Here is a 72,089-nt window from a genome sequence, read left to right as displayed (position 1 = left end):
TGCTACGTCGTAAATCAGTCAATTTGTTTCCTCGACACGCATTTGTAAAATGCTCTATTACTCGTTCTGCTACACAATTTATCCCCGTTGACTGTTTCATTGGTTTCAGTTTTCCGATATCAGGTTTCTTATTTAACGGGTATATTCCATAAACAACTGCTGTTTCAGGATACGCTCGTTCATAGTATGGTCTGTCAATTCCGGTTAACAGCCCCGGCTTGGAGTCGCGGCTAACAATGACTGTTTTCTTATCGCTGAGAACTGGTTCAAATTTATCACGTATGATCCAATCACCTGATTCCACCCGGACAATGAATTTTACTCTGAAGAAATACCTTTTACCGTCAAGTTGTGATATTATCGTTGCTGCGCGGTTGTCGTTCATGGTATCATCAACAACGCCATCAATTCGAAATGTTGACCAACTATGAGATGCACCATCACGCTTGAATTCATCGATACAATCGCGTATTTTACTCAACAGGGTTCTATCGTTTATTAACGCTTTTGGTGCGTCCTTGAGGACTCTATCAAGATTGAACTTAATATTTTTCCAGGGCTTAATTGCTGCTAATCTCTCGAACTCATCCATATAATTAAAACAAGTATTTAAATGAAAGAATATAGTATAATGAATCACTGCAAATGGTTGATGATTGGGTCGACAACCCCGTGCAATAAATCATGTAGAGGTGAATTCTGCGGGTACCATTTACAAAGCGTTCGTAATGGTTCTCTTGGCCCCCTCCCGTGCTTGGTTTGTCACGTCGGTGTAAGAGGAAAATCGCAGTTGTGTATTAATTGTGGCGGAAAGCGATACAGGGAACTAAAACGCTATTATGACAAGCGAATTAAAAACGCCGTCATTGACCCTACCGCAGACTTCGTCATCAAAACCCCCCAGGACTACGTTGAAAGATTCATAATTAAACCAAATAATAAATTAGACAAGTAGTATTATTATACAAATGAACCAAGAATTTCAGCCGCATCCTGTGCTCGTTAATTACGAGGTATCTCGCGACGGCGTTGTTAGAAATCGTAGACTGAAGAAGCCGGTTGGTACCGTAAGTAATCAGGGATACTTGCAATTTACTGCAGGAGGAAAAAACTATTATGTTCACAGGATTGTATTTGAAGCATTCAACGGATTAATCGAAAATGGGCTTGTGATTGATCATATTAATAATAATAAGACTGATAATTCTCTTATAAACCTGCAAGCCATCTCTCAGAGTGAAAACAATAAAAAAGGCCAAACTGGTAAATACTCAAAGAAAGCAAAACCCGTAAAGTCATTTGATACAACAACTCACGAGGAAAAAATATTTCAGTCGATGAATGAGGCAGGAAAATATTTTGACATTTGTGGAGCCTCGATACGATTTGTTGCAGAAGGAATACAGAATTCAGCGATCTCAAAAAAGACCGGGCATAGAATTCGATTTTCATATATAACAGAAATCAGCGAGTGACAAGGTCACCGGCGCCTATGGCGCTGACGAAGTCGCCATGACAATAAATTGTCCATTCCGGAAGAAAACGAATTATTAAACACCTTCGGAATTGATACGCGGGGGGTTCATTTTTTTTTATTTAAAAACAAGATGTTTTATAGGAATAATGAATATCGAAGACATCAATAATATATTAGCTGAGATTTCAAAATTAAAAAATCAAGGAATTGAATTATCTGATGGTCTCGACAATGAAAAAATATTATCCGATTATGAAATTATTAACGAACAATCGAAACGGGGACGTTTTACCCTGGCCCGCGAGTATTTTTTCATAAAACGATTACAACATACGATCAATGAAAACTTGTACCACAATGACGCAAATGCATTCATTGGACTATTCACTGCCGTTGAAATAATACGAAAAAAACTCGGACGTGTTTATGAACGACGCCGGGAGATTTCTAGCAAGATCAAAAACATTAGAAGGATTATAGACGAAAACTCCGTGGAGCCCCCGATGGTACACTCGGCGGGAAATTAGAAATTGCTTCGCAATTGCAATAATGGTAGGTAAATCACTCACTACTCGGCTAGCCAGAGAGCGGCTAGCAGCACTTAGAAAGTTCATACCGTTACGAGACAGGGTACGAGAGCAACTTCAAACGCGGCAGCAACTACAAACCGATTTTACTGTTGGAAGCGAACAACTCTTTGCCCCGGTAACTAAAGCGACCAAAGATGTTACGGCGGCAACTGTACCCGTCCTCGATGCGCTTGAAAAGATAGCGGCGGAGACAAAACAAACAAAAAGGTCTTTAGAAACACTAGCGGCTGCTACAACACGGAGGCCACTACCACTCGCTATAACCGAACCACAAGAACCTTATGTTACAATGGCCGACGAGGAAGAACTAGGCGCCACCGCAAGAGAACCAGAAGAAGAAATACCGGAAGAAACATCGGAAGAAACATCGGAAGAAAAAGAGAGAGAGAGGAATATACCCAGTAATATATTCAAGAAGAACACAATAGATCAAATCAGGACCTTCAGCGATGAAGAATTAATTGATTTTGCCGCCAACAATTTTGCTAAGAATTTACGAGATAAGCATATCAATAGCGGCTACGAGAAAAATATAAAGTCGTTAAGGGATTGAACAAGAATGGTGTATTTAGCGAATAAACACAAGAATGCATTACTACGTGGTGATGGCCCCGATTACGACGCATTCCACAGTAAAGTAAAAAGTAGAATACCAAAAAAAGGAAAAGGATACTCTGTTGGTAAAGAATCCTACGGCGTTACCTGTCCTAACAGTGTTCTCAGTGATATATCACGGCTAGAGGTACTAATCGGAGGAAAACGAGCCGGAAATAACTCTCCGGAAATAATCAATGAGGCTGCTGATATTTGCAAGCGGTTATTTACGGGCGGTATCATGGACGTTAGTGCGTATCGAACGCTCATAGACGAACTCGTGGATGATTAAAAAAATTATCGTTTTTGACTGTTTTTGGCCATTTTTTGACCGTTTTTTGCCATTTTTTGACTGTTTTTGACCGTTTTTGGTTGGTTTTTGAGGGCAAAAACCCCAGGAAATCATTTAGAGAAAATCGATGTTTTTGCTGAAAAATCGAAAAAAAACGACTATAGGCAACAAAAAATGACCAAAAATGACTAAAAATCAAGAAAAAACCGGAAAAAAACCGGATTTTTATCGAGGGCAAAAACCCCAGGAAATTTTGATAGAATTTATTCCGGTTTTTGATTCGGTGGGGGGGGGGTGATCACAATCACTAATTGAAAAACCGGTGTTTTTATAATAAAGATGATCATACACTACAACCACGATAAACCAGTACTCGTCTACGTGGTAAACTCGCGATTGCCTGTTTACCGCGCGTACTATGGAGATGGTCTCGGTAGCACCATTGCGGGGTTATTTACAAGAATGGCTCCAAAAGTAGCGCCGTTAGCCAAACAATTAGGAATGAAGGCTATTGATGTTATTCGTGATAAGGGTATTAGTGCTATTGGAGACGTTGCCGGAAAGGCGCTTTCAGCCGCGCGGGACAAACTAATGTCGTTGGTGAGAAAAAGAAAACAGAAACCACCGGTGATGCCATCAACGACGGTGATGCCTGCAAATGTCAGTAAAGTAATAAATAACACCGTGGAAGAAAAACTAGAGTCGTTGGCGGCTCAGTCGTCCACCAACGCGCCCATGAACGCAATAGCGGGGGAGTGGTCTTAAACAGAATTCAAAGAAAATCGCAATTGAAAACATCAACATGATAAATAATAAAATGTTTGCGCGAACCGCTGATCCCGCGTTTGATATGGATGCCCCAGTGCGCAGGGATGATTCTGTCCGCGATTATCAATATTATTCTTATTATGCAGCGCAACCCGACCTACGATGGCGAATTGAACTTCAGGTCCAAGATACCAGTAGATACTTTCTGCCATGTGAAGCGTTTATCGAAATTGAGGGAGAACTCGTGACAAATGCCGCCGATAATGCACCATACGCAGATGACGATCGTGTTCGAGTTGGCTTCGTTAACAACGGTATCATGGCGTTATTTGAGAGCGCCAGATATCTTATTGACGTGCGAGAAATTGAATCAATAGAACGCGAGGTTGATGTTGCAACAACGATAATTGGGTTAGCGAGATACTCGGATGATTATACAAGATCGGCGGGCCCATCTATGATGTTTGCAAAGGACACCACCGATAACGCTGACCATATTCAGTACGTTAACGTGCTGGCGAAAAAAGAGACCGCAGTTGATCAGGCTGAAGCAGCCAATCCAGACCGCAGAGCAAAACCGGACGCTGATTTCAATATTATAAAAAGTCTTAACGGTAATTACAATATGGGATTCGCAGCACGAGTAGGAATGTTGCAAGGACCACGCCGAAAGTTTTCATGTGCGATTCCACTCCATCACATATTTGGATTCTGCAGAAATGTCAGGAAAGTTATCTATGGGGCCAAGCATACAATCGCGCTGACGCGAAGGGGCGATGATAACAATGCAATATGGCGTGCTGCTGGCGTCGCTGCCGGTAATGTTGTTTTAACTAAAATGGCATTGTGGATGCCGGTACTGACTCCATCAGTTACCACGGAAGCACGATTGTTAGCATTTATGGAACAGGGAGGAAAATCGTTGTTGAGTTGGCTAGCGGTAACAACTGATGCTAAAGAGGATAACGTCGCTGATACGTTTACATGGCACCTGGCATCAAAACAGGGTGTTTCAGCCTCGCGTCATATATTCATAGCACTACAGAATAGGGAACGATTGGGCAGTCAAGAACGCAGCCATATGATATTTGATCAATTAGGAGTCAGGGATGTTTCGCTGAGAATAAACGGACAACAGGAACCATCCGAGGATATACAGCTTAATTACGGCGACAACCATGTCGCACGTGTGTACCATCGATTGCTGTCATACATGGGTCGTGATCAAAACGTCGACACTGGTTTGCAAATATCGCAACTTGATTTTAAAAAACTGTATCCGATTTATTATTTTTCGTTGGAACATCTTGATTTAACGAGACAATCCGTCGTTGATATACACTTCCGAGCTCGTATAGCCCCGGGTGGTGTTAATTACAGAGCGGTTGCTGTCATTCTCAGCGATAAATCAATGCTGCTGGAAGGTGTTGGCGGACGAATGAGAATCGTTGATGCGCCAGTGGAAAACATGTAATTGAAAACACAAACGCGTTTACAATAAAATGTCGTATAGTGTCGTCAGTGTAGAGTTGACTGATGGTCAAGTCAAGAAATTACGATCAAAGTCGGCTAAACAATGCGGGACCACAATAACGCTGAAGCCGTCACAGATGGCAGGTGGTAATCATAAGATATCGTTGACGGCGCGTCAAATAAAACATTTCAATAATGCGATGGAAAATAAAAAGGGTGTTCAAATAGATTTTTCGGCCGCAGCGATTAAAAACATGGAAAAGACCGGTGGGATATTTCCGCTGTTAGCTGCGATTCCGGCATTGATTTCCGCGGCCGCACCAGCAGTGGCGAAGGCGGCGGCGTTAGGAGCCGTTGGTACCGCGGCGGGGATGGCATTGAAGAAGGCAACCGGGAAAGGCTATAAAAAAAAACGATCCGTGGCCGGAAAGGGTCTAAGACTACCGGGAACCCCGTATTCATGGTACTCGGGAAAGGGTCTAAGACTACCGGGAACCGTTTATTGACTCGGGAGTCAATGACTCCTGAGTCAATGACTCCAATGTCTAATTTTGATTTAATAGACGCCGCAAACGCGCTAGCGATAAAAAACTTCAGAGGTGTTTTTATGAGGGATCAATTACCGGCGGCACCAAGGAATATTGAAACCGGCATAATTAACCTCGATGGGTCCTCCGGAGCGGGAACTCATTGGGTTGCGTACGCGATTGATCCGCGTGCAATCGTCTATTTTGATTCATACGGGTTAGCCCCGCCGAACGAGTTCATGCGGTATATCCGGGCGTGTTCAGCCCGGGTTTTTTATTCCACGCTGCCAACACAGCGATTAAGCGACCCACCGATATGCGGCCGTGAGGTATTGAACGTACTCGCGACGATTTCATCATCGCGGAAACCACCTCATGTGGTTGTAAACGAATACACTAGTGGGGTCGTAGAGGCCCGGCGGGTTAATTAGAAACGCTGTTTTTTTTACAATAACGATGATTGATATTTGGGGACGACCTATTTCGGCGCTGAAAGAGTCCACAAAAACGCTCGCCACCGATGACATAAAAAAACTAATCGAGGATGAAATCGCTGATACGTTGAATTTAACCAGTGTTGACCCAGGTGAAATAGTTGTATTTCAAGACCGCCAGGGTAAATTGAAATCCAGTAATGTGTCGCTGGATGACGTTTTAACACGACAGCATGGCATCGCCGATGGCACTATCGCGCTGTATGCCGGCGACGGACGACTCAAACCGGGTGAACATCTGTCGGAGGTGATGAATAGGATAGCATTCGTCCGAGACCGTTTTATAGGGTTGAATTTATTTATGATCGAACTCGACACGCAGGTGAAAAAATCTGCCACCGAGGTGAAAAAATCTATCACCGATATACAACTCACTACCGCTAGTTTTTTCGGGACCCCGACGGTAACCGAACCGAATCTTGCAACAATAAGGAATGCTATTTTGGATTTTGCAACGCTATCGGGTCAATTTTACACGTTACGAAAAAATTTTAACAGGGTTGATAGCGCCGTTGATAAATTCCTTGGTAAAAAAAATGTCAAACCGGATGAGATTACAACAACTATAAATGATATCACTGCGTATGGACAGGAAATAAAAACAATCAAACTTGATGTTGCAACGAACAGAAATGGTGTAGTAGTACATGAGCGGGAAATAGAAATAATCGGCGCTAATGTTGCAACGATCATAAATAATGTAGACTCGCATGGACGGAAAATAGAAACAATCAAAACTGATGTTACAATGATCATAAATAATATGAGCGCGCATACACAGGAAATAGGAACAATCAAAACTGATATTGAAGCGAACAAAAAGGGTGTAGACGCGCATACACAGGAAATAGGAACAATCAAAACTGATATTGAAGCGAACAAAAAAAATATAGACGCGTATTGGCGGGGAATAGGAATAATCAAAACTGATGTTGCAGCGAACAAAAAAGGTATAGACGTGCATACATATGAAATAGGAACAATCAAACTTGATGTTGCAGCGAACAAAAAAGTATGACCGAGAATACACGGGAAATAGAAACAATCAAAACTGATGTTGAAGCTTATTAAAGACGGACTACCGAGAGTAGTAGAGCAATTCGAAAAAATAAAAATCCCTCATGAGAACACCATCAACACAGTATACACAATTCGGCATGGATCATTCGATTGGACTCCTACGAATAATACAGTAAATACTACCGCAACTGTTAAGGGCATTTATCGATTGACACTGGTTTCAATGATGCAGTTTAATATATTATCGTCGAGTTCATCCGGGTTTAACAACACAATATCAACAATTATAGACAAGAACGCAACTGAACAGTTTACAATTTATGCCGTTGATGGAAATTTAGCCGGGGCAAACATCACATGGTATGTGGAATTTGTAGCGAATCTAATTAATTAAAAACACTAGCTCTTTTAAAATAAAATGACCACCAGGGTAATTGAATCAGAGGTATCACCGACGTCACATCAATATCGATTCGATACCGCAAAAGAATTCTCCGCGAATTTGAAAACGCTTTCCGAACAATACCGCGCAAAAATAAAAAAATACCGCAGAAAAATAACCACCATCGACGCGGTCGTGTACTCGGTGTCGGGTATAGTAGCCGGTACCGGTGTTATTTTATCCACGGTAACCACGATAGCCCCGATCGCTGTTCCAATCGCTATCTCCGCGATGACAACAATTGCTGGAGTCGCCAACGCAATCACTAAAAAGATATCATCGTGTTTTCAGAAAAAACTCGACGAGTATACAGTAAAACATCAAATAGTATCCGACGCGTACTCGAAATTATCCGGGTTGATCTCGTTATCGATTGATAATTTGTTCATATCCGATGTTGAATTCTCCACGATGGTCCAGTTGTATAGCTCCGCGATGTCAAAAATCGAGGAATTTCAACTGGAAGCCGGAACCACCTGGTTGTTGAAATTAGACACTAAAAACAACGAATAATAATAATGTCGCTGAACCCCGAAGGGTCTCAATTACTTCAGCGGATCGCGGAGAACACCACTCCGGTACAAACAAATATGATATCGATAACGTCAACGAAACCCGAATTCAGTGTGAACTTCCCAACACCGGTTCCAGTGAAGGAAATAGCGCTGGCAAAATTGCGAATATATCACAGTTGGCCTAATATCCGAGCGGACGCATTTAACGGACAACAACCTAATAACTCGCTGGTTTTTGCATGGACAAATAAGCCCGATGGGACCCCAGACTGGAATGAGGTTACAATACCAACTGGGTCATACCAAATAGAACAAATCAATAAGGAATTTCAACGCAGGATAAAATCGATCACAGGAAAAGAATCAAAAATCGCTATTACGGTTCATGAACCGACGTTATCGTCGACGATTGAAATAAGCACACCGGGGTATATGGTTGATATCTATAACAGTTCAATAAGAACCATACTAGGATGGCCTAAGAATCCACCTCATGAAATCCCCGCGGGCAAGCAATCGTATCATGAGATTAATCCCACTTATCGAATTGATTTGTCTATCATAAAAGGCGCGTTATTACCCAGCAGGTTTGTATTTCAAGACAGGAATAGCATGCAATGGCATTTTCCGTATAAGCAAACTCCTAAATTGTCCGCCGCGGCCAGAGTTAGTTTAAATGATATCACTGGTATGTTTGCCGAGATTAATCATTATTACCAATTACAACTAGAACAGCTACGGGAAACAAAAGAACGAAAACACGTTGAGGTGTTAAATCAACTTATATCAGACATGGAATATATCAATGAACGAATCGTTAAAACAATATCCGATAGCAGCGATGATAATAAACAAAAATTCCTAACCGAGTATAATATCGCAGAAGCCGATTTACCCGATTTCAAGTTTCCAGGATACAACGCGCCAGAACTAAGAAAGTCTCTTAATGATTTTCTCGACCCATCAACTCATATCCTCAGACACGATAACGGAGATGGTGGTAGGCATATTGCTCCATACAACGTAAATATCGCATCGGTGATAGCAATTAATCTAGTGTGTGATGTTATCGAAGGGAGTTACCAGGTGGATACCAAGCAATCAAATCAGGCTCAACAGGGGTACATCCTTTATTCATTTTCACCAACAGCCCCTCCGGGATTTTTAATCGTTGAGAGTCCAATTAATCCGGTCTATATGCGATGCCATAATCGGTTTTTAACAAGAATTAATTTCAGACTTACCGATCAGTCAAATAACCTAATTGATCTGCAAGAGGAGGAGTTAGTGATCACTCTGTTTGTAAGATCATAGCAGCAGGGGGGGCGATGACATCGACGCGGGACGCCCGATGATTACCACGGGAAAACACCAACAAGATGTTGTCGCGAAATATAGCGTTTTCGAGCAAAAAACGCTAAGGCTCCATTTGCCAAACGGAGACTTTATTTTTTTTTGTTCGAAAAGTGAGATTTCGAAGGAAGGCTCTATTTGTCGTTTTAAAGCCTCAATCAAATTTTGTCGAAAAAGTTGTCGGATTCGCCCCCCCTGCTGCTTGGGGTGGAATGGCAATAGTGATAAAGAATCACAAGCTTGAAACACCATTTATAATACGTACCATCCGATGTGATAATGCTAAAACATCTTTACATATTGAGCGTCAATATCATTAGTCACCGATGGTCCCGAAGGTGAAGTTCAGTTTAAAGGCCTCAACATCTATCTATATGGGTACTTGACCATCTTTGGCGTTTAGGATTTATCGTTACGTATACCTGATGGACTCTGAACAACCTCGTGTTGATGTTGTAGAATTTATAGATGAGATGTTGGATCGGTGATTTTGTCCCTTCTATCGACGAATATTTGCTTCAGAGTGGTGTTAACCAAGCCTTGAAAAACTAAAATATGATCCTGCCAAGGAACAAATATAAATCGATTGTTGGGACTACCCTAGTGTGGCAATACCAACTCGAATCCGGCTTGAACTCATTGGATTGGCAAGTGAAAACACCCAGTCGCAGACTAAAAAGCCAGACGTGAAAACATCCAGGGCGGAAAGAGTGGAATTCACAGACAAATCCTCCCTGATTACATTCCTCGTCGATTATATTTTACCAAGATTAACTCAACTAAGAAAAGAAAGATCTCAGCTTTTATTCTACGAAGATGCACTTGTCCGTATAAACGTTCTTGGGCAGCAATGAGAATAATCGTTTCAAACACCAATCATGGGCGCAAGCTACATGGGCACGGGTACAGTTCTATGTGATCAGAGTGCCAGGCTCCCGAGAATGCACAATACCAGAGACTTAAATATTACCCATGTATATATTTTCTATGACTACATGGAAGGTGTATTAGTTAAAAGGGCATTTGGTTCGAAGTTGATCCGCTTCTTTTACCCGTACATGGCGAGTCTGAAGTTCAGCCTGCCAATCATTACACTTCACGATGACAATATTAACAGAAGCACTGTTATGGATCCTCAAAGTTACCGACGTGAAACAATAATCGAAGAACAAGAACTGCTGCGAGACTAAATTCACGAAACGAGACCCCATTTTATTCGCAATATATAAACGCGAGTGTGTGGTCAGAGATGCTACTTGCCTTGCTGTTTCTAGAACTGACTCTACAGCAACCATCATAGATATACCAGTCAGATTTACTGCTGTACCTATATCGATAGTGACCGGTGTTGCGAGTAGCAGTGGCAAAATAATTTCGTTATTTTTACATAGCCGAGTTCATGTCTAATCAGAACTTTTCGCAGTGGCAAGAATTAATCTCAGCAAAATTTCCAAGCTGTACTCGGCGGTTATTGAAGATGAAACAATTAGTATGGCTGAGCTAAAAATGGCGCTGATCGAAATGTAAAACCATTAACGATGCAAAACAGGTAACTGATTACAGGCAGTAAACATTGAGTAAGCAGTTACTTGTGTGTGTCTATCTGTCTGAGAGCTCACGGCATTCCATCTTCCACCCATGCCAAGTTTCCATGTAGGTTCACGCTAGCTGCAGTCACAGACAAACACGTGTGCCGAAATACTCAGTGGGGAAAAGACATTTGTAATCCAGAAAGGGTTTCAAGCTTGGGAACCGAAAACTGGTGAGACGATCTCAAATCCACGCCATTATACTACTGGTTTCTCTTCTAGACTGTTAAATTTAATTTACTTAGACATCATACCTATTTTTGTTTAGTTTTGGGGAAGATGGTCTAAATTTGATATATAGTTTCGTGTTCAGAATATTCGAGATTACAGGGCTGGACTTCAGTTTGTGACGATTTGATGGCATCGTGGTCTAATAATGATAGGAGAGCTGGAAAGTTTATACTGTATAACATGTACAAAGCAAACAATATTCACTATCTTTCATTCATGATTTTTTAAAATGTTTTCATTATTATCCTTTAATTAGTCTGAGTCTGTAATAAAGTGGTTGAATTTTCAGAACAAACGTGATTTCAGAGAAATTGTTGCCATTATTAGTACTGGTGGTTTTCTCTACCAGGCACTTGATCCTAAAATTGGACAAGGTTTCTTTCTTCAGTCACATTTCTTATGCTGTAACCTTAGGTATTATTTTCTATAGCTCTAAATGAGCAAGATGATATATTTTATTTATCTTATTACGAACGTCGATTTTACGAAGGATTCGTTATGCTCGCTTCGTACAACGATTGACATCCAGTGGCGTGTAGTGGTATAGTTAACGCATTGCCAAGAAGTGCAATGTTTGCTTAGCAGAACTTTCTTCAGCTCCACTGAACGTCCATGTGTATTAAAGATTGAAGCCATTGAATATGAATTAGCGATCATCTAGTCTTTAAAGTACAGGATACACAAACAAACTGAAACATCTCTCTCTCTCTCTCTCTCTCTCTCTCTCTCTCTGTTTATTGTTAGAGTTGGTACCTGTATAATCATTTTTATCACGGGTTCTAACTATTTGTCCTACATGTGTATTACCTCCGTAGACATTCCTTAGGTTGTCTCCTTTTCCATTCAATCATGATAAGTTTTAAAGCGCATATTTAGTTATGAGAATCAATGTATTAAGTGCCGTTGTCATACGAATAGTATGTTAATTAGTTTCCTATGCCTATGCCATATTTTGTTATATGCAACAAACATAATAACACCATGATGTCATGCAAGTGACCGAGGATTTTGAACGTATGTCAAAGTTGTTCCTTCACACTATTAAAAATAGTGTTCGTCTTCATTTCATAAGCAGAATATTATATTTTTGCTCCGTCAGGATAAATTTTTCTAAATTGTTCAAGATGTCAATCTTTTGCTGACCAAGGCTCTAAATAGGTACTACTACTACTACTTATACTTATTATAATTATAATTATAATTATTATTATTATTATTATTGTTGTTGTTGTTATTATAGTTGTTGTCTTCATTGTTATAGCGCAACTTCATTAGTTGAGAACAACTAATCTCCTTTTAGACTTTTAACTCTATACAATAGTGTAAATTAGCAGAAGTCATATAAAGGTTAAGTATCCACGCGCATGCTCTCTCTCTCTCTCTCTCTCTCAGTATTTGCTAACTAACACCGCTACATATAAAACACATTAATGCAGCATGATTTAACAACATGTATAAAATAATAATATAAATTAATTTTGGTATCTCTTTAATAACTCTGTTTTAAAGCTCAGAACTGGAAGAGTATTTTTGTATTCCTTCGGGAAAACAACTAAAGGGTAGTGAGCCTGAGTAGTGAAAACAGTTCTTGAATAGTTCTGTGTTCCGTTTAGAATTTAGGGAATTTCTGTTACCAAATGAGCATATAGTTAGTGTATTGACATACTCTGTAATGTAGAATATCATGTATATAATTTGGAGCGGTGTTATTTAAAACTTTCAACACATGTTTGCCATTTTGATAAACAGCTTTTCTTTAAAAGCGAGTATCTTCATTGTCTTTGTAATATTTATTACTAGTTCATCCCTCACAATGAAGAAACTCGCTTTTAAAGAAAGGCTGTTTAAAGACCTCCTTTTTATTTGAAAACCTTCATTCAGTTTTACTTATTACAATACAAATTCCCTCAGACCATACAGCAAATGAGGATTGATGTTATAAAATGTAATTCTTGCCTTGACATTGGATAATATTTAAGTTTTTCGCATGAGTCACAAGTATGACTTTATTTTCTTTATCATGTAAACACTTTTTTTCAGACCCTTTTAGGTTGTTTTCAACAGAAATTCCAAAGTATTGCATTGTGTGTGACCAGCTGTAAGATGACATTTCATGATTGATAGTGATACTTTGACTTTGTCAGCTTCATTCGTGTTTGCTTAGTTTTTATGCGATGTACATTAGTTTTATCAATGTTTGTGATCATCCCATTTTCCTTACACCATACATCAGATGCTCTTGTAATTGAGAGCTGGCTGAAATTTGGATTAAAGGTTCTCTTGTGGATTAAAGGTCCTCTTTTTTATTAAAGGTCCTGTTTTGGATTAAAGGTCCTCTTTTTCATTGTATGAATCTGATAATGAGGTATCATCAAAATAAGAGTCTATTGAGAATATTTCATCAATAAATTGAGGTGGAAAACACATTTATTCAATATCTGGTATCGTTTATAAACCACACGAATAATAGGGATACCGTGATCTATCCCAGGGGAACTCCGTATTACATAATTTCTTCGTCAGATATTTGCCGATGAAACACAACTCTTTATTTACAATCTATTTGCTAAATTTGCCTTTGAAACAAAACTCTGCACAGCCTATTTATTAAACAGGATTCAAGTCAGATTAACTTGATTAGTGCGCCACACACATTTGACTGGAAACTAACCCTCGTGTAAGATACTATATATGCGTTTCTCTTTCTTAAAATCAAGTGAATACGTGAATAAGCTGAGTACCAAGTACAAAAATTAACCGAGTTCAAAATCCAGCTTAGGGCAAAATAAATCAACAATCAAATCAATGATATTGTCACATATAAATTATGTCTGAGATTTCTAATTATCTGTCAATAACTTCAGCCTTTGATCAGTGTTGTATCCCATAGGCTAGAGTTCAGTATAGGCGAATGTATACATGGATGCCATTTCTAGTCTCATTTAAAGCTATTATTAGATTATAGTAAAGTCACTATAACCGGTTTGCCGATTCGCTATTTTGTTTATGTTGTTGAGATCTCTGTACCTTAGGAGTGTTACTATAAAATGAACACGCACTTCTCGACTGAATCATCAAAATGTAAATATATTTGTACAAAAAAATTCTCTATTGAATCCCTGGCGTATATTACTGTAATTGTACACGAGCCTCTCGATTGAATCCCTGGACTATTTCTGTAATTGTACATGAGCCTCTCGATTTAATCATCGGAGTCTGAAGAGTTGCTTTGACAGTTTGCAATTTCAGTGGTTGAAACCAATTACTTTCGTCTCTTGTAAAGGGGACGGAAGTGGGAAAACACCGTTACATACACACGTACTTTCACCAATATTTTATACCTTGTTTAGTCATTGTATATAATACTTAAAATCGAATGTCATGGACCACCCCCCAACAGTTGGCATGGGATAACCCCGGTATGAACCACGGACCATCAGGAAGCTGTTGGCAAACTTTCTCACATACACGGTTTGGCTGAGCTCGAGACTTGAACTCAGCGCGGACAGAAGTGTAATGGTAGTGATCGGTAAAGGCGAGCGCTTTAGCCAACTCGTAATTATGTATTTTTAATGTCTGTTTTGTAATGCTAGACTCAGTTGAAGGTTGTGGCCATACTTGAAATACAAAGGTTGTACAAAATACAATTATTTTCCTACAGCGTTTCTGTTGGTCTAACAGTGTAATACACTTTTGTTCTTCTGTTCTCATCGTCGTCATCTTCAAAACCACCGTCTTCCTCCTCCTCTGTCTCCTTCTCCTCATCATTCCCGTCGTAATCGTCGTCGTCGCCGTCATCATCATCATCATCATCATTTTTCTTATTTTTCCTATTTAAATTTACAGAAATAATTAAACTAATAAGAAATAAAAAAATTGCACGTGTTAATTATTTTTTATAAATAAAGATGAAATTTGGCATGATTATGGTTTTCATAACGAACCTTGAAATGTGCCTCGTCCGCCTTTTTCTTACCCTCCTTATAAATTTGAATTAGCTCAAAGCAGCAAACTGACTGGATATAGCCAGCAAGATATTTATATTTTGCTGTATATCCAAGATCTTTTGAAGTAACGTTGTCAAAATTTTAACAATCTGGATAAGAACTTGTAAATAAAGCACAGTTTTTAAATTCTATCTTTACATGAAGTTTAAAATGCTTCAATATTGTCCGTCTGTCTGTCAGACCGCCAGTTTGTCTGTCTGTATAAGACGTTAAGTTTGTTTCATGCACTTGTTTATAAGCAGGTATCTCTGATAAACAAAAATTGAATTCTTATTCCAAAGTTGGGGTGCCCATAGCGCTTTAACCGCAAGTTGTGTCTGTTCTTTCAGCATGTATACCATACCAAGCTATTGATTCGTCTATACTCGCTTGTAAGTCGAATCCAATTACAAATTGCACAAACACAAATCAGTAGGCATATAATGCGCTGGCAGATCTGGGTATATGCAGTTTGCTTGGAGTTATCAGTAGAAGAATCAACAGACCATGTTGTCTTTTGCAGTTGGACTCGACTTATAAGTAAATATAAACGGTATATGCATGCATGGTTTATATCATTTTGCTGCAACGTTATTCGTCGCTTTAGGGTGCCAAAACATAAGGTTTTGCCGCATTATTTACTGTACTGGATCTGGTATAGGCTCAGATTTCAGAAGCAGTTTAAGACCCAGCCTAAATGGCAATTCTGAAACTCGTTCTTCAAGAAATCATGTTTGATACAAAGCTTCAGTTTTGAAAATTTTTTAGAATATAGATTCCATCAAGCAAGCACATTAAATTTTATACTTCTTTCATGTGCTGTCTTTGATTCAAGTGCCTCGACATTAGTCGAAAACATCAAGCGAAGCAGTTGAAACAGTGGTTGAAAAACCAGTCGATGCCAGCTGGAATAAGAAAAGTATAAAAAAAAAAACAAAAACAAAAAACAACTAGTGGACACCATTTTAAGCATTATCATAAATAGTCGAAACACAGTCAGCAATGGTTAAAATAGTCGACACACTAGTTGACAATTTTCCAACATTAGTTGAAATAGTCATGACAATCGTCTTAAGCTGACCTTAAAAAAATGTGAAAGTGGTTTTGACCAAGATATCATACGCAGTGAAGACAATGTGATAACGTATACAAGTTTTGAACACGTCTTCGTTGTTTGCTCATTTCCCGTCTACAAACAATGGTGCAGTGGATCTGAGCCAGTCTCTCTGACCCTCCTCACCCGTGCACGATGCAAGGACACTCAACACACACATACATACACACAACAATCACACACACACGCACACGTACGTATTTACGTATGTATGTATGTATGTATGTATGTATTTAGTCAGGCATGTAGGCAGGCAGGTAGGTAGGTAGGTGGGGCTGAATGGTACATAGGCAAGAATGTGTACTGAACGGTTTGATTTACTCCGTGAATTTTTAAAGCTGCATTTCCATTGGCCAGTTCAAAGGTCACCAGAACATGACGCTTAAGATCTTCACGTAGGACAGCGGAGATTTGTTTTGAATCCTATTGCCCCACCAGAGGACACCCATATCAATGAGCATTATCAAAAAAGAAAGTGTTAAGTCTCCGTTACATTACAATGTAAAATGATGAAATGCTACTTTCTCCTGGATTTGAAATAAATGGAGAGCAAGAATTGTTTTATTTCTAAAAAAAGTTCTTTTCCGTTGTTGAAATCTCAAAGACTATATAAGATACGTGGGGCAAAGGTAATTAATCAACCAATCAGTTATTCGGTCATTTAATTATTTATAAACGATACATTACAAATATTATAATTAATAAAAATACTTGTTTTGAAATAGGTCAAGGACTTTTTTCTAGGTTTCTATCAACACATATATAGATGTCAGGACCAAAAGCGAAATGTATGTTAAGAATATTCAGTTCTGAACTGTTTGTTTTGTTTTTTCTATGGAACATATTCGACTATGAAGAACACGGTAGAATTGAATCGAATTGTTTATTATAAATCGCTTATATACCTGTATGGGAATATATATTGCAGTTCTACTCGAAGGATTGCATATGAACACAGTTTCAAATGGGTTAATCTTAAATTACATTTTAGCTCTTTCTTTTATCAGCTTTGGTTTCGAGTCTTATCTATCACCCTTTTATGAAGCACAAGAAACCGTCACTCTTGGAAGTAATCAACGCCCAACATGATGCTCTCTCCTTATCACTGACCTCGATAACGTTAAGATGGTCTCCCTTGGACCTTAGATACGTTCGATGATAATCTATCAGTCTGTAGCAAAACGAGATGAAGAGGTCCCTATATCTTGATTAGGTGAACCATAAATCCCTAGCATCTTCGCTCTATAACTGGTAGTCAGCTACATACAGGTAATCACTGCTTCCAATCTGGAGGTTAGGCATACACAGTGAATTTCTTGCTGAAAATTTCCATGGTTGGATTTTTAGACTATATTCAAATATTCATACAGTTGACCAAGGAGTGAAATCTTAAGAAATATAACAATTTGTTAGATAAATAGATAAGCTGTATGTTACATTGAGTGTTCGTTGTTGGATAGTGCTTTAGGATTCAATCCATGGTCACAAATTAGAGCAGATAACTAGACAAAATGGAATATTGGAATACAAAGATAATGTCTAGAATACTAAACTAATTTGCTTATGCCATCGAAAATATTTCATTTCTTGTGGTAAGTAAATCGCTTGTACGTACGAAGACACACAATTATCGCGATGAATCTATCTCAACTGTCACCTAGGTTAAGCCGATCACCGAAAATGAAAGCAAAGTGGTTGGCAAACACATTAGCTTATCAATATGGTCACAGCAAACCTTCAACGAACGAGCTTATTGTCCTCTCCAGTGATCTGGACCAGTATCTTCAGGAAATCTTTTTCAGTTTAGACAGTCAAGGCAAGGGTAAGATATCTTCCCAAGATTTCAAAATACTTTGTGATATTCTTTACATGAGGGATGACAGCGTATTGTCAGGTCTGGCGGATGAGCTAGATTTTGCTGACTTCCATGACAAACTATGTGAGCATTTTGCTTGCTATGGTGATTTTACCGGATTTCTCGTCAACAGAAATTTCCGAGCTGTCAACACCAGCAGTGACAATTTGAAACGAGCTACCAAGTTTCAGAAGAAACTGGCTTTACAGCACACACATAGATGCATGCACGATACTGAGATTTTTAAAAACTGGGACAAATTAAGACTTTCTGGTTTTCGGCTCAGTGAAATAAAGGAACATATAGATGCTCTTCTTTTCGAGGTAGCTTACCATAAAGAGGAATCCCAAAGTTTGAAAGAAATAATTGAAGACTTGCGATCACTCCTACAATCCAGTGACGCTCAAAACCTGGCTTTGAAAGTGGCTGTGAAGAAAATGCAACAGTTGGTTGCTCAAGACGCGGACAAAACCTGCAAGTCGATCAAAAGACTATCACTGCCGGTAAATAATACGTCCTATAAACCTATGAAAGGCGAGGAGAGGTCCATACGTAAATTAGCGCGGGAGTTGACAGAGCTAAGGGCCTTAAGAGACAAAGAGGTAAATGAATTGATTCTATTTAATAGCCAGTTGCAGTATGACCTGACAGATATGTCGCGCGAGATATGCCGACTAGAAGACGAGAAAGGAAAGATACAAAAACACATGGAAGCTATTATCAACATGTATGCTCACTGTCGCCAGTTGTTTTCAGTGTGTGTCGAGAGTTTCCGTGAAGTGGAGCGTTCCCAAGAAGAAAGATCACAGGAACCTAAATTTGGAAATGTTGATGAAGAGACGAGGTAGTTTTAGTAATATTTTTTAACCAAAAATTTAAGCTTCAGCATTGTGGCAACATCGGCAGGTTAGCAATCAAATGTATTACAAATAAATCCATATTTTGATTTGTACTTTCGTACCTAAACAGCTTATCACGGAGAGAAAATGCACACAATGTCGGATGATACGCATGTTTATAAGCCATGAATTAACAGACAATTTACACAAAAGAAATAAGGTATAATGTTTAAGTTTTAGAATTTGTTTTTACTGTCTGAGAAATACTATAGATTTCGAAGTTTAGTTTGGTGCAAGTTCTATACTTTAGCCACACACTGGTTTGGTGGAAAATTATTGCTAATTAAAGCAATATTTGCATTTTATACATATTTTGAATACACAGTCGTAAATTATATAACAAAATTTTCGATTTTTAGAAGAGTTTGTATCTGAAGCTCTCGCAAAAAGTAACTGAAACAAGTTTTGATTTGACAGATTTATAAGAACATGGCATTATTTTGTATCAAATATTATAATGCAGAATTTGAAAATGTACTTTACTGTAAAGTTCGGACTCAATATGTTTCACTCAATTCCTTTTTGTCACAATATATTATCATACAAACCACACGAGGTATAAAAATATAAACCTGGATATTCTTTGTGAGTTAATTAATGCCTAATGTTTTTTACTATTTTTCACAAAGCAAAATAAAATTTCAAATTAATTTCCTCGCATAGCTCAAGCACAAGGCATGCAACTTTGGCATGGACTTGATGTGTGATTATTTTTTTATCGAAATGACTTGTTCCAATACTTGTATCCAAAATGCTATGCAAGCACATTAAACCGGAGCAAATACATGTAAAGCAAGGTCACTTCAGATCAGCAAAATCAACAAATGTGAAATTTGCCATGTAATCGACACCGTGCTTTAATCAATATTCACATGATTTTCCATTTTATTCGTCACACCTATTTCATTTGAAAGAATCTCTTCTTAACCCATATCAAAATTATTTTTTTGCGACGGATTTTAATTTGCACATGTAAACATGGTTGAATGGCTTAATTGTTACATTTAATTCTTATTTGCTTACATGATGTCTCTTGTATGGGTGGGTGTGGCTGGCGGAGGGATAAATTAAATTTTTTTTCTCCAGAAAACCTCTAGAATACTAAATTCTGATTCAAAGTCTGTTACCAATTGATGCCATTAAAACCCCAATGTTATTATACAAATTACTTCTGAGAAAATATACTGTTACCTGTAGTGTTCTTGTATCTGTCTTTGTTATGATTGATTTGGGGTGAGTTCAAATACAATATATATATATATATATATATATATATATATATATATATATATATATATATATATATATATATATATATATATATATATATATATATTAGAATTTTGTTATAGTATGAAAATTTTCCCTTGGTTGTTAGTCTCGATTACTATGATAAATAGGTGATATGGTAAATAAAATTTATTGCAGCAGTGATTTCCAAACGTTACGGAATGAGAAGGGTCTGGAGAGGGGAGAATCGGATGAGACGCTTTGCATAGAAGAAGAAACAACCGGTACTTTGCTATTTCACCTTCTAATTTTGGTAACTTAAAGTAAATGGATAGTAAATTTTGTTCAACAGGTTCTTGTTCAAATAAATGTCAACGAATCAGACTGTACAAACTTGTTTTTATTATTATTAAAAGGTCAGTTAAATTGGTGTGAGGGGAGTTGGGTTGGCGCATTTCTCTCGAATCACAGCCCATACTGACTGCCTATTCGTTGTCTAGTCCATTTACATAAATAATGACCAGACTCTCATTTTATCTTAAACACACACACACAGACACGCATATACACGCACACACGCACGCACGCACACACACACACACACGCATACACACGCACGCACGCACGCACACACACACAGTCACGCATATACACGCACGCACGCACACATACACACACACACACACACACACACACACAAACAAATAAAAACAAAACAACAAATAAATTAACGAACACGTAATGATTAGAGTTCTTCTAGCTATCCTAAAACAGTTTCTTTCCTTGTTTGTATCCGTCTTCTTATATAGTAAAAGAAATAGAAATAAAGTAGATGATGACTTGAGATAGCTTGTTTTATAGGAATAAAGTATGAATATGAATTTGAACATTTTTTGTGGAACTGAATACATTAGATGCTGGTGTGTGTTTGTGTGTGTGTGTGTGTGTGTGTGTGTGTGTGTGAGAGATTTGGATTTTTAACGTAGCTTTAACAATTTTCAGCCATATCGCTATTATGTCTGCAGTGTGGCAGTTTATAGTGATGTCTAGCACTGGGACATCATGCCGTAGACATGTAGCGTCGTGTTCCACCCAGTCGCATTATCCTGACACCAGGCCGACCAGTCCTCACACTAACCTCTTAATGCTGAGCGCCTAGCGAGGCAGATGTTAGTACCATTTTTGTAAGTCTTTGGTATGACTCCGCCAGGTCGAACCCGCATTAGATGCTGGAGAAAAAAAAACTTTCTTTTTAATACATCATTAAAATTCGACATACCGTTTTGCGAAATACTTTAAATGCAAATCTTTATGGCATTTTGTATTTTAGATACTCAGGCTTCATATATAATCGGGGCTTCCAAGGAGTTAGAACCACAAGACAAAGAAGAACCTGAACTAGAACTCTCCGCGGATACACTCGTCAGTAGCCTGCAGAGTGAAATTGATGACTTGAAAGGACTGTGTAAGCAGCAAAAACTGGCAAGTAAATTACGGGGTATTTTTCCTCAACTTTTTTTGCTTATGACAAAGAAAAGCTTGAAAAGTGTATACGTATATATCATAGGGTTTACCGCAAGGTTTAATTGTACGGCATGCCTTTTTCAGGTCCGAGCGATTAACTGGTATGCAGTACTAAGGTAACTTCGCTTGGTGTGAATAAATTGTTATAAATATCGGACTTTTCAACATATTGCCTGAAAATCGGCGTAAGGATATGATATTTGATGAAGAGAATGTCATATAGAACTCCTTTTTCCAAGCAAAAGTTTCTGTATAGTAGATTTTCGTCAATGAAAATGGCTTTGAAAGTAAATTCGCCCCCTCCCCTCCAATCACAATCCCAGACAAATGGCTATGTAGTAGATTAGTGGATTTTACTCTGGTGGAAACTTAAATTAAATTTTAGATCTCTACAGCGGAATATCCATAGATCCCAGAACAGTGAAGTACCATTACATCACAAAAAAATCAAGAACTAAATCCAACATTCGCTTTATATAGCCTGTAGCTATTTTCAGGAAATATCGAGATATTACTGTGCAGCTTAGCTACCTACACATACAATTAAAGCAGGTATCATACTATGTTTGAGTAATCATGTAGACAGGAACTTATTTTGCAAAATTCTTTTTTGACTTCCGTCCTTGATTCAAAAGTCTTGAGGACGGAATACAGAATATGGACGAGATTTATAGAAAATTTTCATAAAACCCAATGATATTTCTCCGACTTCCACTGTTTACCAAACAATAATTGGGGCAATGTCTGTTATAACCTTGATCTAAGGGTCATAACCTTGATCTAAGGATCTAACCTTGAGCTTATTAATTAGTGAGATACGCCATCGCAGTAAATATCACCAAAATCCATACGCAATTGTTCGAATCAACGCGCTCATAAGATATTTGCTTACATTGGGACCCCTCATGGACGGACAGGCATAGACACACTAGACAGACGGTCAACGTGTTTTTGCCTCAGTTGGATGGTCTTAAGGTCATTAGAGTGTAAGATATTTTAGAGAGGAATAATGACTACGAGGAAAATGTCGGGGAAAATTTAATTTATATATTTGGGAAAACTACTGCATGTTCAGTTTTTCTTGAATAATAATTCTAGTGACAAAATAACCGAGAGGAGTCAGCTGCTTCGCACGTTTAATAACGCAACCGTAAATACGGTTGCCGATAAAATAACTTTAAGAAATTCAAACTTGTTGGTACTAAATGTTAATTTCACACTGTAGACATATTTCTTTTTCGGTATAGCAAATATTGTCTTGTTTTACCACTCGCCACATTCCTGCACAGGTTTTGTTAATGTAGTTGCAGATTGTTAGCAATTAAGTGTAAGAGGAAGTACTCCAACCCAAAATCTAATATTTACGTGATGGTTAAAAATGCTGATTTTTATTTCCGTTCAATTCAACGCGTTCTACTCTAAATTAGTTAACCATTCACAATGAATAATTTAAATTAAAAAACTGTAATTATAATCTAGAACTTCCTTTATCCAAATTGCTCAGGGGGAGACACCCAATGGCAAAAAGTTCCAATAAACGGAAGTTCAGATAAATGAGTTTAAATTTAAACTCTACGTTCACTTGACATACATGTGATTCGATTTATCCAGGTATACGGGTAAATCAGGTTCTGTTAAAAAAGTTCTCCTTGTGTAAGACATATACGATGTTACACAAGTGCTGATTTCAAGTGAAATTTATGAAAAGAGGTGAATTATCTTATGCGAACTTTTTCGACCCAAAGATTGAACTTACTCTACTCTTGCATTAATTTCGTTTGAAACGAGAACAAATATTAGGTTCTGTTTATCACGGAAATACCGATTTCATTGACGAATCTGCAAAATATACCGTCTTTGAATAGATTTGAATGCTAGGTTATTAAGCCTTTACCTTGCAAAATTTCATGCCCTATTAGGTGTATACGTCTTGCATGTGGATATTTTGACCTATATAACACTGTGTAATGTCATAACTAAGGCAAAGATAAGCTGATAATTCGAATAAACAATATTCGGATAAACGATTTAAAATAATTATTCTTCTCAATGCGAGACGTAACTCATTTCTTTTCCTTCCTATTCTAATTGTATGCCCCTCTGGTCTACAAAAAATCACGCATATTACAATAAAATAAATCAAATTTCCAAAGTAAGTGTCTTTAAAACGCCTGTGCGACATCCCCTTTCCCCCAGCTAATCTTATATTGCAAAATAGGTTTATTAGCTTCCGTTGTCTATTTGTTTCATATCCAGACGATGGAATATGTATTCTAATTAGCTTGATTATTCTACATTTAGTTGCTTGATTGACAATATTTAATCATGGTTAGTTTAAAGCATCGGTACTTGAATGCATTTTCCAACATTTGTTAAATGATTTCTCAATGAAGTGAAGATCACCAAGCAGGATAATATCTGTTAGAGTTTTCTGCCACTCATTTGTGGCTATTTAAAATCTACACGTACCACTTTCAGTTACCTTGACTACTTATAACGAGAGGTTTGCACAACAAATATGAAGGCACGTGTCCAAGAAGTGATTGGTAATAATAAACCATTTTACTACTACGTGAATGTGCCACTTCGACTTCTAAGTTTGGTCTGACAAATGAACGGAAACTACTGAATGTGACAAATGTGACGGCTACAAAAGGGAGATAAAAATAGAAGAGATGGAGAAACCTGGAACAACGTTACAAATATGTCAATATTGTACATGTAAAAAAAAGAGTGATTGTGCAAATTCGATGACTACTTTTTAAATATGGGAAATAATAGATTATGAGCGATTTAAATGTAAGCATGGTACGAAAACAATTTATATCTGTTGACACACATTTCAAAACAAAAGTTTATGAAACTCAGAGAACACACAAAAAGGAAATTATAACAATGAACATATGAAACGCACAGATGAAGAAGCTAAAGAGAAATTACGTAAATAATAACAAGAGAAAGATAAATAGGAAAGCGAAAAATGATAGTGTGTTGTGTAGCTTTTTATGTAGTTGATGCATGAAATCTTTAAAAATTATATAACGGACTTCATTTAACAACATATTAAAGCATACAGTTGTTACGGCTGTACTGTCTTAAAGTAAGTAACAGAAAAGAGTAACAACCATCAACTTATTAAAATTCAACAAATAATTTATTTTCCTCGAAAACAAAGAGAAAATTTTAAAAGAATTTTAAGTATTGTGAATTAAATCCAAATAGTCCTAAAAGTTCTATCACTAGTCCAAAAGAATAGAGTGTTTCGAATGAATTCCAATGATGTTCCTAATGTATTTCTCTCTTGAATGTGCTGATGTACCAATAGCCTGGAATGTGCAGATGTGCTTAATATATTGACGTATCACGATGATATAATCCAGAATTTCTTTAAATGAATTCATAATAATCACAAAATATTGATTTAGTCCAAAAGTATCAATAAGGACTTTGTATTTCCAATGAATAATTTAAATAAACAATTTCTCTCCAATTATAACTGAGCACAGTTAAGGTAGAAAAGATAGGAATAATTAAATCACCTTAGATTCCCACCTAAACTATGTCGCATAGAATGAGGTTGTATCTAAAACTCAAACCCTCAGTAAACATGTTTTTCTATATATAAAACTTGACATTAGTCACGTAGACCCAAACTCCTACCCTCAATTATTGACAAAAGTCAATCAAACAATACAATTAAATATGCATAACACAGTTCATCTTATCCGTCCCCTGAAGCTGAGTTTAAAGCAACAGTTAACTACAGTTAACAGAGACTTTGCACAAATATTTAAAGAGCTGAAAACTTACTACACTGAAACAACCTCTTTACGTACAAGTCATTAAACTTTTTTGATGACTATGCTTTACGATTTGATAGTGATTAAAACCCGTACATGGTACAATATCACATTCTGGCAGTATCACTTAAGGGGGCGGTCTACAGATATTACATAAAGATGACGTTGTTTGCACCTGCACCATGCACATTGTAGAGAATGTTGACATACATCTACGTCATTTTCATGTACTGCGACTGAAATGTCTTTGGATATTATACTTAAGAATGTTTACATGATCTAAGCACACAGATAACCAAAATGGCTTTTCCCATGAGCTCGAAAATCAGCCTGAATTAGTCTAAAGTACAAATTTTTAGCAGCTATTAAAATAGGAAAACAGTCATTTCCAGACTAGATAACTATGTCACTGCTATACTACTGACCGTCTGGAAAGCACAAACAAATACTTCGCAAGGTCTTGCAGCCTTGACCACGAATGTCCTACCATTCCACCCCCATTTTCCCCAGAACCTGTTCCTCCTCGACTTTCTGTTAAACCTTTTACCATTTTGTTATAGACAACTGAAAATGGATATGATCATATCTAGATGTGGTAATAATCGTGTCATTTGTCGCACCTTTCTTTTGAAATAATTATTTTGACTCTTTTCCTGTTATTTCTTTAACTTGTTAATATATCTTTGAACGTTGTCTCTAAACGTAAGCTAAAATTCTGACATACGTTTGAGCATCTCTGCTCCTTTAATTTCTACAATTTACAACTCTCCGTTTAATTTCTCTTTGGTGGTGCATCGATTTCTTCGCTGATATCTCGCTGTATGCCTCCATATGTCATACATTTCAACGTCTGGTTTAAAATGTTTCATTTTCAAATTTGACAACTTCTACAACATTTGCAAGAACTGCTAATTGTGTTGCATCTTGCTGAGTAAATGATGTGGATTTATTCCCAGACTTGCTAGTCTTCTTGGGGTATCAATTCTCGTGGACTTCGAGGCTGCTATAAAGAACAAATTTAAAGACACACGGAACAAAGATTCTTTTGCGGAAACAGTATGACGTCTTCCGAGTCAACGAATTAACGTACCTGCAAAACAGTCATTTTCCCTTAAACTGCGAAATTTATGCCCATACAAATCAGTTGCTAGTAATCTACGCTCTGCAGGCGGAAGATCTTCATTTTTAATTTTTCTTTGACAATCATCATTGAAACTTGCTTGTTCGATGTGTTAGTTGTTTGCATCTCTGTTTGCTCAGAAAGTGTTATTGGTTGTATTTTTACAAACAATCTGTTTTCAGTGCTGTTGCGAGATTTGCCTAGAGGTTTTGTTTTCATTTGGTGGTATGCATTTATTACCGTTCTTTTCCAACCTAAAGACTTAAGCAACTTTTCGGAAGCCTCTTTTCGTTCCGATTGAGTTTGGCGCTTTCTATTATTTCACTAAACTAAAGACAAAACCCCCAATAGATAAATTATTAGGAGTGAAATTATCTTCAGGATTCCTTTACTTGTAGATTTTTTCTCTGTAAACAGGGCGTCCTGTTGTTCGATGAATTCGTCTACACTACCTTTTGTTTTTTTAACGCTTTTGAAATTAATTTTGATAAAAACAACTCGAGAAAGATTTAGATTTCACGGCAGATACAAAAAGCTGTAGTTATATTCCCCTGCAACTCAGGCATACAAACAAATGTTGAAATTAAGTATAAGTAACATACAAAGAGTTAACTGGTCAAACTTTAAATGATAATGATTTAAAAACAAATGAACGAAAAACCAGTCAAGAAAACTAATGGTACATTGGCTAATGTTGACATTCTGGTAGTAATATCTCTGATGAGCAAATTTCCACCAACTGATGATTGAAATAAATTACAGAAAAAAATGGAAATTACAGATATCAAATGGTATTCGACACTTTAATTGTTTCCATCATTCGTGTTTTGGATTGCATCTGTCGGCAATGAGTACAAGCTGGATTACAATGAAACACGCCACTTTTAAAATGTAAACTGAAAAAAAAACAATAAATCACATAAATAAAATGCTAAATAAATGTGTGCTGGTTTGTAATCGATGCATTCGTACTTTTGACTAGTCTTAAGAACTATGTTATAACAGGAATGTCTGTCTTTGACGTCGGAAAGACTTTGCGGTTAAAGAGAGAAGCGATTAAACAGACTAGTGTATCGTATCCAGAATGTGATCAATGATGAAAATGGCAGTTCTAAAAGTTTTCAACTTTTATAGTCTTCTATCTCTTTACGATAGAATTCTGGAATATTTTTTAAAACAAATGTTTCTATTATCACTGGGTGTTATATAAAGTGTGTTCATCCGGTTGAAACATTTTCTCTTTCGTTCAGAATTATAATTGTCTGCAATTATTATCTTTACCTATCTTGAAACCTAACATTTGATCAGCACTACATGCCCCTGATTGTAGGGATACCCCTTTAAACGACATGCAAATATAGAAAGACACATTCTTTAAAACTTAGTTTAGTGGCTATTAAAAGGCAGGAATAGCTGCGTATGGCAAATACAAAATTCGTCTCATGGAAGGTAAACTACCATACGGTAATAACCAGATTAAGCCAACATGTTATTGAATTGCAAACACTCTGCATAGTCCTAAAACATTAATATAAAATGTGGCAACACCTTAGTTAGTGCCGAATGTTATAATTGTGTCATTGTTTCGTATCACTTGATATATTGGTTGAAGCTGATGCGAATAATGCAGGGGTAAATAATTTAGGGAGAAGGCTTGTTAAAGGTTGTCAGTGATTACATTTTCAAATTGAATATTTTCAACATAGTCATCACATAAGGATATTTGTGGTTACCAGCATCTTATAGAACAAACCGAACAGACACACTGAGAAAGTTTCGATTTTGAGCTGATAATGCAGACAAAACGCTGAAGAAGCTATACAGTTTCCAGTTTAAGGAAAGAATTATAGAATACCACTTGGCTTCCTAATGCTGTCAGATGATAATCTATTATGCCCGTATTGTTCTTCCTTGGTACTTCAAATTTAAAATCATACTTGCTTCTGAAATTAAAAACGTTTGTAACCTGGATTGTAGGAAACTTGTATGATAAGACTACTTCAGATCCAGTAGCTCTGTCTATTAAGAACAAGACTGAAAATGAATTTTTTATTCTACGATTACATCACTAGAGAGGGAATTATTGATGTGGCAACCAATACGACCTTTAACAAATATTATACTTGATACGTCACCAATGTGTTGAAATAGAGTTTAGATACTGCTTAAAGAAAGAGAAATTGACCCAGAAATTATTGTGGTTATCTTTTCTTCAACCCAAGGATAGAAGAGACAAAGATTACTATGGGACGATTACGTAAAGTTTTTTTTTTTAAATCTCAAGAGTATAAAATAAGTCTTCTGTTTGAGACAAATGTTTAAAATACAACAAAATATTTATTCCGTAAACTTGAATAAACGTAAAGAAATCAGTAATTCAAGTGTTGACAATTCACACACAGATGGCCACTGTATCTGGATCGATTTGAGACATGCGCACACTAACAAATTGCATGGTCAACGTCATAACCTTTAACAAGGATTCGATCTACAGATACACATAAAACCTAACTTAAATGTACGCTAAATATAAATTAATTTTGTTTCATATGCACAGGTAAATACTCAGGATAACCGAGTCCAATGTATCCTGTTTAAAGAATGCCTATTAAAATAAAAAAGTGAGATTTTGGGTAGTGATATATTTGGCAAGTGTGACATATGCAAAATGACTGGTGAATTTGCGACGGAATGTCTATCATCGTTTGTGATATGTGCTTTAAAAATAATTACAAAATATTAACGAAGTCGAACGTTAAAAGAAAGTTTAGAAACATCATAAGTCAACAGTAAATTTTTTTCATCCGAGAAATGTAATGAACCCCTCTTTTATTCAAACAATGCTTGAGGAATATCAGGAAGACATTACAGATGCAACTAAAATGTATTACATAACATAATCCGACGTGAAAATGGAGTTCATTTTTAACATGCTAAAAAGATAATATGGCAACAAGGACTACAGATTAATACGCCATATACCAGAGACGTTAAAGGGCAGTGAAATAAACTGCAAAAAACTGATCTGGTTGTCAGTGTATTTAAGGTATCGGTCATTTTCGTTAAAATCAGAAACGGAAATCAAACCATAAAATGACTATATTTTTTAAGGCTTGATTTCAGTCCATTAATTATACTCTCAGATGCAAATAACCGTGATAAATTAGACAACAAACAATTAAGAATGAGGTGATTTCTACAAATGTATTCTGATAAATATACAAAAACTCTTAATTTTCTGTTTTTTCTTCTTCAAAATGTTGTTTATGTCTTTAAAAATTGTTTTATTAGTTACACTTAGTTGGACTTAGATGTTGAATCATATTTCGAAAACCCGCTCATCGGAGTGACCAAGGATATAGAATCGTATATGACAGGGTTTGCTTGTCTCGTGATACTTTCTTCACAGCATATGTTGAGACAATCTCATTTTTAACTATCGTAGGCATTATGTAATTGACTAACAATAATTGACTGATAGCTTACAACTAAACAATCGCCAAGCTCACTAACTTGTACGTGCAATACTGGTAAACGCAAGTGATCCTCCCTCTTACTCTACACACACACACACAAACACACACACACTGACACACACACACACAGACACACACACACACACACACACACAACCCAGTGGCGGATCCAAAACGTTGTATTTATTCTTTTTGGGAGGGGAAGGATATAAACAAATAGTCGAGGGGCCTGTTTGATGGAAACCCTGGCGGGCCTAGGGGCGATACCCCCAGAAGCTCCTTCTTCGTAAGCGTAACCAGAACATCATTTTAACCAACATCTTTTAAGGGGCTCCTTACTCTTTGAAAAATCCGTGTTGTCTTTCGGTCATCCCTTTCGGTGGGGGTTAACGGGAGGGCTGCTGTCGGAATAATTGATAAATTAAATGTTGATTTAACAAACTGCATAAATATTGTATCTAGGTCCAGATTTCTCCGTCAAAATGGTATTAGTTTAATAATAATAATAATAATAATAATAATAATAGCAACAGTAACAGCAACAACAACAATAACATGACATGACTTTGGGTGATGAATGCAGGTTACCATTCTCGTTTTAGCTACACAATCAATTCGCATAATGATATTTTCGATGCTGTATACTGTAATGAAATACTCTTGCCTGTCTAACGCATACAAGCCACTTCCGCACTATACACCAGACTCCTACTATACGATACGTTATCTTGGCTTATCTTTGAGTCAGTATCAGAGGAAAACAATATCGTTTTCTTGGCTAACATTTCTCAGTGCCAAAATAGAAATGATGATGGTTGTTCAAGGTCGCGCACCGCCTTTTTCTTGCATGAAATACGACTCTGGTATTAACTGATAATTAATCAAATATATCATCTCTATCATTTTCAGGTGACAACGGGGTTATTTATAGATTCAAGACAAATCATAATATAGTGTATGCTCATTTGTGTCTCTGTTAACCTTACATTATCAAAATCTTACAGTATTTTACGATACTGAACACTTTAGTATTGCACCCACGTGCATAACACGTGTGCCTAAAAATACTATAGTGTCTTAGGAACTACATTTTAGACAAAAGAACATGTACGCTCATGTAGTAGACACTTTAGGCTTTTGTTGATTAGATTTGTTTGTGAATGAACTAAACAAGCTCTTTCGTCCATTTGAAAGTATATAATGTTATCGATATGAACGTGTTCACTGAGTCAGAAACGAAACTTTCAGACAAGCACACGAATGAAGGTCAACAACAAACGCGATAGACGGAGTCATTGAAAATATCGTTCTGATCATTGAAACAATTATTTAGGATAAATATTCATATCGTTTCGCAAATAAAATAGTTCAGACTGTGACCAGTGCTTTCTTGAACCTAAAAATATACAGCATAGAAAATCATATTGAATCCAAGGGCTATCGCATATCTATCAGAGACGTACTATATTACAAGTTTGTCAAAATACTAGATTCGAGACAAAATGCAACTGAAGGTTTTGGTCGGAAACTAAGAGTCTCCAAGCCAATAAGCCAAGACGACGAAATAGTATTATTTCCGCTTGCTAAATGGAGTGTCACACAACAGTTGCTTTTTAATTTTCTCCTTGTAACTATTTTGATATAATGTTAAACTAGAGTGAAGGCACACATTATATGATACAGGTCATAGCTGGGGTCCCTCCAACAGCAACACGCAAGTGACAGGGAATAAACATGCGTCTTTTTAGCTGGCAATAAGATTGATAATAAATATACTTACATTTATGCATCAATATTTTCCCCTCAAAATGTACTTTCTAAATTAGTTCTGCAAATCCGAATGACATATCCTGTAAAACCTGATACACACCGAAACTGTACTGGAATTTCGAGTACACTTCCAGCCGACATCACATTCTCCTTATTGCACTGATTTGACCCAATAATCTAGTCTATCATAATCCGAAAAGCAGAATTTAGTTGTATCCACACAAAAACAAAATCCACACGCTTAACAGACCAAATAGAAAAGTTACTGCAATTCACATTCATTCATAATATGACTCTAACGTTCAATTTTAAGTAGACCAAAATGACCATTCTTTCTGAAACTACTTTCGAGCGCTCGACGAAGTTCAAAGGTCGCTTGTCGGTGCTATGTGCGCATTAGTATTGTTATCGTGTATTGATGGATCTACTGTTGTGAATTTATTTTGAAATACAGCTTAAATTCAATTACTTTTTTCTTGTAATGTATTCCTTTATTATCAAGCCTTAGGTAGGAAAACAAAACGAGTATATAATAAAACGGTTACTGCATTTGTGTGTGAAAATATGAATACTTTTTTTTTTCGGACTAATACTTCACTGATAAAAAAGTAGTGTATTATTACCCAGAAACAACTCGTTCATATTTTCCATACAAATGCAGTAACCTATAAATATAACATTGCATCAAACGTCATGACGTGAGGCACTTGTGGTGGTCTTTCAAACATAATGTCGTGTTACACGATGCGCCACTATTCTGATTTGCAGTTTGTTTATACTTTATTACAAGAACATATTGTTAACCAGCGTAAAAAAACAACAACAGACAAACAAACAAAAAACCAAACAAAAGTTATAGAAAAGCTGCTAGGAAAAGTTTGTGTTCTTTAATATGCACATCAATAAAACTTAAACGTACACATTCAAAAGAACTGCGTTGTTTTGTTTGCAATTATAATATAAAACTTCAACACACACGTCTGACTCAAATCTGGTTTATTACATGGACGGAACAATAATAGCAGAAACAAAGCAGGAAAAACACCACCCACTTACATCGTATGATATCTTGTGTACTGACATCACGCGAGGTCAAATAGATTCGTTTCAATACGACAGGGTTCCAACATAGATTGTAAGAATTCAGTCATTTTGCAAATCAAAACATAAACAATATTTCGGAAAAGTGTGTCATAATCCGTTAAGATTTTATAGGGTTCCCATACGTCCTCTTTTTCCCGGACATCAGATCCTTATTGGTCCTTAAATCTCTATACAGATTCTGATACAAATACACCCACCCTCCGGAGTGTCCTCTTGTTTGACAGTTCAAATATGGTAACCCTTGTCTTCATATAGATTGGACCCCGACCAGTCTGTAAATATCGCTTTATTGAAAAATTGTTTTCAAATCATATTCAAATTTTGATCAATTTAAACTGACCCCGTTTAACTCGGTCATTTTATTCACATTCATTTCAATATTCAAGTGTGATTTTGTGCTACACTTACATTCACGACAAACTAATAAATAATGAAATGAATCCGTTCTGACTTCCGATTAGGAAAAACGAAAACAGATAAAGCACATAGTGGCGATGGCAGGCCGGTAGCTTTGGGCCGTTGATTGTCTATAAATAAAGATAACACTAGACAAAAAGGCGACTTGTGTATTTTTCAGTTGGTGCCGTGGATAGAAAGGCCGTAACAAACCACCGACATAACCGGCGAATAACCCTTCGGATGGCGACATTGGGGACGTCATGCACTCAAGACACATAGGAGTCTTTATCCGCGATATAATACACCAAGAACACATGTTACTGAGATCTAGTTGAAATAAGTGAAAACTAGAAGAATATTTTGTAGTAAAAGTTAGTACATCATACATTTTGAACCGTATGTGTAGGAATATAAATAATGTTGGAAGCACATAAATAGGAATATAAATAGGGTTGAAAGCATCTAAATAGAGTGAATTTTTGATATCTGAAATCCACAATATAACCTCTTCGCGACATGAAGTCACAATTCACATTTTGTCATGTCTGGCACATCGCCATATTTCGCTAGACTCCGTCAAATGACATGCGCTCATCATCCACTATAATACTCCATCTGCATTTGCCGGAAGAAAATAGTGCCATCCGGTTTATCAAACTGAAAGAAATCTCCGGGTTATATGAAATATGATAAATAGTTTGCTTAATCACATCCGATTTGTCCTTGTTTTCACAGAAAGACCCTAGCTGTTTGGAATGCATTCTGCAATGCCATATCGGCACAGTTAAAGTTAGGACAGGGAACCAGTGTAACGTAGATAAACAAAACTACATATGTGTTTTGTTCCGAGTGGGCGGAAAAAATGTTTGATACTCCTACCCTGTATTAAACGAGTTTTTTTCCCTGACTCGGAACAAAACACTTAATGTGGTTTTGTATTTATTGCATCACCCCTTTTATTTACACATACTTTTAAATGGTTTTGAATGCATACTTTAAGAAAAAAGAATTAATCATTTTGGCGTGTTATGAAAGATATTGTAAAACTCTCAAGTACATTATCGGGGCTTTTCCTAAACATATGCTGTACAGCTGGGTCATCGGTTTGTCGTCATTGCAGACATGTGTTTACTCTTTCGCTTTGAAGTTTTACAAATGTTGTGTGGGACTTATGAATGGGTTTAATCTGCAACCACAGGCAAGTGATTTGTTTCTAGCTTTTCAAATGAAACTTAGGTTTTGGACTAGTAAGTGACCCTTCTTCTTACACCCTACTTAATTAATAGACACTCTACTTCCAAGCAAATCTCTGGGCAAATTTTATAGACTAACATGAATTAAATAAATACAGTTTTATACAGAAAGAGCATACGTCCTCCTTTTTCCCGGATATGTCTTCCATTTTGGTCCTTAAATCTTTATGCAGATAATGATACAGATACACCAACTCTCCGATGTGTTCTCTTGTTTGTTAGTTCAAATATGGTAACCCTAGTTTTCATATAGACTGGACCCATACCCGCCTGTAACTATCGCCTTTTCATTTAGATATATTTGAACAAGAAAATCCTTTAAAAAATTCAATATTGTTCTGTTTTCTTCTCTTTGTTTTCTACTTGAACAGTCGCAATAATTTGAAATATTAACACATCTTTGGCTTCATGTGCCCCAGTAATGAAAAGTCTCAACACCATTTTTACAATATGTAATTCTTCGAAATATTGTCCACTTCAACTAAATCTATTTTTTAGGCACATTAACTGCCTGTCGCTACTTACGGTATTAGCCCATTATAGCCACCGGCAAAAGCGTCCATTTTCACCTAATATGACTGTATATTGAATATTTCAAGTAATAAAAGTAGTTCCAGGCTGGGTTTGCGATATGAAAAGTTTAGGTGACGCGATACGGAATCATGGATTGAACATCTGTATCGCACGCAAGATCAATCATGCAAGATTAAATGGGTATGTAATAAATAGACAAAATTACCGAAACGTGACGTTATAGTGGGTAGAAAGTGCATTTGTCTTGATGCAGACGACATTTTAAATATTTCTGAATCGAATATGTGTAATGTTAAAAAGTGTAACCTGTCACGTGACTGACGATTATGTAGTGAATAATGCTTTGTTATTAATCTAAGTAGAATACTTACAAACAATTATGTATTTTACAGAAATTAAAACCCTAACAGATAGCAAAGCTGGCATTTTTTATTACTGGGACTGCCCATTTATCCATCCTCCGAACTTGTTTGATTCGTAAGAGATTTCGAGCATGATCCCTTTGTTAGACATGCGCTCTCTACAGTCTGCTGCAAGTTATGTAATCGATATGGCATTATCTTTGTTGCAAGTATGCTTACTCAGCTCGTGCGACGTCTTTGACACGTGATTCGTTTTGGCATGCACGTTTTCCTATCACGCGAAAGTCAATTCTACGGCGTTGCGTGAAATAGTTATTGATAATTCCAAAGAATATATCTTTGTTCAAAACCAGCACAAATGTTTGATGTTTGAGTTTTGACTCTTTGGTCATAAACTAAGTAACAGAAAGAAGCGAAACCAACAAGTTTTGTAAAACTTAACAGAGAATTTTATTATCAAAGTTATAAATGAAAAAGTGAGAGGAACTTACAGTATTATGAAGTGAAAACATTAATCCTGATACGGTACTATGAAAGTCCTAAAGAATGAAAAGTTCTGTATAAGTAACAAAACCGCAAATGCACTGTTCCGCCAAGAATCGTGTCCAGAACACCTTGGAATAATTCGCAACAGTTCCGAAGTAATATTATAGTCCAAATAATGAGCACTTTCTACTTCCACTGAACTTCCAAACAAATATATTTATGTCAAATAATATCAAAGTACAATATAAAGCACGTTTGCAGACTTACAACAGGAGCACGAGAAATGAGGATGACTCCAGAATCGGAATGAATCTGATTATTCAGTTCTTTCCTTATATACATCTTATACTGCGACTAAATTTCACAATATACCCCACGTGACATATCTTTCTACTCATTTCGCCTCGAATTTACCTATTTGTGGCCAAGCACAACCAGCAGGAAGTTACTGAATTCTTCGAGAAAGGTAGAGACCCCGTCAGCAAATGAGAAATCAATCCAAAGGTGCCATTAAGTCTTATTAATAAGATTATTATTATTATTAATTGTCAACACATACGTAAACATTAATTTATAGATCTTATGTAATTTTCGATCTTAACAGACTCAGGTCACGTAGGCAAAATCTAACTAAAGATATTTTATAGCTTTTGTACATCATATATCACTTAAGAATCTTGCACTGTGGAGAGAACGTGGCATAATTTGCCAGATTTTGATAGTTGATAATAAATTATGTAATTTTGTTTTCATTTAGGAAGCCGAACGTCAAGAGAAAGACCTCGAGATTTGCAGACGACATCTTCAAACCACTAATTTCCAGGTAGAGGCACTGGAGACGGAGTGCAGCCGACTGCTATCAATGGAGGACCAGTTGGTCTCCGTGTTTATGATGCTGCAGAAGGGAAGGATGCAGGTGTGTTTACATCTTTCTTATTCTAGGTCCAACATGTATACACGATATTATGGATGTGACGTATGCATGAACACATATAACAGGTTTTTTTTTAATAGCACGCGCACATTGTCATATTAAGACATCAAGATGTAGAACAACACGTGTTCAGGACAATAGAACGTACTCAAACATCAATTCAAGAAACTGTTATGCGGTTTCTTAAATTGTTACGTATATTTAGTTTATATTATTTGTTGGCATATCTTAATGATTTATGTGTTATACATATGTGTATTTTGTACTTGACCTTAGTTTTTTTCTTCTAAAAATGTTGTTTACTTGAGAAATTTCTCCTTCTTGCCTTAACATCTGAAGCAGAATAATTCTTATTGTTGTGTTCAGTTTTTCGTCTGGGTGGATTTATTTACTCCAATTATTATTCACTTGGAATTACAAAGTGCTCAATAGTATTCTTGGACAGAAACTTTACTTTGGAATTACATTGAATTCATATAAGAAAATTTTTGGATTATATTATTGTGATACATCAGCAGACTGTTAGTACATTATCTCACTCTATTCCATTGGTACATTAGTACATTCGAGACTACAGGTATATTTGGACTTGTGATATAACGTTTAGGACTATTTGGGATTTACTTCACAATACTGTAAGTTGTTTTTAAATTTTCACGTTGTATTCTAGTGAAATAAATTATATGTTGAATTTTACAAAACTTGATGGTCATCGCTTTTACTGCTACTTAGTTTAAGACCATAGAGTAGTAACAAAATAAAGCTCTCACGTGTAAATCGTTTGCTCTGCAAAGCTAGCTAGAATTTTTTTTATTTTTCATAAATTCCGCCAAATATACCCTAAGTTAATGACATCGGAATAGCGTAAATTCAATAAATTTACCTGAAGATATTTGTAATTTTTACTAGTGCTGTTAGTGTTAGATGAGTTTTTATTTTGAATGAACATTGCATTTGTCGTTATATTTGATTGGATGTATTTCAATGATTTAAAAGACTGAAAAAGTTCAATGGTATTTGTACAGTCGTTCTGACACCGCTCCGGTGGCCTAGTGGTTAGAGCGTCAGTCTCGGATGCGGGAGGTCATGGGTTCGATCCCCGACCGAGTCATACCAAAGACTTCCAAAAATGGTACTAACATCTGCCTCGCTTGGCGCCCAGCATTAAAAGGTTAGTGTTAGGACTGGTCGGCCTGGTGTCAGGATAATGTGACTGGGTGGGACATGATGCTTCATGTCTGCAGCATGATGCCCCAGTGCTAGACATCACTATAAAATGTCACACTGCAGACATCGTAGCGATATGACTGAAAGATTGTTAAAACTTCGTTAAAAATCATACACACATACACAGTCGTTCTGAAATATAGTTGAATTGATCACTGATATTATTTTGAATGTTTTGTTCCACGTAGAGCACATTTTTATTAAATAATGAAAAAGTTGGCTACTTTCCTAAAAAGAAATTATGGAATTGTCTTTTTTATTGTCCAGCCATCAAGGCTCTTGGCTGTTTTTCAGATCTATTAATTAAGTGTACAGGCTGTATCGTTAACGACACCGCGTTATAATATTACTATTTTTTATTTGCAGTGTCTAAGCCGGAAAACATTGGGCCAACTCATTTTAGATGTGATTGACTCCAGTTTCAGTGACGATGGACAAGGTAATGCCACAAGTAAAAAATGTAGTTGGTGAATATATGTACTAATAAAACTATTGATAAACAGATTGCTAGGAATTATATAAGCGTACATGATATCGTCCAGCCCACGCACCCACTCTACCCCACCCCTTTTTGATCTAAACCTGCTGCCCTCAAAAACAATTAAACTACACATCCCGCTTCCTCCCAAAAACTATAGATTAGTCTGACATCTTTAGCCCATTTGACGCAATTTGCTGCCTCCAAACAAACCTCAAATGAATTATGTTTGCACTGCAAAAACACATTGCAAATAAAGGTCAATGTGTAAACCTTGCACAACACAGCGGCCAATCGAGGTTGTTATCCATGGAAAATTTTGTTATTAATACAACCTTATTTATGGTGATTTCAGATCGTCCGACTTTTTTACTTTTGGCACATTTAGAATCCAATCACTAATGCTTATAAAATTTCTTGTATGATAAAAAGTTCGAAAATGTATAATTGATGTTTACCCCTAAATACAAACAATTATTATCTCACTCGTGTATATCATGTAATGAATCACCTTTATCCCAACATTGTCAGTTAGATAAACATTCGTAGAGTTGAATATTTAAAAGCTCTCTTATCTTTCCTGTATTTTCATAATCTTATGGAGCTCTGTACAGAAATTTCTAAATTGTTGGTGAGGAACGGTCAAAGAAGCTAACATGACAATACACATCACACATTTTTGTCAAGCAAAGACAACTTTGTACTTTTCTTTGATACTGTTTGGCAATAAACACAAATTTCAAGGGTTTATTTTAATTTCAGATATGACTGCTGACCAGTTTCTGAGATGCCTGCAACAAGCACTCACAGATTGTCCTTTGCTCGCGTTTGGTTGACACGAGCCTCTTATGCAGTTTCCATTTGTACATGAATCTCAACTACGTACACAACAATTATAACGGCAGTATATAAACTATTAAAATGTATGGGAGTTTTAATTGTCATTTTAGAAAAGACACAAGTACTTGATTTACAAACGGTAGGACTTGAATTGTAATCACTTATGTCCCGTTACCACGGTAACAAAATGTTGGTCTCATTCGTATTTATTTTTAAAATAGTTGATTTACTTCCAATATCAGAAACTGAATTAGCGTTGCAACAATGCAAGTATTAAAAGTATGTTAATGTCCGACATTGAGCGGAAAAAGATGTAGTTGTAATAGATCATAGTTCTCGAAGAAATATTGGAGAAAAGCGCATTCGAGAAAATGTGCTATTTCATTTTAATTTCCTCTAGCTGTATGCATATATATATATATATATATATATATATATATATATATATATATATATATATATATAAACAGTTCATTCACTGTTCTAAAGTTTTAGATTTGCACCTTCATGCACAACGAAATATCTCTTGTTTCGAGAGTTATAAATAAAAGTTAAGACAATTATTGTACACATTAAGCATGTATGAAGCTTCTGTCGTAATTCATAAAGTTGTAAATTGTTAAAATAGAAATCCGTTTTCATTAGCTAACAGCTGGAGGAGAAAATGTAGATCAACGCATATGAAAAACGTCTCGTGTAATAAATCTTCTTCCACTTGTTGATCATAAATGTCAGACTATTTACTATCGTAAATTAAAACACTTGTCTTTCTGTGTAACACGGTTGACAAACAAGGGGTCGCGGGTTACACTTTTCTAAAAAATACGTTTTTGTATTTTTATGTTCAATTTTCTATTTAACTCGTTCATCCCAATTTTTAAAAAAAATATATACTTTATTTTTGTTTTCTTTATCACTCCCGTTCTAGGACTGGCAGTCTATCTATCTATCTATCTATCTATCTATCTATCTATCTATCTATCTATCTATCTATCTATCTATCTATCTATCCGGTGGCCTAGTGGTTTGAGCGTCCGCCTCGGAAGCGGGAGGTCGTGGGTTCGAACCCCGGCTGAGTCATAACAATGACTTACGAAAATGGTACTAACAGGTGCCTCGCTAGGCGCTCAGCATTAAGAGGTTAGTATTAGGACTGGTCGGCGTGGTGTTAGGATAATGTGTCTGGGTGGGACATAATGCCACATGTCTGCAGCATGATGCTCCAGTGCTAGATATCACTATAAACTGCCACACTGCCGACGTCGTAGCGATTGACTAAAAAATTGTTAAAGCTACGTTAAAAATCCTAATCACACACACACACACACACACACACACGCATCTATCTATCTATCTATCTATCTATCTAGTAGTGCCTTGTCTGTATATATTGTATATCATTTATTGTAATTGCATTTATATTTGCTAATAACTGAAATACTAATAAAATATACAAACAAATGAAAGCTTCCTTAAAATACATTTGATTTGGTTTGTTAACATGCTGATGAAATGGGACATTAGTAACTTAGAAAGGACACAAAGAGACGGCCAAACAATATATTGTTAACTGGACTGGCATCTTGTGATAGCTTACAATATGGCACTAATATTATATATAATAGCTTGTAAGTCGAGTCAAACTGCAAACAATAAAGATCGTGATCTGCTGTAGCATAATGCGATGCAGATCAGGGTCTACTCTGTTTTACTGATTACTCCTAACAAACTGCACAGACCCGGATCTGCCGGCTCATCATGCGACTGTTGATTTGGGTCTGTCAGTTTGAAGTAAAACTCGTCTAATAAGTGAGTACATACAGTATAAAGCAGTTTTATGAAACTCGCTGAAATGATTCAGGATCCGTCAGTTGTTTTTTGTAACTAGGTTACTTTATTGTGAGAATATATAATTATGAAGGAACACCCATAAGATAGTTACTGAAGAATTAGACTCTCCTCCTTAACTTTGGTACAGCAGTGAGTGAGAGAGAGAGAGAGAGAGACATATATATATATAGAGAGAGAGGACTACTAATCGAAATGCAGGGCAGTGATTGCAAAATATAATGTTCTTGACGTTTTATTTATTATTTTTGTTTTTATCTACCAGATTCTTGGAATTTATGAGGAACATCCACACAGACACAAATATACGAATGTTTAATCAATAAGTAAACATAAAAAATAAACATTATAGATCATCAAACATTTTGTACTCAACGGTAATCACATTGCATGGGTAAAATTGGATCAAAATCTAAAATAAACATTTCAAAATACAGAATCATAGTGACCGAAAATTAAAAGTTCACTTTCAAAAGTGTTGAAATTTCGTCCTGATAAAATAATATGGTTCATTGAAACGGTATAGGATGATAGTACTTTGATTCTAGGATTGATTTTGCTACATATTCTCACAGAATTATGGTACCCCACGCATTATTTTTAAGAAGGAACTTCATTTTCTCTACCCAGTGACCTTGAACGATAGAATGTCAGTCTAACTCAGTTACTCTACCCAATCGCCTTGAACAATGGAAGGACCGTCTAACTAAATTTCCCTACTCAATCGCCTTGAATGATATAAAGTCAATCTAATTGAAACATACAAAAACAGCAAATAAGCATGTGCATATATACTGGATGATGTCAGTAGCATGGTTTGTTACCATCCCTATAACTACCTACTTATGGCTGAACATGCCAAGCAATGAATCATTATTAAATGTACAAAACTCTAAAATAGATTAACTTAAACTGGAAGATACATTGCTGGTCATTACTAAGAACATAAATACATTTGCAAAACTCTACGATGATAAAAACTTAAATTGGAAGATAGATGGAGGGTAATTACAAGGAATAAATTATACAAATTATACAAACTGGTTCAAGCGTTTCATATTCATGATGTTTTTGATTTAACAAATTCAACATTTCGGTGCTAAATTTCAGTATTTCCAACAAGCGTTGGGAAATAGATTTATTAGTTGTTTAATATTTCTCTCTCAGATAACAATCCCAAATGCGGAAGTATATCTTAAACATGGGATCGAAAAAAATTTCATTTCCCTTATTTCTTTTCTTTCAAAATCTACTGGAAATTATTTTCCCTATTTTACAGACTGGCTTGACTTCAAAGCAATGCTGTTCATACTTATATAAAATGTGGTAGAAAATTGGATTTTGATGAGCATGTTTTTTCACGACTATAAATTCGACTTGTTGCTGCACCTGGACGACATAGACAAATGCATGCACATCCTTTATGAGGACGCTTACAGACTTGATTCTTCTTCTTCGTATTAGTATTAGTATTAATATTAGTATTATTATTAATATTAGTATTAGAATTAGTATTACTATTAGTATTAATATTAGTATTAGTATTAATATTAGCTAATATTAGGATTAATGTTAGTTTTAGCATTAGTGTTAATATTAGTATTAGGATTAAGATTAGTATTTGTATTAATGTTAATATTAATATTAGTATTAAAACGAGTAATATCAAAGAATGGTAAGGAAGAGAACATAGTTCATCATACACAAAATTAATTCTTTTATTAGGCTTTTAATAGTTATCAGAAAATGTAAGATTGATATTTTCATAGGAAACCTTTGTGTTTGTGGAACCTTTAATATTAATATTAAGCCAGTAAAGCGGCCAACGAATGAAACAGCGGCGATTATTATGGAAAAATTTAATTCATCTTTCATGTTTTTATCATCAAATCCAGAATTTTGTTTCAATGAGATGGCAGCTTAGCACGTTGAGTATTTCTCTACTAGCAAATTTAATTCTTGGGTTCAAGTTTCATGCGAGACAATAAATTAGTCCTAAATATAAAAAAAGTTAATGGAACCTTGTGTTCAGCAGAGTGAGGGATGTAATGAATTTTGTTCTGCATTAGATCTAACATATACGTTTCAGATGAATAAAAGCAAGGATGTTTTTCACTCCTTGCTTTTATTGACTAATGGTACCTATAGTAAACAAGAAACAGTGTATGGCGATAGCAGTCAGCACAGTAGGGGGACACCTCAGATGCCACCAGACATTGTCAATTTGCCACTTTTAAGCTCTGTTTCCGACATCTACGACATTCAGCGAGTTACAATTTTTTGCGATGCGTTGACGGATGCTGGCGATGGTAAACACAACACAGTGTGTAATAAGTGCAGCCAATATGGCGGCAAAAAATGCAACCGGAAACTTCCATTGTGCTTCGTTCCAGTTTGTGGGAGGGTAGACTGCCTTTCCTGACAGGTCAAGGTATATATACGAGAAACTGATATACACAGCCCCGTATAAGGTAATGAGATAAAAATGGAGAAGGCGGATCGGCTTGGCGGACACAATTAGATGCAGGAGAGCATAAATGCCGTTTACAAGATGTTTATTAAAACTGCTCACAGTCGTCTCGATATAGGCTGAAAGAACAATAGACTGACCTTTTACTAAGATAAGAGACGCAAATGTAAAAATACATATATATTTACACACACACACACGCATATATATATATATATATATATATATATATATATATATATATATATATATATATATATATATGTTTCTACTTATTAACATGGTCTTAAAAATTCCCAGAAAAGTTACACTAGAATGACAGTTATTGCCTAACAGATATTTGACTTCTTTTTCACAGCTAATGTTACTATGCACACTAATACAACTGGATTTAATAAAGAAATTCGGTCAGTTAGATTGAAAATTTTTATTCAGAAATACTTGACTCTGCTAAGCCATCTACACGGCTTTAAAGCAGCTTTAGTGAAATTAAAATACCTGGGTTGAAGACAATTCCATAGGACCAGTAACCAATGGTAACCGCAAGTGCTGCCTCCCATGCCACTGTATAAAGGATCCAAAGGACTTTGTGGTACCATGACATAGTATTATCTTGACCGGCTGTCAACAGAATGATTTTTCTTATTACAAATACCAAGAAGTTTGATAGTCACTCGTTTCTTTTTGTCCCTGTTTTGTCTGTTCTTTTCGTTCGTGTGTTTTATTAGAGCAATGAGAAAAATTCCTTCTACAGGCTAATAATTATATATTAAACCTAGCAGTGCGGAGTTTTATAAAAGCCTCGGTTATTAGAATTAGTCAGCAAATTATAAACAAGGTTACGAATCGTTTTTAATTGCGACATCACATGTATTCATTAAGATCACCAATTTTGAAACTTATCAGATTTAACGTATTTCAAAGGTGACCTTTCCTTGCTCCTGCCTTTACTGCAAACTGCTACAGTTCATAATGACAACTTTTTTATCAGTTCGAACTTAAATCATTGTGCTCAGCTGTATGTATCCTACATTAGTTCAAACAATCTCGTCGTTCTTGAATAGCAAAACCTTATACAGAGGCAAAACAGCTGTATGTACCCTAGATTAGTTCGGACAATCTCGTTTCTTGAAAAGGTAAATACTTTTCCAACGGCAGACACCTGTATGTACCCTAGATTAGTTCGGACAATCTCGTTTCTTGAATAGTAGAGACTTTTCCAGAGGCAAAACAGCTGTATGTCCATAGATTAGTTCGGACAATCTCGTTTCTTGAATAGCAAAGACTTTTCTGGAGGCAAAATAGCTGGATTTACACCAAGTTAGTTCGGACAATCTCTTTTCTTGAATAATAAGGAATTTTCCAAAGGCAAAATAGCTGAATATACTTACTGTCTTTGAGCAGATCTCTGCGAAACGTATATGTCAACAGCACCGTGATTAAATTCCAAACCGTCATCGCGGTCAACAAAACGTAGCTCCAGTTTGTTAGGTATATCAGCCACAATGCAGACGGATATCCAATGCTTTCTTGCGTCCATACGGCATCTAAAACTAGCATGGTTACATGGTAGACAGTCCATACAGACACCCATATAATATACAGCACATTGGGTCCGCACTAGAATAAAAGCATTATTATTTATATAAATCCATTGCTGATATGTTTCTCCACTTTCTGGCTAGAAAAACTAATCCCACTCTATTGATAATATATTCAATTTGATCAAACAAGTACATGTTCCATTTTGCTATCTAACCCCCCCCCCCTTTTATACGAACTTTTCTTTGAGATGCACCCTTTCCTTGGTTCTTCATACATTTAAACTAGGTTATCGACGTTTTTTTCCCTTATTAACATGTAACCCAAATGTTATTAAAATAGAATATCATGTTTAAGCAGTATCAATTAATAAAAAACTATTTGTACTTAATCTTTCTTCAGCATGCTTTTAATTGCGCCTTGTAACCTATGCATCGTCTTGTAAATGAACATTTAACCGACTAAAGTCTTACATGATAAGTGTTGTGATTTGAACAGTCTTAAGGAGATTCCAGTCGATGACATGTTGTCTCCAGCGATGATTTGCCGTATAGAAGACTACTATTAAAATCCAGAGACTCATGTGATACATACATACTGTGTGGGGTAAATCACACAGTTCACTAATGGATAAGTGCCTCTCGCTGTTTTAACGTGAGCAAGCGTGTTCGGTATATGCTATGTATTGTTTAGTGTTTAAACATATTTTATTGACTCAATAGCATACAATGGGATTGGGCACAAGTTCTAACAATTTAAATTAGCCCTCACCTTCTCACCTTGCATGATACAACATAATAATCTAAAATAATTTGAGAGAGAGAGAGAGAGAGAGAGAGAGACAGAGGAAGGCACAATGTCAGTAATCACGATTTGAGTACATGTTTGGAATTGCCCTGTTGCGGTTACATATTTGCATACATGATGCAAATTTTAATATTTTTCTCTTGCATCGCTTTTTACCCAAAACATTGAAAGTAAAATTCCCATCAGCTCAGTTCGTTGTCTAAAGTACTTGGAACAGAACATGAAACAATGCACGGTGGTTTCGATCCCACCGCATGAACAAAAATTGGTATCAACAAGTTGAATCAGGTAAAGATAGGCTTTTAATGAACAAGATGTTGCAATCTAGTACGGATAATATTCAAGGCTGGATTAATAAAACTCGGCATTTTGATAGATACAATATTTGGACATAAACACTTTTTAAAGCACTGAAAGACATATTAAATTGAGTATCCTGTTTGAGATTACTCCACTAGGATGCTGTTGAGGGTATAAAAGATGATTTGGTAAAATGTATCCTGAAATTGCAAATAACCAAAGTTATAATTTGTTTGTTTGGACGCAAAGGGGGAGGGGGGAATTCAATAAGATAGTCTGGAGTTTTACTCTTTTTAATGCTGTAAAGTGTAAATAACTTTTGTTGTGTTTTTCTTCTTCTGGACTAAAGACTTTCCCACCCTGTTTCAGAATAGAGACATTGCCTATTAGCGGATTTTTGAATTCCTGTAATTATTCTTGCCGCTTCAGGCTGTAGTTTTTCCATTTTTTTCTTTCTCTGAATCGATCAACTAGCATCCGTCCCAGACTACACTGGCATATTCCAAGCTAGGCCTGACACAAGTTTTATACAGTTTTGATGAAATTTGCCTGCTAAATTTGTATTTTAGTTTTTGTTGATTAGCTTTTCGAGATGATGCTGTTTTTAAAATGCTATCAATGTGACAAGTCTATTTGGTATTTGATGAAAGTAATAATCCTAGATGGCAATGAGAATCAAAATATTTAAGTTCGATTTTATCAAAAACATGTTCAGGATTATTTGTAAAGTTAATATTCGTGAAAAACGTAGCCCCTGTACTTTTTCCGGATTAAACTTTAAGAGCCATTGCTTTGAATCAGTTATGCTGTTTTAATAAATCATTATTCATGACAAGCTTTATCTAGGCACAACATGGGGATGAATAATGCAGAGATGATCATCTGCAAAAAGACAGTGAGAGAGCTCATGCCATTGGCAAGAACGTTTATATAAATTAAAAACAAGAGTGGCCCAAGCAAGGATCCTTGTGGCACACCAGCATTTATAATCATTTCCCGTGAATAAGTAACGTGTAAAACGACCGTTTGTTTTCCATTACTTAAATAACTTTCAAACCATGTTATCAGATTACCTGTTTAAATAGTAAACCTCGATGCCAGACCCGATCAAAAGCTTTTGATAGATCATAACATTGTTACGTGTTTTTATACTCTAATAAATAACAAAAATGAAAGAGTGAAAGCAACAGGTTTTAAAATATTTAAAATTAATTTATTTCCATGGAAAAAAACAATGTAAAAATGAAGAAAAAAATAAGAACTTACAGTTTAAAAAAATCAAATCTAGAAATAATCCAAGAATATCCACGAATTGAATTTTAGAAGTCCTATAAATGAAATGTTCTAATGAATTTAAGTTCGAGTCCCGACAAAAATCCAAAATGGAAGGCGATGACGTATACTGTAGCCTTTATAGTACAGATGTGTCTACAGTTCTTTGTTGATCTACAAACAATATTCTGGTGTTTGAATTTCCGAATAAAATTTAAATAAATGTTTTTATCCAAGATGTCTGTATGAGCGCTCAAATATTTCCAGGAAAAATAATTTATCTTTTAGAATCCAAATAATCTGAATGCAAATTAAAATATAACTCGAAACTGGTCATAAACAAAGCGAACACTTTACGTCCCAGTGTTTAGAAGTCTCACTAATTAATTTCTCTATAAACAAAGGTTATACAGTCAAAAAAGGCACAAAATAGATACCCGTATGAGGGTCACGTGATCACATTCCAGAACAGTTTAGAAGCTATTTACATGTCTAAGTTTACGTATTCCAGTACATCCTCAATCTCACTCTATGTATCCCACAATAAAAATAAATAGAAAGGAAGAAGTTGTGTACTTGATTCTCAATCAAGACCAGGAACTAGGTCAGCAAAAAGATACAAAGTTCTGTTTTTAGTTGCTTTCAAATGAACAGTTAGGTCAAACTAATTTCTGGAAAATATCAGATTCCTAGTAAACAAAATTACATTACTTCCAGAAATAATCCAAGAATAATCCACGAATTAAATTTTAGAATTTTATATTTTCCAGAAAAGTAATGAAATTAAAACAAAAAGATTTTAAAACTTACAAACAATTAAATTAAATCAAATATAAATTAAATCAAATATACAAAACAAAACACAGAATAACAATTTTGTGATTGTTCTAGTGAATTGCAAATACTTTTTGCTATGCTGTTTTATATTCACAAAGATATGTGTTGTCTAAATAGTATTAAGCAAAAGAACTCAACTAGTTTAGACATAATGACATAATTATCGACTTTCGATACAATGGTTTTCCAAAGCGATATACAGCGAGGCGTGTTATTAGTTATATAGTTAGAGAGTGACCATATACGAGATTTATGAGAGCAATGTGTGCAATTCGTAACAGACAATGTACTTGCACCGATGACCAGTCTGAACTTCGCACTGATTCCATATATTTCGTATACCGTCACTAATAGACTGTATGAAAATCCTTTGCATATCACTGCAATAATAACGAGAAAAAAAGAAGCAAGAAACAAACAATGGACTTATCTGTTTGATGGGTTTCGTCAAAAGTTTCAGAGACAGTATATTGTTTCTTTGCAACAAGATATTCATGCAGGGGATTAGCAGTACGCTTACATGGTTTGATATTATTGCCGGAGTTGATTTTCCTGTTTTCCTCAGCGATTTCTGTCACTGTAAGGTATACGAAGCGTTTGATTACCATTGCAAAGGTTGACAGGGAGACGAGTAAATTTGGTAAAATCTAATGCACGAATGGTTGTCGTTCGCTGTATACCAGTGGCGTCACTCGGGTTGGTGTCACCCAGTGCGGTAGCTCATGGTGTCACCCCCATGGTCCTCCTTCCGTAATAGACAATACAGAATCCTTAGTAATGTCATTTTGGTGTCACCCCCTCTGATGGTGTCACCCGGTGCAGTCCGCACCCCCCGCATCCCCCTAGCGACGCCACTGCTCTGCCTGCTAGTCATGTATTTAACTATGATCGGTTATCCGCTTATGAAATCCGACTAGACCGAGCAGTGTGTGCTCTGTAAAATTTGCAATTTTTCATTTTGGTGTCACCCCTCTGAGATGGTGTCACCCGGTGCGGTCCGCACCCCCCGCACCCCCCCCCCAGCGACGCCAGTGTATACCAATTTACGCGATTAATACGGACTCCACGCGACCTAGCGCATTTAATTGTTAGCAAAGAAAGTTTATACAAAATTTTATTGGGTTGATAGATCCTTATGTCAGCCTCATTAAAAGGTATGTTTATTTTTTTCAGTACACACCGTTCATGTCTGTTGTAAGTATCTCGTTGAACACTTTACGTTTTTGCACATGAGTTCGTACTGTCGGCATTGCTGAATTAATAGCTCCAAAGCTGGACAAGGATAAGGTTGAGGTTTATAAACAGTGAATAAAATTTTTTTTTTCTTTTATGCTAGGCCGTGAATGCTGAATTTTCTGATAGAAACAATCTTGATATTCACTGGAGTGAAAAAATATCGTAATTTTGTCACTGCCGTCAGTAGACGCGGATATCATTATAGCCATAAAATTCGAAATAATTCTTAAACGCTTACGTAGTTGAGCGGTAAATATACCACCGCCCGTTAACGACTAGTCTAGTTCAAATCCATAATGTATTATTTTATTTTGAATTGGGAAGAAGAATTACGTTACTGTTGATATTTTATGTGCGAATGATCACAAAACTGAACAGACTATGAACAGTTAACCCTTGACATCGCGCGGAATCTAGTATATCAATCTGTTATATGGTACATCTTCGTAGCCAACACATTTGAGCACAAAATAAAAACAAATTTTATTGCAACAAGTGAATACCGGATAGAATTTTCGTGGGTAAAAATAATGAGTTTTTCATCCATTCGATAAAATATATTATATTAACTGGTTTAAAGCAAATATCCTCTATTAACAGAGATCAAAATGTATGTTCTGGACAGCATCAAATCAAGCGTCTTGCCAACTAGACTATTTGAAACGAGGGACAGAGAAATGTTCTGTGTGTAACGTGGACCGTGACTGTTCGGAAATGGCTTTAGTCTTCAAGATAGATGTGTTTGCTGAAAATCTTTAGTGCAATCTTCCAAAAATTATTGGCGTTTATGACGTTTAAGGAAGAAATCAACAAATCTTTTAAAACATTTTGTCCAGCTGTTATTTTACATCGGCCTACTTTTTGTTAACAAAGGATTTATATTTTAGGTCTTGTCTAACGACTGGAGGAGTAAGAAAAATCAAACTATTTTATTTTTAAATTACGAGAAATGATACACATAAAATACGGATGGATAAAGATATTTCACATTTTAATATAGAAACTTATCAGAAGTTTATGATCGAATATTGATGGCTATTGCTATTCTTATTATTATTATTATTATCATTATTATTATTATTATTAGCAGTAGTAGTAGTAGCAGTAGTAGTAATAGTAGTAACAGTCCTTTCTTATTATTGTTTTCATTATTATCATTATTATTATTCGTTGCAGTAGTAGTGGTAAGATTGATACATTGATAATAATGTTCTTCTTATTATTATATATCTCCTTGATTTCGTAAAAGAGCCTAATGCTGTTTTTAATCTTATTGTAGATTTAGTCCTTAAATAGTTGCTTAATTTAACAAAATATTGCCCGAGTCGTTGCAATATTTACAAACACGCATATCCAACAAAAATAATTGTCTTCTTGCTTCTATGCCCTCATGATATACACTCTATCTTCTACACTTCCATAAAGGCCATGACAGGCGTTCCGTTATCGATTCCACAAATTAAGTAGTAGTTCATTATTCATATTTTCCATTTCTTTGAAACTTATTTAATCTCTCTCCCAGTGTGTTTAGAAAGACACTTTATTGGTTTCATACATTCATAAGTAATCAAAAGCCAACTTTAAACTTACCAGCGATTGCAACATATGCCTCTTGTCTTGTTTGGGATCGTCTTGCGAGACATGATTTAGTGTTACCGAAATGAATAATGGGCCGTTCGCAAGTCTTACGACTCGGTTGTTAGGCAGTAGCTGTTCACACTTAGTGCACAATGTTCATCTATTGACATTCCATCGACTCGAAGATTCCTTTTACTTAGATTATTTTACGTTGTAAATCTATGCATTCAACAAAACTCTCAAGTGACTTTGAGATATCTATCCGAACGAGAACATGATAAACGTGTGAGCTAAATCTTCAGCTGAATAGCTTGCAAGTCATGAAGGTAACTTTACCAGATAGTTCAGTTGAAAGAGGGTGTCTACTACTGCTATACGCAGATATTTTGGAGTTGGCATTAATTTTGTTATTGTTATTATTACAGGATATATTGGATAGAGTGATCGGAATGGCACTTGTTGAAAATACCAGTCATGACAGAACATTATATCAACCGCAGCTTCTTATCTGACTCAGTAAAGACAAAAGATTTTAAAAAATTCCGTGTTTTATAAACTGGTTCACTTAGTATGCACGTTGTATTCAGTGTGTAAGATAGAGCAACAACTAAGCACGCACTGTTCTCCGTAGGGGTAATGTCACAACTTACTCATAGATTTGGGTGTTGTGAATAATTTTCATTGGAAAATAGTAAGGAGTGAATGTTGTATTGCATTCTCAATTCATTAGGCTATTTACAGAGTCATATAAATTTAACGTTCATGCTGTTTTACACTTTCGTATCCCTTTGTGCTATGTTTTGTGTCATTACAGTCTATTGACACAACATACCGAAAAATCTCAGCATTCTCAATAATAAATTAAGTATAAGCTAGACGCCTTGAGAATCTAATAAATACACTTTTATCTAATGTAAACAGCATGACACAACTCAAATCGTTTTACAATTTGACAAAGTTATCACCCTGAGTCATTAAATTTTTAGAGCCTTGTAAGACAACGTCCCTTAAAACTGCTAATGGGTGAGTGTGTCAGGATTCATATGTAGGTGAATTTACTTCTGCTAGGTGATATATAGAAGTGACGTCGAGTAAATATTGTGCAATCAGTCACTGTTACCTTATTTGGATTCTTTTCTTTTTTTGTAAGCCGGTCGAGTTCGTTTTCCGATCATTGTATTAAAGATTTTAGTATAAAAATAAACAATCGTTTTTAATATTAATACTACTGAGATATGTACTGGTACTTTTAATTACACTATACTTGAAAATTAGATATAATTAATGCATTTATTGATACATTGAGCTCTGGATTAATCAGTGAGAATCTCCATGAAATAAATAGAACAAATCAAGCTATTAATGTGAATAATACAACTACTAATGAATATATTCAGGAATTCCCAGAGGCAATTATTTGGGTAGCAAATGGTGTGCCTTTAAAATTCTTGAACATATGCGTAAGTATTATGACTGAACTTTTAAGTAAAAGTATTAAGATTGAAATTTATTCTAAATTGTATTAAAAGTAATTTTTCATTAAATTATATTGAATGTACTTTCCCACTAAAATATATTGAGATAGATGTTATCTGTTTGTGTAATATAACTGTATGCTATAACTGTATGCTATTTTATAAAGATCGCGCTTTATGAGCAGGTGCAGAAATCCATGAAATACATTTCGCTCGTATCTAAATGTTAACAATTTGCGGCATAAAATACATTCCGCTTGTATCTAAATGTCAGCAATTTAGATTTGAGGGAAGCTGCTGAACAGACAAATTATTATATCAATAATGGATGAGTTACGCAGATGGTTCACACGATTTTCCTGGGAAAGATCAAGGGTCATGTTCTGACTGGACTGAACGAAATAAAACACTGTATAAATAGAGAAGCGGGCTTACGAAGGGTTAGTTCATTCCTCGAGTCAGAACAGCTCTGTATTTTCCTTACAGGTAAGACTCGTCTGTGTTCGCAAACTTCTTTAAGGAATGGGCAATTTTTAATATTTGAGACTTTAACGATAAAGTTCATATTTTCCAACATTTTTGTGAGTTCTTTATATTTTATATTATAATATAATGGAAACTTTAATTGTATTTGTGGTATGTATTATTGAAAAAGATGAATTCGCTACCTACTTCATGTGTAGATTTAATTTGGAAATAAAATATTCCTTAAGTAATATTGCTTAATGTTTAGTAACCTGTTCCAAATTAGTATTCTGTTTTAAATTTAGTAAAATACATTTGTTCAAAATGATTGTTGCATTAATCGCAACTGTTGAATTTTATATTCATTGCATATCATGAAGTTAATCGAGATTTAAATTATACAATGAAGTGGATAAGCTCGATGGGAAAGTGAAATTTATATGTATTTTTTTGTATTTTAAATATAAAGGCTTTATAAATATATCTTTAGAATGTAGCATTATATATGTAGCATTATATATATCAAAATAAAGTTCGTTCGTCGAGTCAGAACAGCTCTGTGTTTTCCTCACAGCGATTCTGTACTTCATTCCCCAAGATGTAGCAGCATCAACACGGTTATTGGTGACATCCTTGTTAGAGAGCATGAACTCTTTCTTCTTCTTCTTCTTCTTCTTCTCTCTCTCTCTCTCTCTCTCTCTCTCTCTCTCTCTCTGTAACCATGGGCAACTTAACTTATGAGTAATCACTTCTCATACAAGAGATGAGAGAAAGGTTATGATAAAAACCCGTATCATAAGTATTGATATTCGATTTCGAGTCCATCTTGGTTTGATGTTGAATGTAAACATAAAGAAAGATAATTTTGTAACTGTCTAAATGATAAAGAAACATTTAGTCAGAAGAAAATTAAAAATGTTCAAGTCGAGATGAACTCATCCTACAAGGCACTTATTACAAATTGTCGAGCAAGATTTATAATGGCGGAACAAATAAGTTACTAGAAACTCGCAAGGAGAATGCTTTTAAATACTGGCAGAGTTTGAAAGGATGTGCTACTTAACACCATCATTTTGTTACAGCAATAAATGAATTGGAAGCTTTTTCAGTATGCCATTATACCTGGTGATGCACTTTTAGTGCAGACGATGATGCAATTGACTTAAAAATTTTGTTTGATGAGTCAATCGTTGCCGTTTAGTTTGTATAGTTGAAAACAGCACCCAACGAGTTCACAAGTAGCACAAGTAGTGAATTTGTGGTTATATGGCAAGAATGTTCTCGCGAAAAATTTACTTGTCACGGAATTGTGTGAGTAAAATGTTTATACTTGACACGGAATTGTGTGTAGTAAAATGTTTATATTGACACGGAACTGTGTGTAGTAAAATGTTTATATTGATACGGAACTGTGCTTAAAAAATGTACCTACTTCACACGGAATTGTGTGTAGTAAAATGTTTGTGCATTGATCATCATTGGCGATAGATTCATGTATCAGTCATATTTATTTACAAGTTCTTTAGGTTTATTTTCGTTTGATTACTCGCTGAAGTTACATGTTCCACTAAGGAACGATATAACATCCTTATGTTAAGTTATTGTAAATCCATGCCACTCTTCCCGGTGGAGCTGACATGATTTCTGATTTGATGACATTAAAGTATGTTGAATTCATATTAAGTTCTTGTCATATAATTCCCTTTTCATCGCTGAACTAACGACTACATTGTACATGGTTAGGATGTATGAGTGAGTTTAAGTGAAAACTGAACGTTATAGCACACTGACGTGTCTCAATGTATGTGGTCGGCAGGACTGGGCGCGCTGCATGCAGGGTCCTTACTGAAAGGAGAAGAGGTAACAGTCTTTGGCCACGTGTTTTCAGCTTTGGAACCCGCATGCTGCCTTGGGCCCCGCACATCCTAGGGCCGGGCAAGGCGCGCGGCTCTGATAACATTAATGGAAGAGGGCATGTCTAGAGTAAGGGAGGTACTGCTTTTGAGCCAGGTCCGCACATGTGGTATGTTACGATCTGTACCTCCGATCACGCAAGGATCTGTGTAGCTAAGTGGAGATTTAACGTTGTGTCAGAAGAACGTGTCTCAGCAACATAGGGAGATATTGTTAATGTTTGGAATGGACGCCTGGGGGTATATATTCCCTTTGACAATGTGAGACACGTCCTTGTGTCTCAGTGTTTGCCAGATCCTTCTTTACGATTATACAGATGCAGACAATTCTTGTAACGATTATTTCCAATCGAGATTACAATATATATATATATATATATATATATATATATATATATATATATATATATATATATATATATATATATATATATATATATATATATATATATATATATATATATATATATATATATATGCTACCATTGGTAATAATTAATGGGGACGATATAGAGACAATGGATATCCCAGTCAATAAAAATGTCTCGGGTCGATAAAGCGCCAAGGGGAGTTTAACATGGGGAATAATGAGACTGTATAGGGTTCAGAAAGTATTGGGACTGTAGAGTGTCAACAATATTGGGTATGTTGAAGGACAATAGGAATGGAACAGGTAGGGTGACGTCATGGTACTGGACATTGGCAACAATGTTGCAAGTGGCTGACCTCAATTGGAAGAAACAATGACAGCAGGTAAAAAGCTATAACGCTTGGCGGGGCGGGAAAGAATTTCCTGGCTGTTCTGACCGTTCATACAAAAAACATAAACATCGCCTGGCGGGGCGGGACATATAAATGGATAGACATAGATATAGACAATGAAACAAAGACACAATCATAACACAAACACAAACATAAAACAAATACATACAAATATGGCAAAGAAAGTAAAAATCTTTTCGAGACATATGAGTGCCCTGAAAAGGGCCTTTGGGTTTCTTCTAGTTTCTTTTCCCTCTCCTCTTTCTCCTTCTCCTCCTCTTTCTCTTTCTTCCTCTTCTCATTCTCCTCTTCTTTTCTATTTTTTCATTCCAGGCTCTCATTCTCTGTTTATCCTCTTTTTCCTCCTTCTCGTCCTTTTCCTCTTCAATAATTCCCACAATCTTTCCTTCGTCTTCTTTAAATTGTTTAACCCCATCTTTAGCCTGTTATAACTAGAGGCACCATACTTCAATCTTATCGAAAATTCCTCCACAATCCCCTCGTCTTCTATTGCTTCTTGCAACGTCTTCATAATATCAATGTGATTTTTTCGCGATTTTATATTCAAGGTTGAATTGAGCGAATGACGAATGCTGTATTTTACGTGTCTCAAGCACGGACGTGAAGGAAAACATCCCCTCTCACCAACTACCCATATCACCTACCCAAATTTTTTTTTGAGATGAGAGTGCTAATCTAAAATAAATTTTTATACAAAACAACACACTAATACCAAACTTTTTGTATTTGGGGACAAGGGTTTCCCGTGAAGGAAAAACAAACAGTTTTATCAGTAAAGGGGGTTAGTGTTTATAAACACGCTACTCCACACTCACTCAAATTAACAACTTGAAAAGTGTCTCTTTTCAAGAGATCTGGTTCGCCCTGAGAAGGTCTGTTTTTTTATAACTTCAGACGCACCCAGTTAATGATGGCATCTTCCAGGTCTGGCACCATAGATACAACGCAGAGTCCAGACCAGCTCCCAATTCACAGTTGTGGTTGGGAGCAAAGTGGCCTCTTGAGTGGTGAAATATTCGGAAGAACGCAGACTTGATTCAGAGAAATCTGACGAGTATGTTGACTTTGTCAATTGTCTCTTGTGAATTTCTCGAGACAACGTTCCTCAGTCAACCAACTGAGATTTTGCTGTGGCAAGTACCTGCCAAACTTCCTTGTAGATTTTCCCCTGCAATTGAATTGGCAATCATTGAATATTATTTTTCAAATGAGATTTAAATACTTGTCAAGGCGTTGTCCAACGTTTGACTCCTAGCCAAGCTGATTTATTGAACGAGATGGTAGGCGACTTCAATTACTATGGTCCCATTAGAGGTAGGTAGTGACAGTTCGGAGACCATCAAGCTTGTTCCTGGTAAGATGAATCTTTTTGTTCCCCCTGGTGTAGTGACATACCGCAACTGAAGCACTTGACTTTCTCCGCTTCACCCAAGTAGATAAATCTGGCTCTGGTTAATTCTTCGGGGTTAGGTCCTCCCAGATATTTAGGTCATTTTCCTTGTAAGGTTTGGAATCGACTTTCAAAGTTGCAGTATTCAGGCAAACGCACAGGGAACGAATATTCTTCTTTCACAGCTTCATGTCGATAGTGAAATCCGCAGAAGTTTGCTAAGGGTAGGATGACGTCCGTAGGGTGGTGGACGCATGGTTTTGCGTGGAGGATAACATGGACAAAGCAAACCAGTAAAGTGAAAAGGTGTACGATAATAAGTGGCATCCATCAGGTTTGACAAGCGCAAAATCACTTTCCATAGTAGATATGGTAGTAGTAGTCATAGCAAAGTTACCATGATGTGGTACTGAATCGCCGAGGCCACAGCGTATGGCATCCCTTCAATTGCAATGTACAGCACTGCACTCCATCGAACTAGAATGATTTATGTTTGTTAGTATTCATCTTCCTCGATTGGTGTTTGTAGTCACAATGAACTATCGGTCTTGGACGTTTTCCCTTTTTATATGCTGACCAATATCGACGTGTCCGTAAGGTAAAGTGAAGTGGTTGGGAAGTCTTACTCGCTTCTGGTATACGATTTTATACACGTTTTCCAAAGGTCGACTGACGATTTGGTGTGTGGCTAAACGTACAATCTTGTGAGATTGGTAGTTGGTCACTTTAAAGTCTCGATCCTTTCCAGACTGCAAGGCTTCTTTCAATACCCAAAAGTTCACTACTTGACTGGTGCAATGATTGATAGTCAATCCTTGTTTGTCCCGGTATTAGTAGCTGTAATTTTTGGGACCGCCACTAGCAAAACTTAGAATCTTGTCGTCGGGGTGCTCGTCCCTCCAGGTTCTCCAAAACGGTCTCCTTCGATAACAGGGTGACGGGGACCCTGGCGATCAATGTAGATGCAACTGTTGGTGCCCAAATACAGCACACGATCTCCTAATTGTTGCAACGCTTTGGGCTGTCATGTAGGCCCCAATGATGACATTTCCATATTTGTCGGCCTCTACAAATCCCAGTTTTTCTTCGTAATTGACTAAGATCAAGTCTTCACGTGTTTCATGGTTTAAGTTTTGTCGTGAATCATCTGAAAGTAGCGGAAAGGAGCAGACAAATATTCCGTCTTGGGTAAACAAGGTCGTTTTGCCATATTTTTCCCCACAAGCAATTTAACATCACTTTGACAAACGATCGCCTTCCTTCGTTTTTCTCCTCGTGGTCTAAAGTGATAGCCACTGGCTTCTTGTTCAAGTTTCAGAAAGGCATCCACGTAGTCTGCGAAAATGCCCTTCTAAGTCTCGTCGCCTTTGTGGTATTTTTCTGTCTTGGGAAAGGGGTAAATTTCGTACACTTCTAATAATTGGTATCCCAGTTCCAGAGCTTTAAACAATTCCACGCTGACCTCCGTTCCTTTCAGGACTCGTTCTTCATGGGTGTGCTGACAAGATTGGTCTTGCCCAAGTAATTCATCAAATCTTTAAACTTCACTTGTCCTACTTGCATGGAAATTATTTTGGCTCCGTTCAAAGTAACTTTCTAACATTCGGTGTATTGTCCCGAGAAATTGTGAGCCATCATCGTGGCATAGCTATGGCAATCTCCATAACGTTCAATGTCCTTTTGGCTCCACGTCTCGTCAATAGATCCTCGAAAGATTTTTTCACGCCCTCCAGGAATCTTGCTGCAGTGAGGGCCATGATAAATTATAGGCTCTTGGATGCACTTCTCGCACGTTCAATGAGCCACGCAGAAATTAGGAACGTGAATGCCGGTCTCTTGCATGCATTCGAAATCAAAAAAGATTAAATTCCCTTTCTTCTTCTAGTCATCTTCTTCCTCTTATTTGGAATGGTATTTTTGAATGTAGCAATTGTGTTCCAAGTCGACGATTTGGTGTCAAATGTGACATTGATTTTTTGCTGAACATACGTGTGCCTTGGCACTATTGCTACGTTATGCCTTGTTGACAAGTAGGCCACAATCTCAGGAGTTGACATGCACTTTTCCGTTTTGAACCTTCTGTCATCAGATGTTGTTGGTAACAGGCAGGGCTGACAAAAGTTCGTTGACAAGCAAGGCAATGCACTCGTTGTTGTCCTTTTTTTAATTGCAAGGTTTAGGGGCCAAACATCCCTCACATTATGATTCACAATGCTTGTGTTGCTATCGATTGGTATAGCCATATTCACATTTCTCAAAATAACCGTATCCCAGGAATGCAATGATACTAGTAATGGCATCGAAATGTTGATCGTGATGATAGACGTGAATGTATTTTCAGTATTTGAAATTTTTAATCGAAACAACAGTGGTCCACGCACTTCTTAAGGGTGCACTTTCAACGTGTAGCGTGGTGCTAATGCACCTTGCAAGTTTTGCATTTCAGGAATGCCACAGGGTGCATCTTTGGACAGGCCAGCTTGTTGTAACAGGAGTTCTGCTTCGCTTTGTTGTTTTTCTCGGTCCGATCGTTGAATAGTTTTCCAGGCTCTTTTCCTTTCTACCATGTCGTTCTTGTCGGCATACATTCGTCCCGCCACAATAGCCCTGGCTAAACACATATGGTCTTGAGGATTGTTAATTTTGACGAGGCTACGCTTGATGCTACGAAGGTTGTCCAGCGATAACACTTTACTGCGTTGCCCGGTCACTTTGGGAAGAGAAACGTGGGCCATGTACAGTGTCGTTTTTTCTGTCGGTGGAAGTTGTTAATTCTGATGGACTGCTAAACTAGATCCTAACGAGGGACTTCATACTGTCGTGATAAATGGAAAATCTCAAGCGATCATCTTCTTTGGCTTTACATTGTCGTGTCAGTGTGGTTAACAAATATTCTCGCAATTCGGTGATGAACTCTTTTGCATTCTTCAGCGGTACTTCGGACTTGAAATCTTTAAACTTCACCGTGGATCTGAGCCAAGACTTTAGCTACTGTTCGAGGCCGATAGTGCAAAAGGTCAAATGACTAAATTTTAAACGCCATATGTCCCTTTATGTCAATGTAAGACCAGTGTCTTCCACGATGTTTGAGGAAGAGAAGAAGATCCGTGCGATGCCCTCTGTGTTAACTGAGTGGCGTTAAAAAAAAAAAACAAAGACCCTTTCAGGGCCACTGATATGTCTTTGAAAAGCTTTTACTTTCTTTGCCATATTTGTGAGGATTTCGTTTGTGTTTGTGTCTTTGTTTCTTTGTCTATGTCTATGTCTATCCATTTATATGTCCCTCCCCGTCAGGCGATGTTTGCGGATTATTTTTGTAGGAACGGTCGGTACCGCGCGGAAGTTCGTTCCCGCCCTGCCAAGCGTTATAGCTTTTTTTCTCCAGCTGTCACTTTTTCACCCGATTGAGGTCAGCCGCTTGCAACATTGTTGCCAATGTCCTGCACCTTGACATCACCCCACCTGTTCGATTCCTATTGTTCGTATACAGACCCAATATGTTTTGACGCTATACAGTCCCAATATTTTTGGACGCTATACAGTCCCAATATTCCCATTGTTAAATTCCCCTTGTCGCTTTTATCGGCCCACGACCTTTTTGACTGAGATTTCTCTTGTCTCTATATCGTCCCCATTAACTACTATTAGTTGTCAATCAAGCGAAATTTTGGCGACAGCTGTAGTCAGAAGATATATTTAGTGTCAGCCAAATGGTAAACAATATTCCCAAAGATTTGTTTTATTATCTAAATGCATTAGCCGGTTCTCGAGTATGAGCACAATAACAAAAGTGTTGAAACATTATTATTATTATTATTATTATTATTATTATTATTATTATTATTATTATTATTATATAGCAACTTTTTGGCGTCAGCATTTATTCCATGTAAATCTCATTAGGCTGTAATGTGTTTAATAATCGTCTACAGAATATGTATGGTATGCATGGGTTCACACTCAACGATTTTCTTTAATGCATCTTTTTATTTGATTCTATTTCTGATGAAAACTTATATAACCGTCTCCTGTATATTTATGAAATTGAGAAAAAGATACACTCGCACTTCACGACTAAAATGAACAAACAGACAGACTCATCCTGTGAATGCCGCATTAACTAATTTTAGGCAATATATTTCACGTGTAGAAAAACAAACCTATACTGCCAAACACATTTAACACACAGCCAAACAGCACTGCCAAACACATTTAACACACAGCCAAACACATTTAACACACAGCCAAACAGCACTGCCAAACACATTTAACACACAGCCAAACAGCCAGAGCAGACAATCTCACAATTTCCTCCAAAAGATAACAAAAGGCAGTTTCCTCATGTGAAACGTATGACGCAATAAGGCATTTCAGTTTGAGATCGGACAAACGCGTAATGTCCCTCAGTTAAAACATACATTTCAAAATGGCGCCTTAATGTTAATTTCCAGTTTGGCTTAGTGAAGTTTCGATCCTTCTTAACACATGACTCCAGTTTGGCTCTTTTTTAGCAGTCGAACACTACTGTTATGGCATGCTGCTAATAACGAAACAAATAGTGTTTGTTTATGCAATATTCGTAAATCTCGTTTAAAAGTAAATTTCGGCGTGAACCTCTTCAGAATCTAATAGTTTATCTAAAATATTTCAATATTAGAGAAAACAAGCACCAACGAAATATGCATAAATCATGATAGCAGTTATTGAATATAATAAGTGAAATTTCTTCTTCTATATATTTATCTATAGTTACTGTACATGTGTTCGCAATATTGAATATTTCTGGATTTTAAACACGTTCAAACAGCGATATCGGTACAATAAATGGACATTCCTAAAGATTTAGAATTTATCAGCTTACCTGCAGTTTGACAAAAAGATCGGGTCTGTTGTGTGAAAATCCTAAATTCCTCAATTGGAACTCGGCCTTGAAATCTTCCGTAAACATCATTAAAATTGTTTGACCTTATTTGCATGCAAAACTAAACGTAAAATTTAATGACCCCATCAACCTGTATGAAACTTAGTATCAATGTAACAGCAGAAAGTATTTCTTCTTTTGATGTTTCAGATTTTGTCTCCGTAGGTTACTGATACTACCCAATAATGAACGAGAATAGGGTACTGTTGTAAATATTTGCTACTGTGGCCCATAGTGCTGCTGTGATTTATGGTTTGGTGACCTTAAACTATTTTTATTCTTATCACTCTTAAATCCAGTTTCTTCCTTAATGTAAAGATATACTGTATATGTATATGATATAACACAGGTTGAGGTGCTGTGTGGAGAGGTAAGTCGGAGCGCAGATTGGAGTGTTTACTTTTATCATGAGTAGGACTATGCGTGTCGGCTCATAACGCAGTTTGTAGAGCACTTTTCTGGAGTTTTGGAGATTCCTTGAATAAGCCCAGATCAAGCCATGTATTTTTGCAATTTACGTTTGGTCTTGTGAGAAGCATTTCCGCATCTCCACTTCCATCCAGGCTGGGGTGTGTGTGTTTGTGTGTGTAGTTAAGTGAAAGTTGATTTTTTAATAAAGATGAGTGTTTGAAAAAGAGCAAATGTAACAGGTAGGACTTGGCTCGTCGGCTAAAACAGTAGTAGTATATAGGGATAGTATAGCGACAATGGGAATTAGCATTAAAAACACCCTTGGGAACATATAGCGACAATGGAAATTTAACATGGAGAAAAATCGTGGGAACATATAGCGACAAGGGAAATTAACATGGCAATAAATCGTGGGACTGTTGAGCGACAAGGGAATTGAATATGGAGAAAAATCGTGGGACTGTTTAGCGACAAGGGAATTGAACATGGGATTTTTTTTAAAATTTTTTTAAAAAAGGGGTAGGCAATTCAAAGACTATCTCTTTTCGAGAAATATGGCTGGCCCTGAAAAGGGCCTTTGGGTTTATGTTAATATGCCCTTAACATAAAGGGCATTTGCGACATCTTCTTGTCCTCAAACTTCGTCTTACAGCAGGGCCATACATCAGAGTCCGCTTGAGGCAACCTTGTCTCTCTATATAGACTCTTCTTATCCACAGGCTGCTGTTGGTCCTGTGGACAACGGTCCACTTGGATCGGACATACATGAGCATGTCCGTCCTGAACATCATCGTTGACACAAGGGTTGAAGATTCAACGTCGGTCCACATGTTGAGGCTCCGAGAATAGGTGAATCAATGCAGTGAACGGCGCTTATTTATAGGGACAGAAAGGATTGAAACGGATTGAGTTCATTCACCAGTCCTAACACGCGTTACAGAATTCAGTCAGCCCGCATCCAATCTGAAGAGAGCAGTCTGTGACGTCACGTAGTCTATATAGATTCGCTAGCGCTTGTGTGCAGTCAATCTATGCGACAGTGATTCAACATGACGGAAACTCAGAAAACGATCCAATGGGGTGCACAAATAGGGGAGACCGCCCAAGGGAACCCGGACTTACTTTCAGAAGAGGTGAATTGGGATTTTGTGGATTTTCTCTCCTCGCAAGAATTTGTTCCGGAACCTTCGTTACCTTCTTCATTACCGCAAGTGGAAAATTTTAGACAGAGACAGAAAGAAGAATTGGAGAAATTTATACAACGACAAAAGGAAGCGGAACAGGCTTTTCTCCTACAGCAACAGCAACAAGAAGAAGAGGTAAGAAAAAAACAACAGCAGCAACAGCAAGAAGAAGTAGCAGCAAAGAAACAAGAGGGTGAAAATCAAACGGTCACGGTACTGTTGGACATTTTAGCGGAGTTAAGAAGTCTGAAACAAATGTATCAGACTTCTTTATCACGACCGAAGAGAATACGACCTTCCCGAGCTAAACACGTCAACCCTGTGACTAAGCCTACCGTACCACCCTTAGTGATTTCAACTCAATCATCATCAACATTACGCAGTCCAGAAGTAGGCCTTGGCCGTGGCAAAGGCATAAGGCAGTTAAAGTTGATTGCTTAAACTCACCCCTTCACCATGAAGAAAAAGGCCCTTTTCAGGGCCACCCACATTTCTCGAAAAGAAATGCAATTTCAATTTGCCAATAACTCAATAAAAAACCCACCCATTTTACCCTTATAGTACGTGTCTGTGTATGAGTGCGTGAGTGTACGTTCTTATTTTAAAATCAAAACTCAAAGACACTTACCTTTTATCATTAATTTATTCTTTTATCCATTGTTACAATCCAATTCACAATTCACAACATAACACTTTAATGAAAAGTTCATTGATTTCTTCTTTTCTCCTTGTTTAGTCTCTCTGTTTTTTGAATTTCTTCACCGTCACACCCTTTTCCTCTTCTTCCTCCTCGCTTTCTTCCCTTCTTCTTTTTTTCTCCTGTTTCTTTTTCTTCACCTGTCTTCTTTCTTCCTCAGAAGAATCCCTCTCTTCCTCTGAAGAATTCCTCTTTTCTTCTGACTCCTCTTGTTTCTTTTTTGGGCAATCTGGAGACCAATGTCCTTTTTCTTTACAATAATAACAGGTATCTTGACTTTTGTCTTTTTTAGTCCCTGTTTTTGTTCTTGTTTGACGGTCTGGACACTCTGAAGACCAATGCCCTTTCTTCTGACAGATATAGCAAGTATCTTGACTTTTATCTCGAAAGGAAGGAGAGTAGTCCGTAGGCTGGTCTGAAGAGAATTTTCTAATGACCCCTCGCAAAGCTCTGACGAAACGTTCCATCTGGTTAGTCTCTTCCATCGTTGTGCTCGGCTTGAGAGTGAAATGAATAGTGAAAGGACAAGACACACACCCTTTTATATACGCTGGTCTGCCATGACTATAAAGTAGTTTATGGTGTTTGAACTTGAGTCATTTGACTTTTTGCTTTCAAGATGAAACGATCCCATTCATTCGAGAAGAAAGAAGAAAGAAGTAAGAGGCAGAAACGTGATCTATCGCCTCGTACCAGGGCTGAAATCTTGGCACAAATTCATGCCAGTGATTTTGAAGAGGACATGAGTGAACCAGAATCCGAACCCTCTAAACCAAGTTCACCACCCTTAGTCAACCCTGAAAAGTACTATTCCATTCGAGAGACGGAAAAGCGCTCCTCTAGAAAATTTAGAACCACGGCTTACAAATACACAGTGAAGTTTAAAGATTTCAAGGCTGAAGTGCCGTTAGAGAAAGCAGAAGTGTTCATCACCGAGGTGTGGGATTCTTTGCTCACTGCACTCAAGCAACAATGTCAACCCAAAGAAGACGATCGCTTGAGACTTTCCATACAACACGACGGTTTGAAATCCCCTGTTTGGATCGAGTTTAGTACCCCTGCAGAATTGACCGCTTCCAAAGTCATGGACAAGATTCAACACGTGCAACAATCTAATGACCAGTTTGACATCACCGATGGAAAAGCCACATTGGACATGACCCACGTCTCTCCTCCTCAAGGGACCGGACGCAAGAAGATGTTATTGGTGAACGACCTTCGCAGCATTAAGCGTAGCCTTGTCCAAATTCACAATCCTCATGACCAGATGTGTTTAGCCCGTGCCATCGTGGTGGGACGAACCTATGTCAACAAGAACGACACGGTAGAATGGAATGGTTGTGTGCAGTCAAACTGGAAAACTATTCAACGATCCGATCGAGCCAAACAACGAAACGAAGCAGAACTCCTGTTACAACAAGCCGGACTGTCCAAAGACACACCCTGTGGCATTCCTGAGATGCAAAAATTGCAAGATGCCCTAGCTCCACGATACACCTTGAAAGTGCACCCTCAAGAAGTGCGCGGACCTCTGTTGTTTCGAGGTCAAGACTTTAAGGACGGAAAATACATTCATGTCTATCATCACGATGAACATTTCGATACGATTACCAGTATCACCGGATTCCTGGGATACGGTTATTACTGTGAGAAATGTGACCATGGTTATAATAATCGAGAGCAACACAAGCATTGTGGATTGAAATGCTCAGGATGTTTGGCCTCTTCACCCTGTCTGAGCGAAGAACCAGTGCCTTGTTCAACTTGTCTGCGCACGTTTGTCAGCCCTACCTGTTACCAACAACATCTGAAAACGCAAGGTTCACAGAAGAAATGTGCTTGTCAACTCCTGAGATTGTGCCCTACGTGAGAACAAGTCATATGTACCAATGCTGCCAAGGCACACGTATGTCGAGGAAAGAAAAATGTCACATTTGTCACCACATCGTGGACTTGGAACACCAATGTTACGTGCAAAAATACCAACCCCCACCAGAGAAAGAGGACGGTCACAAGAAGAAAGGCAATTTCATCTTTTTCGATTTCGAATGCATGCAAGAGACCGGCATTCACATTCCTAATTTCTGCGTGGCTCATCGAGCGTGCGAGAAGTGCATTCAAGAACCTATCTTCAGTCATTGCCCTCACTGCAGCAAGATTCCTGGAGGACGTGAACAAATCTTTCGGGGACCTAACACGCTAGCCGATTTCGCTCGATGGGTCTTAGACCCCATCGACAAGACGTGGAGCCAAGAGGACATCGAACGTTACGGAGATTGTCATCGTCATGCCACGGTGATGGCTCACAATTTCTCCGGATACGATGGACAGTTTCTTTTGAGGCACTATACGGAACAAGGCACCGAGCGTCCTAAAGTGACTTTGAACGGAGCCAAAATCATTTTCATGCAAGTGGGACAAGTGCAGTTTAAAGATTCGATGAGTTACTTGGCCATGCCTTTGAGTCGAATGCCTAAAACGTTTGGAATGACAGAAATGACTAAAGGGTACTTTCCACACTTTTCAATACGGAAGCCAATCAACACGCCGTTCTACCCCATTTGCCTGAGGCTCACTATTACGACCCCGACAACATGCGTACCGAACAACGAGAAGATTTCTACGCTTGGTACCAGGCTCATGCCTCTGACCCCTTCGACTTTCAGGAAGAAATGTTAAAGTATTGTCGTTCCGACGTGGACATTTTACGACGTTGCTGTGGAAAATTTCGAGAACTGTTCATGGAACACGGAGGGGTCGATCCTTTGAAAGAAGCTTGCACCATTGCCAAAGCGTGTTCCTTAGTGTATCGACAACGATTCATGCCTGAAAACACCGTGGCTGTCATCAGTCCTCAAACGACCCACTTTGTCAAGCGTCAATACTCGGTCAAAGCCCTACGTTGGTTACATTACTTGTGCGACAAGGAAGACAAGTGGATTCAGCATGCTCGCAACGGAGGGGGCGAAAAGACCATCGGAACGTATTCGGTCGATGGCTGGGACTTAGAAAACCCCAAGATCGTGTACGAGTTTAACGGTTGCTTATTTCATGGATGTCCCGTCTGTTACCCTGACCGTGGCACCAAGAATCAGTTTTTGCAACGAATCATGGAAGACTTGTACCAGGACACTTGTCAGCGACGCCTAAAGTTAGAACAGCAAGGATACCAAGTGGTGGAAATGTGGGAACACGAGTACGATCACCGTATGAAAACCGATCCCGAGTTTAAACGCCTCGTGGAAAGTTACCAGTTCATGGACCCGCTGAACCCGAGGGATAGTTTGTACGGAGGAAGGACCAATGCCACCTGTTTGCTGTACCAAGCCGACGAAAAGAAAGGAGAAGAAATCAAATACTTGGACGTGTGTTCGCTGTATCCCTACGTGTGCAAATATTGTCGCTTTCCTGTAGGGCACCCGCAATTGTTAACGGAACACATCGACCTGAAAAACATTCGACAATACGAAGGCTTGATCAAGTGTAAAGTTTTGCCTCCCACGAACCTATACCATCCCGTCTTACCTCACCATTGTCAAGGCAAACTGATGTTTCCATTGTGCCGTACTTGTGCCGAAACGTGCAACCAAGACCAACCTTGTCAGCACACCCAGGAAGAACGTGCCTTGACGGGAACCTGGGTCAGCGTAGAATTGTTCAAAGCTCTGGACATGGGATACCAACTGTTAGAAGTGTACGAAATTTGCCACTTTCCCAAGACACAACAATACCACAAGGGTGATCCCAGTCAGAAAGGCATTTTCGCTGACTACGTGGATGCCTTTTTGAAATTGAAACAAGAAGCCAGCGGCTATCCTTCCTGGTGTCACACTCCCGAAGACCAAATACAATTCAAAGAGAAATACTATGAACAAGAAGGCATCTCTTTAGACCACATCGAGAAAAACGAAGGCAGGCGATCGTTTGCCAAAGTGATGTTAAATTGCTTGTGGGGTAAAATGGCACAACGACCGTGTTTACCCAAGACGGAATATTTGACAGAACCTTCCCGTTACTTCCAGATGATTCACGACAAAACCAAATTCATGAAACACGTGGACGTCGTTCGGGAGGATTTGATCTTGGTCAATTACGAAGAAGATCTGGACTTTGTACAAGACGACCCCTTTGGAAATGTCATCATTGCGGCTTACGTGACAGCCCATGCTCGCTTAAAATTGTACGAGGCTTTAGAACTGTTAGGGGAACGCGTCCTGTACTTTGACACGGACAGTTGCATTTACATCCATCACCCGATTCAACATCACCCTGACATCGAAGGAGACCGTTTAGGAGCCTGGACAGACGAGCATCCCGACGACAAGATTCTAAGTTTCGTCAGTGGCGGTCCCAAAAATTACGGCTACGAATACCGTGACAAACAAGGAGAAGTGCACACAACGTGCAAAGTGAAAGGACTGACTCTGAATTATCGTACCAGTCGAGTGGTCAACTTTGGGGTATTGAAAGAAGCCTTGCAATCGGGAGAGGATGGAAACTATAAAGTGACCACCTATCAACCGAACAAGATTGTACGTTTACCCACTCACCACATCGTCAGTCGACCCTTGGAAAAAATCTATCAAATTGTATACCAGAAGCGAGTTCGACTTCCCAATCATTTCACCTTACCGTACGGTCACGTCGGTATTGGTCTGTATATAAAAAGGAACCCTAGGCAAAATCGATAGTTCATTGTGACTACCAAGACCGAGCGAACAAGATGAATACTTTCAGAGAAACACAGAACAAGTTGTTTAGAAGGGCACAATTCAAGTGTGAGGCTTCGGAAGTGGAATGCGATTGTGAGCCTTGCGATGGGTACGATGCTGTACCTTGTGACCTGAGCGATGCCGTAAAGCATCATGGGAACTTTAGTGCCCCTACCCCTATCATGGAAAGTGATGCTGTGCGTGTCAAACCTGTGGGATGCGAAAGTGATGCCGCTCGTCCTCTTGGACATTTTACTGGGTTTCGTTTTAAAGGGGAATGTTCACCTTCACGTCTACCCCCCTACGGATGTCATCCAGCCCTGAGCAAACTCCTACCCATGTCACTCAACCCTCATCGAAACGAACCTGTGAAAGACGAATATTCGTTCCCTGTGCGTTTGTCGGAATACTGCGACTTTGAAAATCGTCTTCAATCGTTCAAAGGAAAATGGCCTAAGTATCTGGGAGGACCGACCCCCGAAGAATTAGCCAGAGCCGGATTTTTCTACTTGGGCGAAGGAGATAAAGTCAAGTGCTTCAGTTGCGGTGTGTCACTTCACCACTGGGAACCGCAAGATTCGGCCTACGTAGAACATGATCGATGGTCACCGAATTGTCATTACTTACCCTTAGTGGGACCGAGACATTGAAGTAACTTCTTACCATAATAATCTGTTCATGGATACTTTACAAGAGAACATTTGTGCTTTGCCTGTGGAGTTGAGAGAACGCATTTATCGAGAACTGGTTAAAATACAAGTGAAACGTAAAGAACAATTGCATCCGTTACGTCACCGGTGTTTGAACCACTGGTACCTGAAAGCTATACAAGGATTGATTCAATTGAAAGTGTTCCATCGAACAGACATTGATCAACGATCCTCTAGTTTTCAAAAGGATTGGTTTGGTATGGACGATTGTAGTTACATCATTGTAAACGTACTGCATCGAATTCTAGAGGAAGAGTTAACGAATTACCAACATCTTGAACACAATGTCAACTTAGTGAAAGAGGAAACTTCTGAACGAATTGTAATGTGTAGATTAGTGACTCAACGATTTAAATTCGACACTGAAGTGAAACCATGTTTGTGCAAAGAGTACATTTCTTGTGTCAGACAAAAGAGAATTTAGTATGACCTATTCATGGATACTTTACAAGAGAACATTCGTGCTTTGCCTGTGGAGTTGAGAGAACGCATTTACCGAGAGCTGGTCAAAATACAAGTGAAACGTAAAGAACAATTGCATCCGTTACGTCACCAGATCTTTAACCACTGGTACCTGAAGGGTATAAGAGAACTGATTCGTCAGAAATTGTTTCAGTGGTCAGACCTTGTTCAATACTTCCAGGCCCCCGATGATTCACGTGTTGATCATTTTGGTTACTTCGAGATTCACCTAGAGCAACCCATTGAGGAAGACGAGGTAAAGGATTACCAACATATTTTACGTGGAATCTACTTAGCGGAAGAGGAAACTTCTAATCGAACTCTGACGTTTCGGTTACAGTATGCAAGATTTACATTACCCACTGGAAAACGAACATCACTGGCTAGAAAGTACGTGTATTCTTTTCGAAACAAAGAGACTATAAAAACAGGCAGCTATGCCACGACTTATGTCGTATGTAATCCAACAGATTCCGTGGAAGGAACTCAATAACCATATTCAAACCGTGGATCATTACCATCGATTATTGCAAGAACTGTATCCATTCAATTTGGGACGACAAGTGGTGTGTGTCTTAGTGACTTGTTTTCTGGGATTTCGTTTACCAGCCGATTCTTTGTGGACTCTTTACGATCAGTACTTACCACCTCCATGGCCTTAAATGGTCACGAAAAACTCCTTTTGCTCAAAGCCTTGCGGTTTCATCTGGATACTTCTCGACCTCAACAGGAAAAAAAGATTCGTCAACTTTTAGCTACCCAAGACGTGTATGACGATGTGTGTGTAGCTTGTGACTTACACCCTCATTGGACAGATGTTCGTGACTGGAAAAAGGGGGGTTTTGAGGTTTGGACCCAAGAAGTGGCCCAGTATGCACAAGAGTTGTTCAAGGAAAAAAGTTACTTTTCAACCTGTGTTAGTGACGGTGCCAGAAGAACCCGTCACCGAGAACAACCACTCGCTTCAGGACAGGACTGTCATGGACATTCCTGAAAGGTCATTCCGGGAGGACACTTGTGTGACAATACCTCATGTAGAGACTGTAAGAACATTACACACTGTCCCTAGGACATCTTGGTTACCCAAAACATGTTGTACAGACACTTGTTTATATTCCACTTTGATCGCTTTGCTGTGTTTTATATTCCTGTACATCACTATTTGGGTTGTATGTATTTTTGTCTTTCGTGTTCATATTTGAAACATTCAATAAACGTGTTCTGAAAAAGTATATAAACTCTTGTCTTGTTTGTTTTTCGTGTCACAAGTGACATTTCTCACACCATGGCTACCTCTGCTGTCTCTGCTCCCTCTTCCTC

General features: G+C 37.3%; 2 protein-coding genes across 2 annotated transcripts; one reads left to right on the top strand and one right to left on the bottom strand.

Annotated features, from left to right (window-relative positions):
- Nucleotides 1-17,736: 17,736 nt before the first annotated feature.
- On the top strand, nt 17,737-39,842 carry LOC149787510 (EF-hand and coiled-coil domain-containing protein 1-like). The gene is made up of 6 exons (XM_089973629.1): nt 17,737-19,164; nt 20,648-20,733; nt 21,780-21,931; nt 37,035-37,193; nt 38,805-38,877; nt 39,679-39,842. Exons 1-6 carry the CDS (start codon nt 18,101-18,103, stop codon nt 39,750-39,752), a joined length of 1,608 nt encoding a protein of 535 aa, XP_089829755.1. The 5' UTR covers nt 17,737-18,100; the 3' UTR covers nt 39,753-39,842.
- A 2,062-nt stretch (nt 39,843-41,904) lies between these two features.
- Nucleotides 41,905-62,778, bottom strand: LOC149787509 (protein rolling stone-like). Its single transcript, XM_089973630.1, has 4 exons — nt 62,534-62,778; nt 45,466-45,694; nt 44,573-44,695; nt 41,905-44,193 (listed from the first exon to the last, which is right to left on the bottom strand). Exons 1-4 carry the CDS (start codon nt 62,621-62,623, stop codon nt 43,838-43,840), a joined length of 798 nt encoding a protein of 265 aa, XP_089829756.1. The 5' UTR covers nt 62,624-62,778; the 3' UTR covers nt 41,905-43,837.
- Between the last annotated feature and the right edge of the window lie 9,311 nt (nt 62,779-72,089).

The sequence above is a fragment of the Sinohyriopsis cumingii genome, chromosome 11 (assembly GCF_028554795.1).
Source record: "Sinohyriopsis cumingii isolate HCF-2022 chromosome 11, ASM2855479v2, whole genome shotgun sequence".
NCBI lineage: Eukaryota > Metazoa > Mollusca > Bivalvia > Unionida > Unionidae > Sinohyriopsis > Sinohyriopsis cumingii.
Note: the sequence above shows the minus strand (reverse complement) of the source record. Positions and strands in the feature narration are given on the sequence as shown.

What these genes read in the sequence shown, in the direction of transcription:
- LOC149787510 (XM_089973629.1), top strand. Translation starts at nt 18,101, where the DNA reads ATGAATCTATCTCAACTGTCACCTAGGTTAAGCCGATCACCGAAAATG. An exon ending in CATAGAAGAAGAAACAACCG is followed by an intron (nt 20,734 to 21,779) that starts GTACTTTGCTAT and finishes TTTGTATTTTAG; the next exon opens with ATACTCAGGCTTCATATATA. An exon ending in TGCAGAAGGGAAGGATGCAG is followed by an intron (nt 37,194 to 38,804) that starts GTGTGTTTACAT and finishes TTTTATTTGCAG; the next exon opens with TGTCTAAGCCGGAAAACATT.
- LOC149787509 (XM_089973630.1), bottom strand. Translation starts at nt 62,623, where the DNA reads ATGATGTTTACGGAAGATTTCAAGGCCGAGTTCCAATTGAGGAATTTA. An exon ending in ATCTTTTTGTCAAACTGCAG is followed by an intron (nt 45,695 to 62,533) that starts GTAAGCTGATAA and finishes CTTTTATTCTAG; the next exon opens with TGCGGACCCAATGTGCTGTA. An exon ending in CAGAGATCTGCTCAAAGACA is followed by an intron (nt 44,696 to 45,465) that starts GTAAGTATATTC and finishes TTCTGTTGACAG; the next exon opens with CCGGTCAAGATAATACTATG.